Source organism: Crinia signifera, chromosome 4 (assembly GCF_055691185.1).
Source record: "Crinia signifera chromosome 4, ASM5569118v1, whole genome shotgun sequence".
Classification (NCBI taxonomy): Eukaryota; Metazoa; Chordata; class Amphibia; order Anura; family Myobatrachidae; genus Crinia; species Crinia signifera.
This window is the reverse complement of record NC_139220.1, coordinates 278,773,065-278,845,039: the sequence shown is the minus strand read 5'-3', so window position 1 is coordinate 278,845,039 and position 71,975 is coordinate 278,773,065. Positions and strand designations below refer to the sequence as shown.

Below are 71,975 nucleotides of genomic sequence, written 5' to 3'. Positions count from 1 at the left end.
CTCTCCCCCGCTCAGCACATGCTGCTCAGTGCCGTGTGCTGAGCGGAGTAGAGATGCAGCCCACACCCCCTGCAATTTATACCCCTTTTACACCGAAAATCCCGGATCTGACCCGGCATTTGGTACAAGGATCCAAGCCGGGTTGGATCCGGGATTTGGATGGATGCCGCACACAGGCATCCATTCACCTCCACTGCTGTCTGCAGAGTATAGCAGACCGCAGCGGAGGCTGTGTGTGCCCCACTGTCCAACCTGCGGACTCTGCAGGTTGGACGCCCCCCATTCATGTAAACGAGAGCCGGGTCAGATTAAAAATCGCTCCCCTACGAGTACACGCAGGGGAGCCAGTAAACTAAAATAGGGTCCAAAATGTCAGGCAACTAATGTACAAAGACTTAAGAGGAGATTTATCCAAGCTTGGAGAGATAAAGTAGTAAGAGGTAAAATACCAACCAATCAGGTCCTGTCCTTTTACAGGCTGTTTCTAGTGTTGGCTATCTCTCTTCAGTTTAATTCCGTCCAAGCTTTGAGAAGTGAATGACAAATACTGTATGTGCAGGTAGCAGCTCACAGATCTATAGGTATGGAGGAAATAAACTCTATATGGACAAACTGATTGATATTCTTTCTCCGGTACTAGCATGTTTTTATCAGGTGCTGGGACTGAAGTGTGCATTATACAGTCAATCAATACATGTTTCTCTGCTCTGATAAATGACCATTTCTAATCACCAGATTGTAAATGATCATATCGCTGTACAATGCGATTGTAATGTGTGACAGGTTATGTTTTTTTATTGATGTGAAATGATTGTTCTTTTTTTAAACTGGGAAGGAAGGTCACAAGTAACTAACTGTCTTTCAAGGTTCATTAAAAGGCAGAATTGAAGTATGTTTTAATTATATTGTTTTTTGTTTAAGAAAAATGAATTGTACATTTTACAAACTATGTTACATATAGAGTTAACAGAATTATCTAAAAATATACAGTTTAATGTAAAGTCATGAATTACCAACGATTTTTTAATTTACAGTATTGATCACACATACACTGCAGTGTGATTGCATTGGCTTATTACAATACTAAGGGAGCAGTGGCGGTAACTGCAGGACTATTGGTATATGTGTACAGAATGTGTACAAAGATAGTGGATATCTACTGGAGCCAGACTATATTTCTGATCATATATTGCATATATTCAGCTCATACAGTCAACTTACCATTCCTTTTGTCGTCTTCCGTCTCCTGCCCCTCTCCTCCCAGACCCCCACTGTTTTATACTGCTCTTTATCTCAACTACAGTGAAAATAGCACTATGTCCGATGCACAGAACCAAAGATGGCCCTGCCCGAGCTGGCAGCAGATAACGGCTTAAGTGTTCAAATTCCAATCCACCCTCTTAATGGAGACCCTACACAGAAACTCTCTGAACACTCTATGGCCCTTATTCAGATCTGATTGCAGTACAAATTTGTTCTCAAAATGGGAAAAACCATGTGCACTGCAGGTGGGGCAGATGTAACATGTGCAGAAAGAGTTACATTTGAGTGGGGTGTGTTTAAACTGAAGTCTAAATTGCAGTGTAAAAATAAAGCAGCCAGTATTTACCCTGCACAGAAACAAAATAACTCACACAAATCTTATGGTGTGTACACTCTTGTACAATTTAGACTATCTGCATACAATATATACAATTTAGACTATCTGCATACAATTTAGACTATATAGTGAAGATCTGCAATATATAGTCTATGCAGCCAAGACTTTCTGGCTGCGATATGGGAGCGCAAATCGGGATCGCAAGGGTTAAAACCCATACAATCTGCATGAGATCCAGATGAGATTTTGACTATAATCCCCCCTGTCAGCCGCTAAGCAGCGGGGAATAAACGCTGTGCGCATGCGTACAGCGTCTATTCCCGCAGCCAGGGGGCTGGGGGCATGGCTAGAGGCTCACAGAGCCTCTGGGTCATGCCCCCATAGCGGCAAAATGGGGGCGTGGCCTCGCGGGGAGCCGCAAGTATAGGCCACGCCCCTAAATTAGGCCCGCCCCTGTACCATATCCTGTGTTGTACTCAGAGCCGGATTAAGGGGGGTTCCAGGGGGTATGTAACCCCAGGCCCCCATCTCTTAGGGGCCCCCGCCCATGCAGACCGAGACAGGTGGATGTCTCCGTCTCTGCAGGGTCCGTCCAGGGCCTCCGTCCACGGGACAGGGAGAGCATGGTTCCTGTTGCTGAAAATCAGCTCCAGGTCCAGCAGAGCTCTCTCTTGCAGCAGAGGGAGCTAAAGAGCAGATGGAGCCCCAGCAGGAGCAGACTCCGGATCTCCTCCTATCCACTTCTCTCATGGTTAGTGCTGTATTGCGTGTGTGTATGTATGCTCTCTGTGTGTTTTTGTATGTATACTATGTGTATATGTTTGCTTTTGGTGTGTGTGTTTCTATGTATGTATGCTGTATGTGTATTGTATGGTGTATGAATTGTTTAGTATGCAGTATATGCTATTACCCCCCCCCCCCCCAGTGTATGCTATCACCTGCCCCCACTCCGTGTATGCTATTACCTGCCCCACCCCAGTGTATGCTATTACCTGCCTACCCCAGTCTGTGATATTACCTGACCTCCCCAGTGTATGCTATTACCTGCCCAGTATATGCTATTACCTTCCCGCCAGTGTATGCTATTACTTGCCCCTACCCTTGTGATTGTGTAAATATATATGCATTCATTAAATATGCATGACGGCTCCAACAATACATACGTTTACACAAGCGCTCCTGGATCCAGGCCTCAGTCATCTAGCAAGATGACCTCTGAGAAAGGTGACTGAAACCTGGCACGGCCTGCCGGCAGGCGTGGGTACCTACCCCGCTGGGTCCCTTCACCTCCTATTTAATACTTCGGTCAGCATCGCAGCCTATCCCAGAGCTGCAGGGGTAGCCTGGGTGAGTCTGCGATGGTGCCACTTCTATGTTGCAGAAGTTAGGTGTCTGTCCTGCCTTAGATCTGCCTGATCAGTTTCCAGCATACCCTGGACCAGGTTATCCTGCGTCTGTGTCTCCCAGCCTGTCCGAGCCTGATTACTACTTCCATTAGTACTCCGTCTGGTCCAGCTCCCATTCTGGGAAGTCAGCTCAGCCAGACTTCTTGGTTCCAGTGACTGTATTCCCTGTCTACGCCAAGTCGGCCCTTTTTTTAGTTACCATTTATACCTGAGTTTTGTTTTCCCTGAAGCCAAGTCGGCCCTTTGTGTTATCCGTTATACAAGCCGGAGTATCAAAGCCAAGTTGGCCCTTTTAGTTACCATTATTACTTGAGTTCTGTTTCCCTGTTGCCAAGTCAGCCCTTTGAGTTACCCCTTATACTTCCCGTACTGTCTATGCCAAGCCGGCCATTTCAGTTATCAATACCATCAGCTAAGCTTGAAGTTCCTGTGTCTCGACCTACTTCTAGTCCTCTGCTACACCAGTCTCCCGCCATTAGTGTGCACTCCTAGTGAGGGGCTGCGACCTGCTGTCCAGACTCAGAAAAATCCAAACCTCCTTGCGGGGTCCCTGGTGAAGACCGCTGGGCAGTTAGACTCTGAGCCCTCGCCAATCAGTTTTGCCAAGACTCGTGGCCAGAGAGTTTATAGGTGTAGGTCCTACCCGCCAAGTTTCCAGCACCACAAGTGCAGCCCGTCCCGTGACTGCAGCCTGAGACGGATCCATAGCATCCACCCAGTGTGACAGTCTGCACCACCCACATGAATTCAGCCCCAGGCTCAGATTTTGGAGCGGAGTTGCTTCAGAGGATTGCCTCCCGTCTAGAGGGGTTAGAGGTCTCCCAGAGGCAATTAGCTCTACAAGATATCTCTCATCGGCAGGATTTGCTCCATGCATCTTTAACCAAGAGTCCGTCTTCTCCGCAACCAAGTCTAGTTGCTCCCTCCGGGCAGTTTCATCTTCCCACACAGAGTAAATTTGTTGGCTCTCTGAAATTATGAAGAGGGTTCCTCAGTCAGTGCGATGTCCATTGCGTGCTACAACCAAGTAACTTCCCTATGGACAAGACTCTGGTGGAATACATTGTCTCCCTGCTCACGGGCTCAGCTTTGGATTCGTTTTCTCCATTGTGGGAGAGAGATGATCCACATCTGTCCAACTACCGAGGTTTCATTGCCCATTTTATTAGTATCTTCGATGAGCCTGGTCGTTTGTCTTCATCGGCTATCCGACAGGGGAACTGTCCTGTCACTCAATATGTAATTCAATTTCAGACACTGGCCATCATAGGTGAAATGGAATGACATTTGGCTTTCTGGGGTGGTCTCTCTGAGCGAATTAAGGATGATCTCGCTACTCGGGATTTTCCTAAGAATCTGGAGGAGCTAATCTCACTTTGTAACAAGATTGACCTCCGGCACCATAATAGACAGGCAGAAGAGATCAGAGGAGATCATACCTGCAGTTTTCCATTTACCCGCACTTCTGCACCTCCCTCGGTATCCCCTGAAGAGCCTATGCAGATTAACTGAGCTCATCTCTCGGTCTATGAACAACAGCGTGGACGCCGAGAAAATCTCTGTCTGTATTGTGGGGAGGTGGGTCATTTAATTGCAAAATGCCCTCGTCGTCCGGGAAACCCCCGGTCCTAATGGGCTCAGGAGAGGCCCGATTAGATCTAGTTGATACCTCTCCACCCCTTTCCGAATCCATGTTCCAGGTTCGGTTCTGTATTTCAGATAGATCAGTCTTTGTTCCGGCTTTACTCGACTCCGGAGCAGCTGAGAACTTCATGTCGGCTGAGTTTGTCTAACAAAACAGTATTACCATCAGAGATCTTGAACATGCCATCCGGCTGTCAGCAGTGGATGGCAGTTATATTCCTAACAGATTGATTACCCGCTCCACCGAACCATTGAACATGGATATAGGAGTATTACATTATGAGAAGTTGGAATTCTTAGTTATTTCTCAAGTATCCTTTCCAGTTGTGTTAGGATTTCTGTGGCTACAGAAGCATAGTCCTCAGATCGATTAGTCTTCCATGCAAATTCAGGCCTGGGGTCCGTCTTGTTTTCAATCTTGTTTGTCTAAAGTCTTTCCTCTCCGTCTTTCTGAGGCTGAAGGTCCACCAGGTATTTCAAAGCCATATCGACAATTATTTGATGTATTCAGTAAGAAAGCTGCAGATTTATTACCACCACAGTAAGATTGTCCCAACGACCTGATCCCTGGGAAGTCACCCCCTCTTGGACATATATACCATTGTCCCTTCCGGAGACCAATGCAATGTCAGAATACATCATCAAAAATCTCAGGAAAGGTTTCATTCAACCTTCTTCCGCGCCTGCAGGGGTGGGCTTCTTCCTCATTAAGAAGAACGGCTCGCTCCATCCCTGTATCGACTATCAAGGTCTTAATGAAATTACAATCAAGAATCGATATCCTCTGCCTCTTATTTCGGAACTCTTCTTGTTCTAATCCGAGAGGGAGACTAATAGAAGATGGCATTTAATACCAGGGACAGGAAGTATGAATACCGAGTAATGCCGTTTGGGTTGAGCAATGCTCCCGCCGACTTCCAGAATTTTGTGAATGAGATCTTCCGGGACCTTCTCTATTCCTCCGTGGTCACCTATCTAGACGACATCTTAATTTTTTCTCGAGACTTAAACTCTCATCGGACTCAAGTCAAAGTAGTTCTGCATTGACTTCGGGAGAACAAGCTTTATTGTACACTCAAGAAATGTATTTTTGAGAAGCCCTTTGTATGTTCACAATGGCTGTTTAAGCAATCTGATATTGTCTTTTAACTGAGTGTCTGCAAATCGTTGATAATGTTTGTGCGGACTATGTATAAATTATGAGCTATATGAGTTTATGGGGAGTATTCAATCCCGGGTCACGACTGTCAATCTGTCCCAACGGCCATGAACCTGGCACATTTTTGTTTTGCTCGACAGCATATCGCCAACAGGATTCAATGTCCCGCTTGGCGATCTAAGAAAAGGGGGCGTGTCCTTAGGGACTTCCTAACGACCGTGGTGTTTATTTAGTCCTTAGGGATTTCTCTTTGTCTTAAGTACCCTGAAGCCTTAATCCGGCTCTGGTTGTACTAATGCCATTTGCCACATATTGGGCCTGATTCTGGTTCACTTTCAAAAGCAAATTCTCTCTTTAATGGACAAAACTATATGCACTGCAGGGGGGCAGATGTAACAGGTGCAGAGAGAGTTAGATTTGGATGGGGTGTGTACTTTGAATTGATATCTATATTGCAGTGCAAAAATAAAGAAGCCAGTATTTACCTTGCACAGAAACCAAATAACACTCAAATGTAACTCTCTCTGAACATGTTACATCTGCCCCACCTGCAGTGCACATGGTTTTGTCCATTAGAGAGAGAATTTGCTTTTGTAAGTGAACCAGAATGGGGCCCATTGCTCTGAAATCACCTTTGTGTACGTCATTGAGTTCATCTCCGTCATCTGCAGTCCTTCAAGCTACAAGTGCCTTTTAATAAAGATAATGCATTCCCATGTAATGTAACACAGAGGTCACACATAAAACACTCTGGAACCCAGACTGATTAATAACGACATTATTTTAATACATATACAACAGCTCAGCAGCATATTAACGGTACAACACAAAAACAGATATCATTATATAGGCTTTCCGCTGAAAGTAGCCAATAGATTAAAACATGGAATTGAATAAAAGTTTAAACATAGACTACTTCATTATTTTGTCATTAGAAACACAAGACTACATATATATATATATATTTATATGTATACTAGTAAGCCAGCTCGAAGCAAATGCTTCGAAAGCTAGTCTGCTACCTTGTGATTGCCTCTGTGTTTGTGCATGTGAAAGAGATGTAGTTTCACTCGCTGCCAACAGATGGCAGTGTCACAATATGATATATATCCTGTATAACATTAGATCAACTAGAACTGACAAATAATGTATGTACAGATGTAAAATGATGTCACAGAAAACATAGGAATATTATACACCTTGTTGGTGGGATCTACAGCCATAAAATATGTCTTTTAGTTTTATGATACTCTCCTGTTTAATTACCTAGTTGCTCTGTCAGAGCCACCAGAACCATTCACACACACCTGTATTGCTGGTCACATACAGTACCTGCTGTTATCACCGGCAAGTAAAGAGCCATTCACAAGGACTGATATAATCCCCATTTCTGCAAGATCCGACTAGATCGCGTAGAAGTGACGCATGGATCGCTCCGTGTGTACACCCTATAGCGATGCGCAGTCCCGCGCGTCACCAACGCCTGCAGAGATTACATTGCCATGTTTTGCCTATAAGCACAGATGGCTCAGTACACGTCGCCGGTGCGACACGTGTATACAGCAATGTGTGCTGGGCGATCTGTGCTTAGGCAGCTCGCTCAGCATGGGGCCAATATCTCTGTATATAAATGTAAATAGGACTAGCATTGCCAGCATCACACCAGCTAGCAAACATACTCTAGAACAGGCATGTCCAACGTTGGCCCTCCAGATGTTGTGAAGCTACACATCCCAGCATGCTTTGCCACAGTTTTGGGAATGCTGGGATGTGTAGTTTCAAAACATCTGGAGGGTCAATGTTGGATGTCTGCTCTATACTATAGATGAGAGCTTTGAATGAAGAGAGACTCTAGATTGGCTTTTATTGCTTGTGGACAAATTGTACATGACCACTTCAGGGGGATCCAATGTACACCATTACTTCTCAGTCAGGAGAAAGTACTTTTTGAACACTTGTTTTAAAGACTTATTTCATGGCTGTAGATCACCAGTATTCACAGTTGATGAATAACCATGAACATTCCCAGAGGAAGGTTGTGTTATGTTACACATACACGTCACAGCGCTGTGTGTGTGTGGTAAACCTGTACAGTATGTCACACATCGCTGTGTGTGGTAAGCATATATGTCACAGAGCTGTGTGTTATAGACATACATGTCACCGCATTGTGCATAGTACACATATATGCCACAGCGCTGTGTTATATATATACATGTCACAGTGCTGTGTGTAATAAATATGCATGTCACAGAGATGTGTGTAATACACATACATGTCATAGTGATGTGTGTAATACACATACATGTCACAGTGATGTGTGTAATACACATACATGTCACAGTGGCGTGTAATACACATACATGTCACAGTTCTGTGTGTATTACACATACTTGTCACAGTGCTGTGTGTAATACACATACTTGTTACAGTGCTGTGTGTAATATACATACATGTCACAATGTAGTGTGTAATACACAAGCATACCACAGAGCTGTGTGTAATACACATACATGTCACGTCGCTGTGTGTAATATGCATACGTCATAGTGCTGTATGTAATACACATACATGTCACAGTGCTGTGTGTAATATACATACATGTCACAATGTAGTGTGTAATACACAAGCATACCACAGAGCTGTGTGTAATACACATACATGTCACGTCGCTGTGTGTAATATGCATACGTCATAGTGCTGTATGTAATACACATACATGTCACAGCACTGTGTGTGTAATATGCATACATGTCATAGTGTTGTATGTAATACACATACTTGTCACAGCTCTGTAAATCATATATGCATCATTGTATGTGTGTACTGATATTGTACACTTAGCAGCATAATGTAGAAGAGGTATAGTCTGCAGTCTGTACCCAGTGGCTGCATCTGGCTGATCCCGCAAAGTACTGTTACTACGGTTTGCAAGAACATCATCATATTTGTGCAGAAGGGAAATGCCTGGTGAGAAAGCCAGAATATATTGGTTTCCTTAAAATAATACGATAGCTATCCACAAAGCTTGTGTTCCGCCTGCCAGCAATTCTAGAGCATATAACCGGAATTCATTTATTAATAAATTAATTTATTAATACAGAACATTCTTTTATATGTTTTACCTGACCCGGCTCCCGCACCTGGCTGGGGCACTGGGGCACGGGCACTGTGGAACGCAACACTTCCTGGTTTGTGAAGCGCAGGCTGTTGGTTGCTTGGCAACCAGACGCTTGCGCCGCGCACAGGAAGTATATGTACGGTCAATGCCATGCAAGACAAACTAGGCTTAAGGTGCCCATACACGTTACAATTATTGTATACAATATCGCATCTCATCCGATCTGGGTTTTGCGATGACATCAAATGAGATGAGATCTAGTACAAAAAGTACGTGCTGCACATACTTTTTGTACTAGATCTCATCTCATCTGATGTCATCGCAAAACCGAGATCGGATGAGATGCGATATTGTATACAATATTGTATACAATAATTGTAACGTGTATGGGCACCTTTAGACTGAAGGGATATTCAACATCCGTGTCCTGACCTATAGTTGGCCGTCACTCTGTCTGCTGTGAAGAGGGCTTTAAATATAGTTGCTATAATATATCACTTATCATTACAAAATTAAAAAAAGTAGGGTCAAAATAAGCCCTGTAACCAACCACAGGGCCACGCCCAAGGCACAGAGCCACGCCCTCACTCCAGTCATTTTTCTATCTTATCAAACTTTTGCTACTGCATGGTGATTTTTTTTTTATCTAATACATTTCTGAAGCACTTTGCTACAATTAATGCTTCCTGCTTTACTACATGTTTATATTCACAGGAGGCATTCCCTACAAATGGGCAGAAACTAGTACAAATTGGGAAAGGGGCGTGGTCATGCTTTCCTATACTTTCATGGAGAGTTGTATATCCAGAAAACCAGTGCAAAGCCATTTTTGGCCAGTACAGGCCACAACAAAATGGTACTGTCCCAGACAAAAAGGTACAGTTGGAGTTCTGCATCATAGATATAATTTATGTACTAAAGCAACTTAGTCACGCCTTGTTGTGTAATGCCCTTTTGACATCATACAAATAACGATACCTGGGGCGAGGTGCAGTGTGAAAGCACCAAAGTGAATAACCCAAGTCTAGCAACCCAGCATTTCAACCCAGGTCACAGTGTATATAATGGGTTCATTATGAAAAGATCTGACCCAGGTTGGACCTGAGTTTGCGATGTGAAAGTGGTATAAGTGTAACATCCCATTAATCCATGGCTGTACAATGTCCTGTCCAGTCACCAGGCTGGATGCTCTGTGACTGTGTTTGTCAGCCTGCCCCAATCAGATTCTGTCTATCATTTAGAAATTATAGAATCTGGTTCGTTGCTATGGGAACATCCCCACTATTTTACTTTTAGAAGCTTTAGTAACACGTGAGTGTCTGTAATCAGGTTGTTCCGCTCAGCCTATATCTCCATTAATGATACATCACACAGCAGACACGCTGTTAGTTGCCTGAGAAATGTTTTTAGGAGAAGAACCGTTGCTTTTCTGTGGTTTTACTGGACTGGCATTGGAGCGTTCCCTGGGGACTGAGATCAGGTGAGCAATGACTAGCTCCTTTTGCCATACACTCGCACTGAAATGGCAACTAAACTAAGGGGAGAGTTATTGCGGCAGAACTACGACCTCCGCTAAAGGAAATTCAGTGACAAACTATATGCATTGCACAAATCTGTCTGATGACAACCATAGGCGTGCGCAGCCCATTTTATTAGTGGGTGCACAATTGGACACATCACTGCCTACTGGGCATCAATGACGTTGCGGGGTCCCGGCCGGCGAATGTCCCTGCGCTTGGAGATGATGTCACCCTCCTCCACCAGGTGGGACGCTATGGGACAATTTCCTGGGGGGGATGCCAGTGTAAAGGTGACAAATACCAAAAACCCAGGTGCAACCCGCCATTTTGGTGGTATCAGTGACTGCTGCAGCAGCTCATGGCCACAGCACCACAGTAAAGAGCCATTTATTTTACTTTAATATTTTATCATACCTCCCATGACTTGGCTTGGCGTAGTAGCTGGCTGCCTGTGAGGTGGAGTTCCTGACGTGGTGGCCGGCGTGCTGGCTCTGAAATTCAGGTGGGAATCGCGGGAGTGGTGCGGGCAGAAGGGCCAGAGTGCAAGCAGGAGGGCGTGCGCGAGGTCAGGGATGTGCACTGTGATCGCGTCACCGTGCACAGTGACGTTTATAGGGGCGGGGGCTGACCTCAGTGGAGCCAGCAGCACCGCTGGTCCACCGCAGCGATGCCACGGCGATGATCTGTATTGTTGCCGTGTGGGCTGGAGGTCAGCGGCGGCAGGCAGTTAATGCAGTCCTGTCCGCCGCTGGCCGGTAACCGGGTGCGGCGCTGCTGGGGGCCGGGAATCAACATTTTAGCGTGCAATCGTGTGGGGTGCCTGCGGTGATTAGGAGGTGCCTGTGCACCCCTGGCACCCCCCGTGCGCACGCCTATGTGACAACGCTCTTTAGATGTATATACTGTAGGTCAGCAGTTCTCAAACTGTGGGTCCTGACCCCAAAGTGGGTCCCGACCTTCTCAGCATGGGGTCGCGACCCCATGTTGCTGACAATCAGACTGATGACTTTTCTAATCTCAGTCTGTGATTCAAGGAGTCTGAAAAATCTGTTGAGTTGTCTGTTATTTTAGACTCCTCCCATCATTTGTGCCTCCACAATGCTGCCATGTATGTGCTGTCTGCTGACTACACATGTGATGTGATGACCTTCTGCAGTAACTGATGGGGTCCCAGAGCAAAATACTTTAAGGACTCCTGCTGTAGGTGCTGACTCTCCGGAGAGATGTTCTGTGCCTTCTACATAACATGATCATTTAATAGCTTTACTCCAGGTTTATGGGACAGTGTTGGGTTGTGTGACCTCTGCAGGTCATTGTCCTTGTCTGCTCAGAAGGTGATGAAAGAGAGTGAGTCTATTTCTAATGACCAATAAGCGAAGCCATCTTGTATGCTACTGCTGATATCAGAGCAGCGCCTCGCCCGCTGCCTTCCTCTGATTGGATAAAGATGATGTCACACTTTGGCGTCAGTTTGCGTACTGCAGAATGTAACTTGTCCTTGAAGCTAAAAGGAGAAAGACGGGTCATTAAACAAACAGATTTGCCAGGGCGTAAAAAAAAAAAAAGACGCGATACATGTACAAGGTGTTAGTGATAAACTAGAACAACAGTAGCTAACCTAGGGTGCAGTTTGTAAACAGATCCATCCACTCCTACTGTGATCTCCAGAAAGTCCTCTCCTCTGTGTTTACGCATGCGGTTGAGTACCGCGGCAAGGCCGGCAGCACACATGACCGCTGCACGCGTTGACACGCTCTCACAAGCCATGCGCACAGCCTGGCAATCCTCTGGTGTGTAGCGCACTCCTAGCGTTCGCAGGATGTTGCAGGTTTGCTTGAAGTCTGAAGAGTCTCTGTAAGAAGCAGGAGAAGAAGTGTAAAAACTAAGAGTTATATTAACACAATGCAGGGAAGAGCATAAATAATCTATGTATGGGGAGACTCGGGAAGAGATATTATTGAAGAGAGAGGGGTCATTGGATATCTCATGAGGTTGTAGTGTGATGACTAGAGACAGGATTATATGCATTTGCATATTAGCATTTGCATATTTTGCCCATTCTCACTGGTTATTGCATATTTTACCTAAAATCTAGCGATGGTGCATATTTTAGGCCCCGCCCTCTTCCCACCCGCGAGTTACAGCACTGCTTTGCCCTGCTGCTGCTGGCCAGGTAGTGGTAGAGTGTGCAGGTTGAGGCAATATGTGCGCAGTGTGGGGAACCTTGGATGTATGCTATGTCTGACACTGCTCTAGGCTACCAATCCATGATTATAAAAGTCAGTTGGGGCGTATGCCATTACGAAGCTCCTGAACCTTTGCCTGCCCCTGGCCTGGGACTTTACTCCAAGAGACAGACTCATGCAGCAGAGGAGGCGGGGGCGGAAGGGTTGTGACGTCACGCGGTGCGGAGGAAATGCTGTGTCACAGTGAGTATGCGGCGCAGGGAGGAAACCTTCCACTGCGCCGCCCTCACACGCTATGCTGACATTTGATCCATCGGCGCTGGAGATGAGGGTCCGTGTAGTTGATGCAAGAAGAGCTTTGGACGCTGCGCTCTGCTGTAGCAGCCAGGAAGAAAAAAAATCCTGTGTGTAGCACTAGACATCTGCAGATGCTGTGGGCCTATTTTTGAGGTTTATTTGCAACTAATTGTATACTTAATTTTAAATAAATAAGTTAAAAATGACTTTTTTTATTATTTAATGTAGCATATTTTAACACTTTTCATGCATATTTTAAGTATTTTTCATGCATATTTGCATGCATATTTCAAGCTTTTAATGTTGCATATAATCCTGTCTCTAGTGATGACTTTCTAATGCAAACACATTTGTCTGTCAACTTGGTCAAATTGGTAGGAAACTGCCTTGTACTGTAGGTTGTCCTCATGATGCACCAATAGTGAATAAGAATTAGTAGAATCCATTTTGTATTTAATCTTTCCCTGTTGAAAATGTGGATACCCCATAACGGTCACTGTTCTGTGTAAGGCTAACTGTACCAATGATGCCTCATGACATTTGCCAGTGTCTGCAGCCAACTAGGCATCTGTTCCTTTCATGAGGTGAGGAGATACCCACAGGTGATTACCTCTAGTAGATGACCATTATTTCTAAAATTCTTAAACATATTCTAACTTAAGGGGGAGATTCTCTAAACTAAAAATGTGGAAAACCCCCGATATCTGTGTTTTTACCGCATTTTGGGATGCTCTAAACATCCCCCGCCGGGTTACTGCGATGGGGGGCAAAAGCTGGCGATGCCCCCCCTGGAAGCCTATGGGCTTCTACCACGACCCGCACCGCCCCCCCCCCCCCCCACCTGTGTCCGGGCAGCACAGAGTTGTGCTGCCCGGACCTGTGACATCATCCTTCCTGCACTGTAATCCTCTTCTGGGTGCAGGGAGGAGGAGGAGAGCCAACCCCCCCGCAGCAGCACCAGCGCCGGGTAAGGGAGGGAGGGGTATTCCGCCGGGACCCGCTGACTCACCGCAAAGGACAGCTCTTAACGCAAGAGCTGTCCTTGCCATAACTATCGCATATGTTAGAGCATATGCGATAATTATGTTGGCGATGGGCGGTAGAGGGGGGCTGCTGATGTTAGAACATCCCAACCTAAATCTTGTTGGTCATGTCTATCCAGCCTCTCACTAAGTGTGGTATTGGGTTCCGACAATCGGGATCCCGACAGTCATTAGCCCGACGTTGGGATCCCGACTGCCCGGACTCAGACAGCATGGTGAGCGCAACAAAGCCCCTTGCGGGCTCGGTGGCTCGTAGTGCTCGCCACCTATTCTATTCTGCCTCTATGGGGGTCGTGGACCCCCACGAGGGAAAATAGCGGCTGCCCGTCGGGCACCTGCCTGTCTGCGTTTTGACAGTCGGGATCCGGACTTTAGGGACCGCATCTGGCACCAAGTAACCTAATGACTTCCCAACTTTATATCTCTATAGGGAGGGAACCACTAACAGGGGTGGAGAAGAAGATGCCTTGGTTTAATCAGGACAGGCACCGGAATCAATAAAAATACATTTAAGTTTATAATCATTTCATTGTGGGGTGGTGGTTGTGGCGGAGCCTGGGGTCCTATTGGGCCAGGAATTGGTAAATTCAAAGCACAGATCATTTGGTGATCATTGGGGTGTAAACTCATCTGGCTTATTTGTCATTCTTGGCATGATGAAGCACCTGGGTACAGTGTTGGGACAGTGTGAAGCTGTGTCAGTGTAAACAGCGGGAACATGTTGGTCTCTTTACCCTTCAATCTGTGACACAAACTGAGTTTCAAAACTTCCTTTTGTTTTCAGTTTCTCAGACGCTTCGCCTCCAAATAGCAGATTCTCATTCACCATCTTCATCAGGACCAGCCTGACCAGCTCTCCCATGTACTTTCCACCAATCATCTTCTCATAGCTGTGCCAGGGAAGATATGAATGTGAGATTGGTCAGCGGGTAAAACTTTACCACATAAGTGCAAAATACGGCAAACATGGCAACATCGTGATGCAATGTCGTTTCCCTGTACTAATCAAACTTGCTAAAGTCATTATAACCTTACTATAATATTTGAAATCCCACAAGGAAACATTTAGTGTTGCCACACTAATTGGAGAGACGGGGACTACAATGACACAGATAGATTCCATGTTTTGTGTACTTACAGTTGCTGACCAGGATTTAGGGATCCTTCATCCACAACTCGGTCATACTCCAGTCGGAAGTCTTCCAGTTCACCCGTGTCCCCAAATGCACCCCACTCTGTGTTAACGCACATGCGACCCTCCTCTCCCTCTACCAGCTCCACATTACACATCTCTTCCATGTAACATGCATTGCAGCCAGTGCCTGGATGTACAAGTAGAAAAGAAATGAGATGCAATATTATTGGTTGTCCATGTAAAGTGTGCTGCGGGCTGTTACTACCATGAGGTGCAGCGGCGGCTCTTGCCTCTGTGGCGGAGGGGGGCTACCACGACGTGTGTTTGTGGTCCCTGTTGCTGGCGCAAATCTAGGTCCCAGCCGCCGGTCCCTGGCACAGGGCCAGCGCATGCGCAGTAGCTTCTTACATACTGCACATGTGCTAACCCCAGCCTCTATGGGCTGCTTTTGTAGCAGCCCCCGGAGGCATATTCAGGGTCCCGGGTCTGGCGCATGCGCAGTATCGTACGTGCTACTGCACATGCACAGAACCCGTTTTTGGGACTGCCCCGCAGCTGCGCATAGAGAGGCATCCCAGAGGGAGGGAACACGTGGGACTGCCTTGTGTGACTGGCAGGTCAGACTTCCAATAGGAAGTCACTGCCAGTCACAGCCTGCATCTGGCTTCACTTATGCTGGCCACACATCAGACCAACTTTCCTCCAACCATCCAACTAGTTGGTTGGTTGGACTGAAAATCTGGTATTGTATGGGAGCAACTGCCAATAAGCAATTTGCTCACAAACTCAGTAGAATGGACAAAAACATTCAGTCACATTGTTTAAATAAAATACTGTAGGTCCAACTACAGTACATTGTCTGAGTGACAGTTGTTGTCCATTTTCAGATTTGGGAAACAAATTACTTAATCACAAATTACATTTGCTCCTATCCAGTACCAGGTTTTTATTCCATCCAACCAACTAGTTGGATGGTTGGAGAAAAGTTGGTCTAATGTGTGGCCAGCATTAGGCAGAGAACTTTCCCATGAACTTTCTGAAGAGGGGAGTGGAGACTTTGGTTTTGGGACCAATTGAGCACCCTGTCATATCTAATGGGTGTAGCATACAAGTATTTAAAATCTCTGTTGTATACATAAAATAAATGTTTTGTTTGCTGTGGGTGTAATTATCCTTTACAAATTGCATACATATTTCTGGTCATTTGTAATATACATAACTATTATATAGGTGTAATACTTGCCTACTATCATGCCAACTTCACAGCGATGATCTTCATAGTAACAAGAGATCATTGTAGCAACAGTATCATTCACCATGGCAACAACATCCATCTCAAAATCCTGGAGAGGACCAACATGAGATGGCGTCAGAGAGGGACAGTGTCATATTGGCCAGTATATACAGTATAGCTCAATTCATTTTAAATAGCTCAGCAAGTTTACCTGGTATAATTGAGGGGCAGATTTATTAAGCTCAGTGAAGTGATAAACTGTCTGGTTTTTATCACCGGCCAATCACTTCACCGAGCTTAATAATTCTACCCCTGAGTCACAGAAATAATTCTGTCTGCACAGTTACACAATAAGGCCACTGTAATCACTGTGTATGTCTGTATCACAGCAAGCAGCACTGCTGGAATCTGGGTACACATTCAATTATTTATTTGCAAACAATATGCATGATAACGTTATTCAGGGTTGCCGACTTTTAAAAGCTCCTCTCCGGGAGAAGCCCCGTCCCCATGAAGGAAAGTTACTTAGTTTGCCTATCTCCGTGGAGGGGGCGGGGCTAAATTACGTGATTATGATGCTTTAGCCCTGCCCCCTCCCCGTAGATCTGCAGAAAAAAGGTAATTTAAACGCCGGGGGGGTGGCCATCTTTCCAGGCGGCCGGGAGGGTGACCCGATTTTCGTGACCCTCCCGGCCATTCCGGGAGGGTAGGCAACCCTTACGTTATTGTTAAGGATATTTTTGTGCATATTGCTTAGTGTGTACACACTATATAGTTCACTATGTGCTCCTGCTGGTCGTTATCGACCCTCTTTGACAACAACAGAATTCTCCTGCATATGGCCAACGAACGATATTGTTAGCAATATCGTTTAATGTATATGCACTATATCATTTCTCAGGGAGAATCGCCAGTTCAAGGGACAATGTTGACCACATTATTTGTAGTCATCTAAAGTGTACCCAGCTTTACACTGGATGCTGTTTTATTATGTAGAGCAACAGTAGCCATGGGCCATACACACCTCACAGGCAGCACTGCACTGCTATCCCCAGGTCACTAGTGCCGGACTATCGGTGGTACAGTGACAGCGGCCACCTGGCATCTAATCCCCCCCACCACCACCACCACACAAGCCTCTCTACCATGCAGCTTACCTCTACCACTCCCGCGCCCTCCCCATCCACAGCTTAACTTAGCTCCACAGGTACACAGCATATTCTACGCTGCAGCTTGATGTGTCTGGGCCCCCACAGATTCCAGCCTTACGCAGTCGAACCCCCCCCCCTCCCGTGCACAGTTTGTCTCTGCACCCTCCCTATACTAACTCAGTGCAGTGCAATGTAGCAAAATCCAAGGGTGCTCAATGACCATTTGAAGCATTCTACAAGTGTATGCTGGTTATATCTCATTAATGGATCCATATCAGCAAGTGTGCTCCTATACTGGGGACCCCATATCTATACTGCGAGACTCCCATGAAAGGGTTCTGCCTATTTATCTCACTGAACCATCATCTGTACTTGTGAACATGGTGTCTCACCCCTCTCCGCTTGATGGCATCTCTCAGCAATCCAACCACGTTGTTCCCCTCTGCTCCTGATGCTTTGAAGCCTTTGGTCCAGTTCAGAAGGATCCCCTATGTAGGAAAGAAGATTAGTCACATGTTCAGTGTAACCCTTTGGAGTGGATGGACTACGATTATGTTATTCGGGAAAACAGTGAAATACTGCCACTATCCTAGAGTTCCAGATGATATTCTGCTGGTACGATAGCGGTTCCCTGCATTCACTGGTCGGAAAAGCATAATACATAACAGATCATAACACCATAGCAAAGTCTTGCCTCCATGGTGCAAATACAGCGTTGGACCCACTATACAGTTTCATTTGCACATATGCCTTGAGATTTCCCCCAGGGCTCATAGAAGGGCAGATGGCCACATTAGTAGGTGAGGATGGCAGAGTAAAAGTGTTCCAGTCTGCACGCTCCTCAATACACCACTGCCCAAATGGGGACACCTCAGCATGGGGCTGGGCATCGGAGTATTGAGGAGAGTGCAGAAATGACCAAGATAAACTGTGACACGGCACATGTTCAGGGCAATCCTTGCCATGTGTAATAATTCCCTTTCCACAAAAGAAACTGAATTCTGTACCAGTAGATAGACTCATCCATTAGTTGTAATGAAACCAAGTTTCCCATACACAATGCAGTGTGATAAAATAAATCCATGTTACAAAAGAGCAGTACCAAACACCCCCTCCCCCTCCCCCCATAATAATCCATTCACAGCCTTGGGTACGGGGGAGAAATCATTCGATGGTCGGCAAACATCGACTGATTTCTCCAGTGCTCGCAGATCTGAGACACCTCTATGGTGTCTCAGATCTGCGAGCGCCCTGTGCATGAAGCGGGCAGTCAGCTGACAGCCGCTGATGTCAGCTGCTCACTCCCCGCACTTGCATCACGGGCCCATTTGATTGGGGATGCCCATAAAATACTGGGCATTCCCATGGGCTGTACCCCCCCCCGCCGCCCCATGCCCACCGCATGTAGTTAGCCATGCCCGCTCGCACCCAGCGTCTGCACATATGCAGAAATGTGCATGCACAGATGCAAAAAAAACGGCCTCATTGCTCTCATTATCATATAAGACCTAAAGCGACTGAATATTGTAGGAGAAGACAAGAAAAGTTTGGTTCTATAGGGGAAGGTGGTTGGTCTTAGAGGTTGGTCTTTGAGGTCTTCCCGCAGGGAAGCAACATATACCTTGCTGGGTGCTTGTTGGGACATTGGCGCACAATGCAGTGTAGTGTTTGTAGTGCACCCTGGAAATGCGTTCCACAGTGTTTTGTGCGCTAGTGAATTTCCCTGAGAGTGTATAACATAGACCTGGTGGGGGTGGCAGTAGCCCTCTCAGTAGTCACCTTGTCAATATCTTCATGTCTGACTGGAAAGGAGAAGGTGAACCCCAGGGGCAGCTTCTTGTGTTTCATATTTTGCTGGCCCAGATAATCAGATATACATTCAGCAATGTAATCAAACAGCTGCAGAGAGAAAGCAGGGTCAGGTTAACAACTATTTGTTGTTATAAAACAGATTATTTTGCGTTATCACTGCTGTTACATTTTTATCTCATTGACTTTTATGGGCAGTAGTATTTATGCAATGTCATGTATCTGTAATGTTACCCTGTTTTCTCACCATTTCCGCAGTCCCGGTCATGGCGTCCTCAGGTATGCAATACATTTTGTGCTTCGTATCCACTTTCCACAGCCCATCCAGATCCTCCCCAACTTTTACCAGCATTACACGGAAGTTTGTACCACCAAGATCCAGGGCCAGGAAATCACCCACCTCTATAGGAGTCAGACAGGGAAAGAAGCATAATAAATGTTTAAAATATATATATATATAATTAATGGGATGCAAAGAACTGTAACCCATAGCACCAAGGCCCTTATTCTGGTTGGTGCGGATATTCCCGCATTCTTACGGTGCGGTCCGCACGCCACGGTGTTTTGCCGCGTGCGGCCATCGTCCGTAGAAACGCCCACGTGTCCTCCGCATTCGGACGGACTCACTCTTTAAGAACAGGGCGTGTTTACGGACGACATACAAACCATGCGTGTGCGGGAGAAACACTCCGATTCTGCACGGTATTACAGAGTATTACAGAGTATGCTCGGAAATACCGCATCCGAACGGGAGCCAAGCGGTGCTACCGCCCGTAAGCGGAGTATTTACGCCAAACAACCCACTATTATGTCAATTCTGCAATACATCACATGACCCACTTATTCAATTACCTATCCTCATAAAAAACAGCTTATTTGGAATTGGAATCAATTAGATGCCAATATATCCTTACAAGCATGCCTAACACATCCATTGCACACATTAACCCTTACAGCAATGTAAGTGCAATGGTTTGTATTACACCCTGTGTAAAAGATTATAAACAATCTACACATATACTGTTTCAAGTGCAAATAAAACCAACAACTGTGAACTTGCATAAAGAATTTATTTTAAATCAACATTAACATAAAAAATAAAATATAAAATATAATAAATCAAAGCAGCAGATCGCGGATGTCCTGCAGGTCTGCTAGAAGGAGCCTTAAATGTTGCTCCGCTCGCAGGACGGCCCCACGCACCCCCTCATCTGCCGGTGTGGTGTCATCTGTGGGCATGTCAAAGGGGCAAAAATTAGTCATGTTATTCATGCATACATTTCACATACTGCGACATAAATTGCACAAATGCTAGGTGACATGTGTGTATATATATATATATCTATCTATGTAGAGAGATAGAGACACACATAGATAAATAGATATGACACATACATATATACATACATGCTAACTTATTTACTACATACTGTCTTTTTTGGCCTCTACCCTTTACTCTGCAGAAGACATAACAGTCATATTGTTTCTTCTCAGTCACAACCCACCCATGACTAACCAATGACAAGCATGTCATGGCCTCCGTCAATAAGAACTTGTCACAATCTGCTCAGTCTAAGTTCAGTGATGGTTCGTGGCATGGGAGTTATGCAAATGTCAGGAATGCACAGTACACATCCTCAAATTCATAATTCTGTCTAAACCAACCTACAATTCTGTGAGGGCAAAAAAACAATCTGAACTACAGGGGGTGTTTAGGTAGAGGAGGCTCCTGGGACACTGGCAACTTCTGACTCCATTCCAAGGTAGGCCGGCCCATACTCCATTTATAGCATACATCCTATAGTTTAGAAATAACATTCACCAACAATATAGATTCCACTATTTGATGGGTCATAATCAACACTTGCAGCAGGTGAATTTCATCCACAAATGATCCACTCATCCCTTTACTCCAGGATCCTGTTTAACTACTACGGTTATGTGGCAGTCAAAATGGAGCTCCAACCCATCCCACAAACCTGTGTAATTCAGAGGTGTCCTGGATGAAAGGGATGCCTTGGACACCCCATCTAACCCGTACCTGTATCTGTAGCTACCCACTTTGGGGTCTATATGAATAGTATGGGCCAAAAATTTGTTATCACCAGTGCTACATAACAAATACCAGTACAACTACTTCATTAATGATGCATTATGTTAACATACCGATCTGATGGTACTCCGGGGCCTGGCACGCCTCCTCCCCCTCATCATCAGACTCCTCCGGGGCAACCGTGGCCTCCTCAGCCCCCTCCTCCGCCAGCTCCTCTGCCACAATATCCTCCTCCTCCAACTCCTCCTCCACCTCCTCCTCCTCCACCTCCACCTCCTCCTCCTCCACCACCACCACCACCTCCTCCTCCGCCACCAACACCTCCTCCTCCGCAACCAACTCCGCTTCCACATCCTCCTCCACCACCTCCTCACGCACCTCCTCCTCCTCCACCACCATCTCCTCCTCCTCCACTTCCTCCTCACGCACCTCCTCCTCCTCCACCACCATCTCCTCCTCCTCCACTTCCTCCTCCTCCACCCTTGCCGCCACCTCCTCCTCCGGGTCTTGGGCCTCCTCCTGGCCCAGGGCTGCCTCCGCCTCTTCACGGGCCTGTCGGGCTTGGGCTCGTGCTGTGTGGTAGAAAAAAAAATCATGGTCAATGTCGGGTCATTGGGGCACATGTATTAATCCATAACAAGACATACATGGAAGGGTGATAATGATGGCAAACGATGCAGGAAAGTAGCTCCTTACTGTTCATGGATTCCAAATTGTGACATGTAAATTATTATGTGATTGTTAGTAATTTGTTCACACATTACAACCCAGGCATTTATCAATGTGTAACACATATTAGATCTGGCACATTGTATGCATCAGAATCCTCAATGCTATGGCATTACATATAAAAGCCACATGACTGCATGTTAACCAGGAAGAAGCACACATAACAGTCTATGGACTTTTAAACCCATGGACACCCAGTTATCATGAGACACATTTTATTGTTTATATATGCTATGTTGTAAGTGCGAAATTTCATAGCTAAAATACTCACAATCAGCAATTTCGCTCCTGAGTTGCTGGAGCAGCTGGGGCTGGCGCCTGCGGAGGTCCGACCACCGCCTCTCAAGCTGCCCGAGGGACCTCCGCACCCGAGTGCGGGCGTAAATTCGGCGCCCTGCCGCAGCATAGGCCCTCCGCTTATGGCGGTTTGTGATAAACGGCCCCGCACGGCCCAGCCTTGTCTCCATGACGGAGACAAGAACCCTCAGCTCCGCATGTGTGAAGGGTTCTGCCCTTCGTGTCTCCGCCATGTTGACAATGGCATCTATCAACCAATCAGGTGGTGGCATTGGTTGATCACAGTTATTTGTGTTAATAACTTTATTGTTCATCTTTACATGAACAGCGTGTCTGCGCCAACACAAATGGTGACAAATTCGCATGCCTTCAAAACAGTAGTGTTGATGTATGGCAATGAACAAATCTGATATATATAAAACACAGTGTGTATGCACTTAGCAAATCCAATGACGCCTCGCTCCGCCAAGCAACGCGTGCTATAGCTTAGCAACGCCTAGCTGTACTTAGCATTATTTACTCTATGCATCTATGTGTATGCGTACATTTATGTGTAAAAGACACATACACACACTTGCAGGTATCCTGAGACCAGCATTATACACCAGCCCTGCCTGCCTGCCTGCCTGCCTGCCTGGCTGCCTGCCTGCCTGCCTGCCTGGCTGCCTGCTCCTTGAAATGTTGAAACATGTGAATAAATTCTAATAGCATATATATATATATATATATATATATATATATATATATATATATATATATATATATATCTGCAAACAAATCAGACATCAACACATGAAAAAATCCCTAACACATTACAGAATAAATCAATGTACTCACCAGTCATCAGGGATAGTATCAACTACAATAATGAAGATATAACAAACACATAAGATCCCTTGAACAAGGTATAATAATTAGCACCTATATTTAACTTCCCCCAAAACTAAGCACATATGATAAATATCTCCTATTTCTTTGCCATTAGGAGGGCAGGCTGGCTAATTTTCGTGTTGTAACACTGACAACTAACACACTGTACTTATTTGAAGGGGTGATTTTTACAATAATTGGTGTGTTCTGTCAACTCGATAACATGTACCTGAAGTATCTTTGCGCCACAGAGTCCCGCAGCTGGTATCCCCTCCGGCATTCAGGGGCGCGGGATGGGCGCATGGGCGGATCTTGCGGCTCAGATGGTACCTCCCACTCATCAAAGGGTATCTCACGCCGCACAGCAATGTTGTGGAAAAATATACACAGGCCCACGATCCTCGACACCATTTCAGGCGCATATTGTAAGTCACCACCAGTGCGGTGGAGCACTCTAAATCGACCTTTTAAAAGGCCAATTGAGCGCTCCACCACTTGCCTGGTGGCAACATGCGCCCGATTGAATGCCTCCTGTGGGCCCGGTGCTGGGTAGCTGTACGGCGTAAGTAGCCAGGGCGTACATGGGTAACCGGAGTCACCCAGAACCCACGCATCACGGCCTTCCAGCTCTTGGAGTCTTTGCCATATCCCGGTTTGTCGGATGACATGAGAGTCATGGGCACTTCCGGGAAACTTCGAGTTGAAGGCGAGAATCTCCATGGATGGGCCACATACCACCATCACGTTCAGTGAGTGGAACAATTTGCGGTTCCTATATATCTTCTCACTTCGAGATGGAGGCACAAATGGTACATGGGTGCCATCCACAGCCCCTATCACATTAGGGAAGCCAGCAATTTGATGGAAGGCCTGCTGGCTTCTGCGCAGGGTCTCGGTGGCAAATGTCATGGCCATGAAGTGCCCCTTGCGCCTGAACATGGCCGACGTCACACGCCTCAGGATTCGGCAGAAGGCCGGCTGAGATATTCCAGCAAGTACTGCCACTACTTGTTGGAATGATCCTGAGGCGCAGAAATGCAACACCGCCAGCAGCTGTGTGTGAGGCGGAATTGCTGTCGTGATCCCGTGTAGAGGTTCCAGATCGCTCTGAATTAAGGTGAGCAGATCCAGAATTACATGTGGCGGTAACCGGTACCTAGTAAGTACCTCATCATCGGGCATAGCAAACAGAGTCACCCGTGTGCGATAGATTCTAGCACGTCCTGGCCTCCTTGGCCGACGAGTGGGGAGAGCCGCAAGTGCCCTTAGCCTCCTCTCCATGTAGCGCATAATAGCTTCAGCAACCTATAAAGAAATGAACATAAATACTGATGCACCTATGCACATAATGGCCATATCCCACTACAAATAGATTTGTAGCCTTCAATACGTACAATAGATGGCCGCCCCGTGAAATCCCGCAGATCCATTTGACTCTCTAATGATGACACAATAATATGAACTCAATACACACCGTCCAAAACACACAGATAAAGGTGTCAGCATTTTTTGCCGACATCATGTACTATGACACATTTCATCTATTGCTGGGACATGTTGTCCTGCAATAGATGAACCCACACAGGTTGAAGACCTGTGAGTGAAATAGTGAACATGTGACATGTTGCAATAATGATACACCACTTTGCTGGCCCAACAATCTGTAGTCAGTGAGGCAATGGTGCATACATTCATACACTTACATTGTTAATGGATATCATATCTACAAGGAGCATGGAAGAGCTTACCTTAGACCCTGACAAGTCCAGATCTGGAGACAAATGATTCTAGCAGGAAGTCACTATTTATAGGGCTCTCACATGTGTGGTCTATAACAGTAGAGATGAGTATTGCATGACTTGTGGGCTGGATTCTCTAAGGGATTGGGCTACTTTTAGCTTGCACTAAAACGCCACAATACCACAGTAGTCATGAATGAAATGTCATGTCATGCTAGCAAATAGCATGTGTATTGTGCAATAGTCACAGGTGTATCAGAAGATTCTATGCAATGTTAGCATTGGTGACCAGTATTTCATGTAGAACTTTCGCCAGGTTTTACACAATGGAATTTCCGCCACCGTATGCGGCGCGAAAAAACAGCGACGTACGCTCACGCACGGAACGCAGCTGCCGCTGATGTCCGCCAAACAGATTACACAAACAGTATATAAAGGTGTATTAGAAGGTGACAATGTTGTTGCTAACATGTCTGGATCCCAACCAGAGGTGGACCCAGTGCTGCAGCAACTATTTGACCAGATGGACTCCAGCACCACCTATGTGCCACTGCACATGCGGCCAGTGGGTAATGAGGAGGCTGCTGCCCCTTCTACAGCAGGGGAACCTGCACCTGACCATTCTACAGCAGGGCAACCTACACCTGGCCCTTCTGCAGCAGCCCAACCTGCAGCTGGCTCATATCCACCATCAGCAGAATTGTTTGGAACACAACAGGGGACTTCACAAGGTAGTACCATGGCCAGCACTTCAAGTGCAGCGACTGGTGCCAGGGGGCGTGGCCAGGGACGTGGCAAGGGGCGAGCCAGTGCAACAGCGGAACCACCCAAAAAAAATAAGGCATATGAAGCACAGGAGCTGGCCATCCTGGTTCCCCGAGCACGTGATTGGATAGAGTGTCCATCCGAGAAGCTGACACACACACGCAGATGGAAGATTTGGGAACAGATAACGGCAGAGATTAATGAAGTAGCGCCACAAGTTCGTGAGACGGACCATGTGAAGAAGAGGCAAGTTGTTTTGTGATACATGTGGCCAGTAATAGCCAAGTAATGATTGAATTGATGCTTAGATGCATTTAGCAAATGGGCCGTGAGGTTGTTACGATACACATACATTATTGCCATGTTATTTCGTTGAGAGTTAGAGTAGGGTGATTGTGAATGTGTATTGTAACGGTTGATATCATAGTTGCATGTAATATTATATATGGGACATTAATCACATGTTGTAATATGTAGCACAGAGCAATGGCTGCAACAGCTAACATTGGGAGTGACATGTATTAATATGTCAACTTACATTGCAGGTGGCAGGACTTCAAAACCAACCTGAAGAGGAAGATGACCAAGCGGTGGGAACACAGCCAGACATCTGGGGCCGGCCCCATGCCATCAGGGCTAGAGCTCACCCCCCTGGAGGTGATGGCCGAGAGCTGTATATCAGTTGAGGAGATCAGGGGGGTGAGCACGATGGATAGCGAGGCCCCAGCTGAAGTGTTTGCGTCTTTTCTGGAAGGTAAATATTGGTCATGCCATAAACTTGTGCAAGTAATTATCGTAGAATGTCTCCTAATTGTGTTTATCTTTTCCCACAGACACCCCACCGCTTGGTGACGACTCTGTTCAGGAGGTGGAGGAGTCCGTGCCACCTGGCCCCAGAGGTAGGCCTGTGCAGCAGCAGGCATCGGGCCAAGCCGATTTGGCCGCCTTGGCCGAGGTGCTTGGGGACATCAACCAGCAGGGAGACTTGGCATCAGAACGGGTGCGTAGGACCGAGGAGATCCTGGCGAGCTTGGTCAGCACCCAGCAGTCCATGGCTGCGAGCATGCAGGCCATGGCTGCAAGTGCTCAGGTGCTGGCCGAGCAAGCCACCCGCCAAAATGATCTCCTCCTCCACCATAATGAGCTTATGGTGGAGCTGGTTACCAGCAACAGGGTCCTAATGGCATCCGTTTCTGGTGCATTACCACCGGCAACACTCCCTGCTGGCAGGAGGGGTAGACCAGCCAACCCCTCCACATCATCTGCTCCACCTGCCCCAGCATCTGACCGTCCCCGAAGAGCTGCTGCACAGGCCAAGGAGCCTACCAAGGCCAAACGTGGTCGGAAATGAACTTGTGGCTGCATTAATCTCCGCCGTTATGTGTTCCCAAATCTTCCATTGTGCTGTGTGTGTCAGCTTCTTGTGTCCAATCACGTGCTGAGGGTAACCAGCTGAGCCCTTGCTTCATATGTCCTTTGTGGTTCCCCTGTTGCCCTCTTTTGCCTGCCATTACTGTCAGCTGTACTTGAAGTGATGGCCATGGTACTATCTTGTGAAGTCCCCGGTTGTGTTCCAAATGATTCTGCTGATGGTGCATATGAGCCAGCTGCAGGTTGGCCTGCTGCAGAAGGGCCAGGTGTAGGGTGCCCTGCTGTTGAATGGTCAGGTGCAGCTTGCCCTGCTGTAGAAGGGCCAGCAGCCTCCTCATTTCCCACTGGCTGCATGTGCAGTGGCACATAGGAGGTGCTGGAGTCCATCTGTGTGCAATTATATTTGTTTTGTATTATTATTTATTTTGCTGCATTCCTGCCATGTTGTTTATTGTTTGTATGTATTATTTTATGGTCATTGCATCACACTGGCATTAACTGTGACATGAATATAAATAAATGTGTTTACTTTACCCAAAATGTGTGGTTTCATGAGTACATGTCAAATACACATGTGTATTGCTAGTATTAATATTCTGTCATGTCCATTGTTAGCAGTTTGAAAGTGTCTGACAAGTACAGCATATGTGGGGGACTAGTAAGGTTTCCTTGAAGCAGCAATGGTTTCAATTAAAGCACTGACAAGCGGCCTATTAGTGAGTAATGAGTAAAGGAGTAGATTCTATTGGGTTCAGGTGTTAATGGTTGTAGTCATTAGGCGTACGTTCGCCTACCGCATGAACGAGTGGTGTCCGCAAAGCAATAGTACACTTGTGGACACCGCACATTTCTGCCCTTTTTGATCGCGTGCATTCGGAGTGGTTTCCGAATGTACGCCCCCCAACATAAGTGTACTCCCCCGTGTCCGCCCATGTTTCCGCCCCGTTTTGCCCACTTTGAAACTACGCCCATGTGTCATTCCGCATGACGCCCATAATACGCCCCTATTTCCCGACTGATAGCGGTGAACAGTTTTGGACGGGATTTGCCCGAACTGGTACCGAGTCAAGGCGTGGCACATGCGCGTAGCGTTCTCCACGCATGCGCAGACGCCGTAAAGACGCGATCCGTAAGTACGCGGTAAAGTCCGCGTCAATCAGAATAAGGGCCCAAGTGAGAGGGTAGTGGGTGCGTTTGGGCCTGTTGGAAGAGCCTGGGTCCTGCTGACCCCCCTTATTTCCCTATGTAGCCAGTGGGGAGAACAGTGAGTGCTGCAACAGCAAATCCCAAATCCGACCTGGCTTGGAACGATGTTCCAAATACCGAGTCGGATCTGTGATTTTGGTTTAAAAAGGTATCAGTCTTGCAGAGATCAAGAGGGCCATAGATTTTAACTAGTGCTTAGAGCAGGGGTTCCCAATCTTTTTCTAATCACGGCCCCCTAGAGTATCAGAATTTTTCCAAGGCACCCCTAGGCCCCAAAAATAAAGTAGATTGTGTTTATATGTGCTTCTTAGGGTCAGTTATGTGGTGAAGGGCAGGATTTGGTTCTGATTATACACATTTTATGATTGGCAGCCACAAGCACTGGTTTTGTACAGAAATAATTGATCATAAATAATTTGAATTGGTCCTGGACGACCAACCCGAGGCACCCCTGCAACTGTCCCGAGGCACCCCAGGGAGCCTAGGCGCACAGTTTGGGAACCACTGGCTTAGAGACATGGGGCCACTGTTCCTTTATGGGGCACTGCAGGTGGGGCAAATGTAACATGTACAGAGAGAGATGTCACATCCCATCCAATCAAGTGTATGGACACCATAACTCTCTCTGCACATGTTACATCTGCCCCACCTGCAGTGCAGCTGGTTTTGTCCGTCTGCAAAAATTGCAGCCTTGCTAACTGGTCTGAATTAGGCCCATGGTGAGGCTAAAGGGATCCTGTCTGGAAGCATTTTCTGTATATGTAACATGCATACTGTATGTCCCAAACAAATAACCACGGTGGGCATTGATCTGTCCTGTATTTCAATGTTTACAAACTTCTTATGTTTGTACTGCAGGGGCAGCTCACACGTGATCCTGTATAACCTTACGTTACTGGCTACCGTCCAGTGCACGGCTGGGCACTTTTTATGTAAGCAAATAGAAGTTTTGTTAAGAAAATAGAGGGAACAGGGGTCATTATTCCGCTGAATTGGGGGTGAAGGACAGAGGTGCAGTAAGAGCCACTGTTTGAACAAGGCCAATATTTGTTTTCAGAGTTATGCCAGGTCCTGCACCTAGTGACTACTGTGTAACCAGCGTATCGGACCATCTCTAAGGCTGAGGCCATAGGTGACACGACTGACTGTCTCATCCACTCTTATCTGTCCCCTACGCTTGGCACACTATTCTATCCTTAGTCCCGATGACTTAATAATAATAATAATAATAATAATAATAATAATACATTTAGGCCGAAAAGGTATTCCTAAGTGATGCAATTTGTGGCAATAATTGATTTTTATTGTTAGGGGCTGGCTTCATCTGTTAACAAATATACCCGGCATTACCCTGAAGCTGCTACTTCAATATACAGTGGAGAACATTTTTGTTCTCTACTTGGAAATAGCTGCAGGGGTGTGTACAGGAGAACCAATGAGAAGCTGCAATGTTTATGAATCTTGCTTTCATTGGTCCTTTTGCTCACCAACCCCTTTGCCTATAGATGGTGCTCTGAGAATGACACTTCCCCTACTGACATGACACATGTGACACATACTTGCATACTTTTGAAAACGAGTTTCAGGGAGATTATAATAGGTAATAGAATTTTTCACAGTGCCCTACTGAGGGGGTGTGTCTTGCAACTCTCAAAGGGCGTGTCTAGTTCCATATATGGAGAGATTGTGAAAATAGATTGTGAATGTGGCACCTAGAAGCGTGGATGTGTACTGCTACATCTGAGAGGAATCTTTTAAAATGACTTGTATACAAATGTAGATGAGCCCCAAAGCAGTCAGTAAGAGATACTATACTTGCTAAAGTGCTGGTGATTCAATGTAAATGTATCTACCTCTCATTCCTTTTTTCCCCAAAAATGTAACAGTGTAATGTGGTCTAGGTGACATGAGGGAGATTGCTGCTATTTCAGGGCAGAGGCATAGCGTGGGCGGAGCTGGTGGAGCACACGCTCCAGGTGCCAGCCCGCTCACTCCCCCGATCCCCCACCCGCTGTGTCCGGACTGCAGGAGAGAGACGTGCTGCTATGTAACATTCACGTCTCACGCTGGACCGCTAGCCAATGGGCGCTTGCGGTCCAGCAGCCAATCAACTGGTGGCTGCTGGACCGCGAGCGCCTATTGGCTTGCGGTCCAGCGGGAGATATTAATTTTACATAGCAGCACGTCTCTCTCCTGGAGTCTGGACACAGCGGGCAGGGGAGCAGGGAGTGGGGAACAGCCCAGGCAGGGGAGGGGGGGGGGGGGGACTCACATGCACACTGGCAGGGGGGAGGTGTCCCTGCTGCACACCACTGCACCCACCCTGCTGCACCCTACTGCACCCACCATCGCACCCTACTGCACCCACCCACCCTTCTGCACACTACTGCAATCCACCCTGCTGCACACTACTACAACCCACCCTGCTGCACCCACCATGCTGCACCCTACTGCACCCACCCTGCTGCACCCACCCTGCTGCACCCTACTGCACCCACCCTCCCGCACCCTACTGCCATCACCTCCCCATCCTGCTGCACCCTACTGGACCCACCCACCCTGCTGCACACTACTGCACCACCTACCCTGCTGCACACTACCGCTCCCACCCTCTCTCCCTGCTGCACACTACCGCTCCCACCCTTCCTCCCTGCTGCACACTACTGGCGGTGCATTGAATTGAATTGAAAATAGCGGCGGGGAGCGGGCTGCTGCACAGTTCTGTCCCCCTTGGCAATGAGCAAATTGAGTCCCCCTTGGCATTGAGCATGAAGTCCCTTGGCAATGAGCAGGAAGCCCTTGGCATTGAGCATGTAGGTAAGTTGCACTTATGTGTCAAATGTGTAATTGGCATTATGGTGTGTTGTATGTAATGGGCATTGCGGAGTGTTATATAGTATGTCATGGGCATTGCGGAGTGTTATATAGTATGTCATGGGCATTGCGGAGTGATATATAGTATGTTATGGGCACTGCGGAGTGTTATATAGTATGTCATGGGCATCATGTGTGGGCTTATGTGTAATTGGAATTACAAAGTTCACTAAAATGTGCAATGGGCATTACGGTGTGTGGTATAATGTTGGTCAGTGCCCACTTTTCACTGCGCAGGAGCCTCACCTACTACAAATTGGGGGGGGGGGCGCGAAACATGCCCTTGCTCCGGGCGCCGTGGTACCTAGCTACACCACTGTTTCAGGGAGTGTCCTGCAGAATGCAGGAGGGTAGGTAACTATGATGTAGCAGTGTAATGTGGGCTAGGTGAAATGAGCGGGATTGGTAGACTAATGAGGGAGAGAGGGAGATTGCTGCTATTTCAGGGAGTCTCCTGTAGAATGCAGGAAGGTGAGCAACTGTGATGTGACATGAGGACAGACAGACCCACTGGGATCTAATAAATTGCTAAAAGTGTCTTTATCCAGTCATGATATGATCCCTTTTGTATCATGGGCTTTAATTTCAAATCACATCTGTATTGTTGACGGAGGGGATCCTGTCGATTGGTGAACGGTTGTTAGGTCCACCACTATTGGTCAGCCTTTAAGTCAACATTGACAAAGGATCGACACAGTCAAAATGTCGACATTGGAAAACGTTTTTTATTTAAAAAAAAAACAAAGAAAAACGACTTGTTCTTGCTTCACGATCCCAATGTTATAATACACTGTGCCTAAAGAATGGAGAGCGCAGCGAGGGGACGTGGTACACATATATGATGTCTATGTCAGCACATTTTGACATAGACACCCCAATAAAAAGTTGTCGACCATTTTCATGTTGACCTTTTGATTGTTTCGCCGTTTTTTGTCAACATCGACCTAAAGCCTGTCTACCTTTTTTCATGTCTCCACTTATTGCCTGTCGACCTACTTACTGTTGACATACTGTGCAGCTGGTGATGCTGCCTGGTATTTTACTTACACAGGTTTTGTACCATCTTATCATAACCTTGTTGTGCTGCTATGTCCCTCGGGATACACAAGAGCAGCCTAGCCTATCACTGGTGCATCGGGATGCAGTTTAAATCCCGACGGTCGGGATCCCGGCGTTCAGAATCCCGACCGCCGAAATCCCGACCGCCGAAATCCCGACAGTTTCTCCCTCCGTTGGTGTCCACGACACCCCTGGAGGGAGAATAAATTAGCACGCCGAGCGTAGCGAGGCACCGGGCCCGCTGCGTGGCGAGCGCAGCGAGCCCGCAAGGGGGGGCGATCCACGTCCCCCCCTTGTCGGGATTTCGGCGGTCGGGGTTTTGAACGCCGGGATCCCGACCGCCGGGATTTCATACTGAATCCGGTGCATCTCACAATGGAGAGAACTGTCTGCAGTGGAATATTCTTCTTTGTTGTTCCTATATGATCTCTATGCCCTCAGATACTGTGTATATGCCATGTGTCACTGTTCCAGTCCACTTACCGGAGCCGTCAGGTGTGGATCGCACATAGGTGGGCAGCATTTTAACGCTAGCCTCCTCATTGGTCTCCAGATGAAGACCCCGCTCCATCTCTGCCTGCAGTCTGCCCATCAGGACCTGCAACTCTTCTTCATGAAGCTTGAACTCAGACAGCATCTGTTCCACCTGCAAGTGTAGATGGGAATAGGTCACCTTCCGAGAGACAGGAATCAAAGGGTTCCTCATAAGCCTATCTCTTGTCTGCATGACTAACTGAAAGCTGTGAGATTCATATCTAGATTTATTTAACCCTTTTCCCAGTGGCATATCTAGATATTTGTAGGCCCCATAGCAAAGGTTTGTAAGGGCCCCTGTGTACCACCCAATGGTAAACAATGTACATAACACGTTACTTTGACAGGCTGGGTGGGCCCTTCTCAGCTCTGGGCCCCATAGCAGTTGCAAACCCTGCACCTATGGTAGTTACTGTACGCCCTTGCCTTGTCCTTATGGCATTGGTTCTCATGTCCACGTCAGGCATGTGCCTTCTGCTGATTGGATTAAGGTTTGCCCGTGTCCAATATGTTGCGCAGCTTCCTATCCTGTCCATAACAAATATAGGTTACAAACATGTGGCCGGGAATGGTCAGTTTCAGTACCCGGCACAATATGGAAGCCTGGCATCTTGCAGTGATTACAAAAATGATGGCCAATCTGCCTGCTTAGTGTAATATATACGTATAACTACATGTATGGCATTAGCACTAGGTCACACTGATTCTATCAATGTTGCCAAAAAGCACTAGCTGGTTTGGGAAAAAAAGATCTTAATAAATGTATGTACTTATTTATTTTTATATTTCCTTTTTTTTTTGTAGGCTGCCTGTTAGGGATGGACATCGGAAGCCCACCATCAAATGATGGTAACTGACCCACGCAAAAAAAAATCTATTTGATTTGCACATGTGCAAAAAAACAACAACAACATTTCATGGTCACCATCGATGGGACTGGGGGGCGGGACCCAGTATAACCATTGCAACGCCATAAAATGTTTGCCATTCGATGGTAGCAAACATTAGACTGTCACCACCAAATTGTAAAAACACTACCATCGGCTAAAAACATCGATGGTTGGGAACTTCCCGATACGATGTCCATCACCACTGTCTCCATACTGTACTCAGGAGAACTAGCTATGAATCATCCCAACTATTTGCAGAATGGTGGAAATTTGCACGTTTCAGCTAATATTCTCCATATAAGGCACTTAAAATATAAAACATTATTTATTTCATTCGGTCTCCAAATTGAAACCCATTATAACACAAATAAACAAAATAAACACAAGTAAACAAAGGAGTTATAGTGTAAACAATACACACTAAAATGGTGTAATGTTGTCTGGTCCAGAAGGTAAGGAAAGCTCAGGTCTGGAGGGGTTAATAATTAATAAAGATGAGAGAGGGCCGGCTTGAACTTGGGGCCAACCAGTGACCTTAGTGGCCATTAAGCTCTGGATTACAGCACCCGCCCGTGGGAGTACGCTGGCCTCAGTTGTGACACTTGTGGTATTGCACAGCGGATATAAGTCTCTAGTGGTCACGTTCCTAGTCATTGCGACCCTGAAGGCCGCTGTGCTATGCTTACTGACAGTTTGACATTAACACTAGACGATGACCTGAATGACCAGACAGCCATACTCTTTGCTGATTGAGGTCATCAGTTCAACATACCTCCCAACTTTTCACTTGAAGAAATAGGGACACTCGCGCGGCGAAAAAAGGGAGCGGGGCGTATGCAAATGAGGGCGCGGCTTATGCTAATTAGCCACGACCTCATTTTCATACGAGAATAGACGCTGTGCGCATGCGCACAGCGTCTATTCTACTAGATTGGGGGGTCTCCCAACTGCCACCCCCCGCAGCGGGACAATGCCTGCCGCGGGTGGGACAGCGGGACAGGACCCGAAAATCGGGACTGTCCCTCTAAAATCGTGACAGTTGGGAGGTATGGTTCAAGAATACTGTACATATTCGGGACAGTTTATGGGGTAACATGGGGCCTGATTTAGTGATGTACGCTACTGCTGCCTCAGTTATGCATTTGTAAGCAGCCACTCTGCAAAAATAGGCGAACGCTACAGCCGTCCGGATTTGTATCAAGCTTTGCTAGTGCCATCAGCTGTGTACAAAAGGTTAGATGTATACAGTATGAAACAGTGATAAAGGAGAAGTGAGCCAGAGCAATAGTGGCCCATGGCAACCAATCAGTACTGAAGTAACATTTCTAATTTGCATAATATAAAATTATACAGAGCAGCTGCCATGGGTCACTTCTCCTCTGGCTAACCAGAGATGGTTATTACATTTCTGAGTGGCCACAATTAGTAAGGTGCTAGAGCTGTTACCGATACTTATGGGTTCACAATTGTAGGCTGAGACACACACAGGAAATGGTTACAACACTTTTTGCCACCACTACCCGTAGCAACCCCTGTAGCGCACGCAGGGGGGGGGTTCTGAGTACCTAGAACACCCCCCAAGAAGTCTAAGGGCCCTAGGCTGAAAGCTGAGGGTCCCCTCTTTCCATGGGTACAAGAATTTTAAAAAACGGCCCTTGGGAACCGGAGATAACTGACTTCAAAGCAGTGGTCCCCATCCAAGCCTGTTAATTGCTCTTCCCAGTCAGATATTTCAGGTTCTGTCTGACTTAGGGTGGTATTCAATGAGGCTAATTCGCCATGTTTTTATGGCGATTTTGTGCTGTAAGGCGAATTTTTGATTAAAACGGTGAATCACCCTATTCAATGACCAGATGGCGAATACATTTCAAGGTTTTTTTCGCCATGATTCACCGAGTAGCAATCGCTATCTTTTTATGGTGAAGTGGAATGTGAACTTTTAAAATAAAGTGTTTTGTTTTTTACATTTGGTGTAAAAAAATCAGGAATTTTATTCTGAGGAGGGGCATGCTATTTTTATTCATGTGCTGTAAGCACATGAATATATATTTAATAAAAAAAAAAAATATATATATTATTATTTTTTTACACAGACCAGCCAGCAGGGGGCCGGAGCCGAGCCGCTCATTAGATATTCATATATTCACTGCACCCGATCATTACATATGCACGATCGGGTGTAGTGAATACCCGGTCCCCTGCTGGCACCCCCGGGGGGGCAGCCTGTGCTGCCTGGCACCCGGGGAGCCCACCTCCCCCCAACAAACATTCTGGGGCAGGCAGGGAGACTTCCATCTCCCTGCCTGCCGCCGTCCTCGGGCTCCCTGCGGCATCGCCGCAGGATTTAAAATTCGCCAGTCAGGGGCAGCGAGCCCCTGACTCGTTGAATACTGGAGCCGGCGAGGCTCCGGAACGCAGCGAGCAGTGGCGAATGTGCAGCGAATCCTAAACAGGATTCGCTGCACATCGCCAAAATGCTCATTGAATACTGCCCTTAGAGTTTTTCTAAAAGCTGGACTTCTCCCCCTTTGATGGAAACTAGTAGCTTGTCTCTACTGTTCCCAGAACCAGAGATATCAGCCTTCCAGCAGCTGGTTACTGCTCCAGCTCCACACACCTGGTATGTAGTTTTATATTCTCGTTGGCAGATTGCTCTGCCTCCTGAACTCTGATCCCCCAGTCCCCCGTACCATTTGGTAGGTGGGATTCTCCAGTTTTTAATTCCATTATCTAAGAATCTAAGAAATCTATTTCTGGGAACTGGAGATATCTGCAGTCAAGCAAGCTGTCCTCCCACCAGAAAATTATGAATAATAAGCCCACTCCACTATACACCCCTCCTCTGCATGTTAAACATCCTCTACCACCCTGGAAGTTATTAATCAGGGCCCCTTCATTCAGCCCAATGCCCCCTTCTCCCACCCCATCTCCCACCATCTGTGCAGTAAAGGGGTAATTAGTAGAAAATACGGATCCAGGCCCTACATGCGGAGCGGTTGATATAATACACCCTACCACCCACGGGACATCAAAGCTTCCCCCACCCCTACTGCTGGAGGATCGGTAGGGGCCCCAATACATTGCTATGCCCAGGGGTCTACACTGCTGTTGCCCTGTATGTGTATATATATATATATATTATTTTTTTTTTTTATATATATATATATATATTTTATTATTTATATACATTTGGTCTATCTATTATACTTTAACTGATCCGGCATATACTGGGTCACCTAAGTGTCCATCTCCGTGCTTTGCTCCGCCCCTCTAGAAACCCCCTTCTGAAAATCTTGCGTTTGCCCCTGAACCCAAAATGATCTCTGTCAATCACTTTGCGACCACTGCCACAACTCACAAGATCATCACGGCCAGGGCCGCCAAGAGAAATCCTGGGCCCCGGTACAACAACTTCCTGGGGCCCCCACAGACAGAGCTCCTCTGCGGACCTGTTGTTACGCCACTGCTTCCAAGGTGGATACAGGGACAAAAATGTACACCGTAATGTCTATTACACATGTCACACACCCATTACATATTATACCACATGCCATAATGCTCATTACATGTTATGCCACACACTGTAGTGGGAAGTACACATTATGCCATACACCGTAATACCTATTACATATTTTACCACATGCCATAATGCCCATTACACATTATTCCACACACCGTAATGCTCATCGCATGCCAGGGGTTAACATGCTTGTTGCCATGGATTTACATGCTCTGCCATGGGTTATCATGCTCATTGCCATGGATTTATATGCTTTCCAGGGGTTAACATGCTCGATGTCATGGAGTTACAGTACATGCTCTGTCAGGGGTTACATGCTGACTTCCAGAGTCGGATCTCAGCCCCAGCAGCATGCAGGGAGGCAGCAGACACAAAGCAACCAGCCACCCACCTTCCACCTTGGAACACAGTGACCTACACATGGGTGGGGAATCAGGTCTGGGACTGCTGGGCTGGAGACATGGCACTGGCATCTGCTGCTGCTGCTGGTGGTGGCTGGAATGGGAACTGTGTGTACAGACCAGGGCCCCCCTGACAGGCCCGGGCCCAGGTAAACTGTACCTGCTCCCCCCCTCTCTCGGCACCCCTGATCACGGCACGTGTGCACTGTGACTTAGATAATTGCACAGCTACATAAATATCGTGTTTGCATCCATCTCTGACTCAGGCACATGGTGCACTACTTTGTTCATCCGTGTATATATAAATCATGCAGTGGAAGAGTTTTCAGAATAATGCAGTTTCATTGACATTCATAGCGGTTTATTTACTAAGCATTGTGTTGTAAAACCTGCCAGCGATTTGAATAGTGTTTATGCACCATATAAGGGCAATGCTCTCATTAGCTGTGTATACTTGTCATAGCATTATCCTTTTAAATATTGGGCTTATTGACTCCCCTTAGAATCACTCCATTACTTGCAGGTAAAGAGGAATGTACAGTACTGTAATTTCCTGCAGAACAAGTTTGGCTGCCGAACAGACCAGAGGTGCGGGTGCTGGTGCGGGTGCCGGTGGTACAGTCTTAAAGTTCCACTTCTAGCTTTGTCATTTTGCGGGATTTAGGAGAAAGCAGTCAGGTAATGCTGCTGTGTGGTGGTTATATGGGTGTGATACAGGATCCTGGCATTGAGGATGCCGGCGGTTGGAATACTGACACTGACATTCCGACAGTGAGAATCCTGACAGTTCTTCATAGAGAACATAAATCTAATCCTACCCACTCCCTAACCTAACAGAGGGACTCTGCGGACTAACCTGCCCCACCGCGCAGTATACAGTCACTAGGTCGACCATTGAAGGTTGACATGGCTTAGGTCGACACTTGAACTAGGTCATAATGGCCAAGGTCGGCAGGGTTGGAAGGTCGACACGACCATTAGGTTGATAATGGCTAGGTTGACAGTCCAAAGGTTGAAGTGAGTTTTTCACAGTATTTTTGAGCCGACATGTGCTGACAGGCCGTATTTCATGCCCTACCACCCACTAGGGCATGAAGGGAGAATAGAATAGTGTGCCGAGGCACCGTGCCCGAACCATGGCGAGTGCAGCAACCTAGCCATTGTCGACCTAATGCTTGAGTTGACCTTCAAACCCTGTCAACCTTAGCCATTTTTACCTATTTCATATGTCGACATTAGCCATGTAGAGCTTCTGTGGTCGACCCACTGCATGTCAACCTAACATGGGTCGACACAAAGAGCCATACCCCCACACCCTAATCCCCACCCGCAGACTAACTCCAACCCACCCTGGCATACTTACTTTCGGGATGTCATCTTTCAGGATTCCCGTGTTGGCATTCTATACGGTGTCGGTTTTCTGGCGCTGGGCTTCTGCCTCCGACATCCTGAGCGTTGGTAAGGTAACTAGTCATCCCTGTTAGACTTATGCTATGTCTATACTATATCGTCAACATCGGAAAGGAAATCGGACCGTGTGTACACAGCATTAGACCCGATTCACACCCGCTCACGAATTCGCAGCCTGAGCGATTATTGAACAACTGCACACAGTACGCAGTGCACATGTGCGAGCCATCCGAGCGTGAAGCTGAATTCGCAGCCCTCCGAATGGGACTGAATAGGGCCCTATGTCATCGCTAGTTATGGACTTTTTGCACATCTCTAGTGATGACATATACCAGAATGTTGACACCAGAATTTTGACATGATTCAAAAAGTCAACCAGCGCAATGTCACTATCTGAAATGTTACCATCTAAAATCCCTCCCAGCATGCCCCGCGGGTGGGCCGTCACTCTGCACATGCGCAGAGGGACTCCTGGCTCTCATACCCGGAAGTCCAGCACCGGCGCCGCATCGCAAGGGACAGCTCTTATCGCAAGAGCTGTCCTTTGCGTTTCTAATTGCATATGTTCATGCATATGCGATTAGTAAAAATGCGAAGCCCGGCAGAGGGCGCGAAAACTGTTGGCGGATGTTAGACCATCCCGCCCTGGGAGAAAAAAAAAAATGGGAATGTCAATCAGATGCCTGCGCCCGAACCGTTCCCCACGTGACTGCCGGGACCGGGAGGAAGCTACCGCTGGGAGAAGAGACCACTAGACCTCCGGGGATGGTTTGCTGACAGTTCATCATGTAGAGATATCATGCAGGTAGACATGATGAATGTCGACATGATCATGCCAATACAATGCCTGCCAACAGTTCTACCCTGTCAACATTCTCTTTTTGACCAGATGACTTATAACAAGTCATACTACACCCGTGCACAGGATGCATTGCAGCCGGCGGCATGCTGCTATCCCGCTATCCTACATGTACCCGTCTGATCTACATCTACACAGTAGCTCTGCCACACAGCCATATCCTCCACTCAGAGGCCATCACATTGTCTACAGTCCATATCCGCTAAGTCACACACGGGGACACATTTCCTAACAATATCCAAAAAGGTCGACATGAGTTTTTCATGTTTTTTTTGAGCGGACATGTGCCGACGGGTAGTATTTCATACCCTACATCCACCGTGGCGGGAGAATAAAATAGAGTGCCGAGCGCAGCAAAGCACCGTGCCCGAAGCATGGCGAGGTCAGGGGACGCGGTGCACTTATACGGTGTCCACGTCGACTACTATATCGTCAGTTAGTGAAAAAAGTCACGTCAACTTTTTGACTTTCGACCTTCCCATTGTCGACCTAATGCTTGTATCTACCTTTCGACCCTGTCGACCTTCAGTGGTTGACCTCATAACCCCCCTCCAGTTCCCCCCCAGCAATGTATCCCTTGTTAACTTACATCTTGGGGCACAAACTGCTCCATGGTTCCAGTCGTATCCTCCAGACAGATCCAGCCGGATACACAATGTATGTGAGTCTCTCTCTCTCTGGATATTTATGTGACTGGTTATTACCGATGTACAGATGTGGTAGAATACACTGCACAGGTGTGTGGCTGCATTCCTACATGCCCATCTGCCAATCCGCTATATATCCTCCAGACCCTGTCCGTGCACCATCCATAGTGTGAGTGCGGCTCTGCGCTGTGTGGCTGTAGTAGGTCTGCTGTCAGTGCGGCTCTGCGCTGTGTGGCTGTAGTAGGTCTGCTGTCAGTGCGGCTCTGCGCTGTGTGGCTGTAGTAGGTCTGGTGTCACTGTTGTCTCTCCGGATCACCTGTTACTTGTCACAGCTACTATTTGCTGCCAGCTATGATCAGCTTACAGCTCACATTGATAAGAGTTCCTGTATGATGTAACAATCATACAGAGTCAAATAGAGAGCAGGGTGGAGAGAGCGACAGAAAGGGGTGTAGAGAGATACTATGAGGGAGGACAGGGGAAACGTGCAGGCGGGTGGCAGTGGATGAAGAACATGAATGAATGGATGGAGCGAGGCGGAATGTATTGGGGGGGGGGGGGGTTGGAGTAGTTCTTGTAGGACAGAAATGTACAGTGATTTAAATTAGGAAACTAGAAGACCGGTAATTAATGCTAGAACCTGGTTCCCCTCACAAATATCCCCCCTTTAATGCTGCTTTCCTGAATGTCTGGCAGTGCAGGAGTTAATTAGTAACTCTCCTTGTTAATATGAAATGTGACCTTCTGCTTGAGAACTGCTGAGCACACAGCCCAGCCCACTGGCACATACACATTTATGTAAAGTCCATAAGGCAGAGTCACATGGAAAGAGCCACGCATACAACAATGAACCTGGAATCTGCAGCAGCAACACCACAGAAGCTGTAGGAGGAACTGTGATAGCTTTGTGCAGAACATATCCTGCTTCTGAAGTGTTTAATGTTTGCACGTTTACCTGTCGGCCCTTTCACACGTATACACTACCGTTCAAAAGTTTGGGGTCACCCAGGCAATTTCGTGTTTTACATGAAAAATGACTTTTATTTATCAAATGCATTGCAAATGAATAGAACATATAGCCAAGACATTGGCAAGGTTACGAATAATAAAAAAAAAATTGAAAAAATAATTTTGTCCTTCAAACTTTGCTTTTGTCAAAGAATGCTCCTTTTGCAGCAATTACAGCACTGCAGACCATTGGCAATCTAGCTGGTAATTTGATGAGGTAATCTGAAGAAATTTCACCCCCCATGCTTCCTGAAGCATCTCCCACAAGTTGGATTTGCTTGATGGGCACTATGTGTATCATACAGCCAAGCTGCTCCCACAACAGCTCAATGGGGTTGAGATCTGGTGACTGTGCTGGCCACTCCATTACAGACAGAAAACCAGCTGCCAGCTTCTTCCCTAAATAGTTCTTGCATAATTTGGAGGTGTGCTTTGGGTCATTGTCCTGTTGGAGGAGGAAATTTGCTCCAATCAAGCGCTGGTCACAGGATATGGCATGGCATTGCAAAATGGAGTGATGCATACCTCCCAACTTCGCCGCGCGAGCGTCCGAAAAGGGGGCGGGGCATATGCAAATGAGGTCGCGGCTTATTTTAATTAGCCGCAACCTCATTTTCGTACGAGAATAGACGCTGTGCACATGCGCACAGCGTCTATTCTATTAGATTGGGGGGTCTCCCAACTGCCACCCCCCGCAGCGGGACAATGCCTGCCGTGGGTGGGACAGCGAGACAGGACCCGAAAATCGGGACTGTCCCGCTGTAATCGTGACAGTTGGGAGGTATGGTGATAGCCTTCCTTTTTCAAAATCCCTTTTACCTTGTACAAATCTACCACTTTACCAGCAGCAAAACGGCCCCAGACCATCACATTACCTCCACCATGCTTGACAGATGGCGTCAGGCACTCTTCTAGCATCTTTTCACTTCACAAATGTTCTTCTGTGTGATCCAAACACCGATTCATCTGTCCTTAACACTTTTTTCCAATCTTCCTCCATCCAATGTCTGTGTACTTTTGCCCATATTAATCTTTTCCTTTATTGGCCAGTCTCAGATATGGCTTTTTCTTTGCCGTTCTGCCTAGAAGGCCCTCATCCCAGAGTCGCCTCTTCCCTGTAGACTTTGACACAGGCGTTTTGTGGCTACCATTTAATGTAGCTGCCAGTTGAGGACCTACGATGTCAACGGTTGGCCTTCCCAAAGTCGACCTAATGTTGACCTTTTGACCCTATCGACCTTAGGCATGTTGACCTTGTTTGTGTCGACCTTCAGTGATCAACCCAATGTATGTCGATAGTCAGTGGTCGGCCTGTTGTATGTCGACCACCTAAAGACCCATACCTGTTTTCACACACTTTTTACATTATTTTAGCTTTTTTTTAAATGAAAGAAATGTTTCTTGGGCAGATCACACAAGAATACATCGGCAAAAATGGAAGCATGTAAATAGCAGAGGGAATACATACATGTGCATTTCTACCAAATAAGAAAGACAACATACTAGGGATGTATGTTTATAATAGACAGCGGAGAGAACAAACATTTTCAATGGCAACAGCTATTAAAGCCATCTAAAAGCAAAGAAAGAGAGCGAAAAAGAAAGGAATAATTAAAGAATGAAAAGAGTAGGAAGAAGAGAGTTGAGAGGGGTTTGGGAGGACCTCTAGTGGTGTTATCTGTAAAAATAGCTCAAGGGCTCAACTGCAAAACGGGGATAAAGCATTTTGGGTTGTCTTCCAGTAGGGACCAATATACAAGACATATATTCCATTTGGTTGATATACCAAATCCATGCCAGAATTGCTGACCTAGGTGTTAGGATAAGATTTTTTGGTACTTGTTTCCTAGAATGGCGCCCACGATATTGATCTTAGGCATCGCAAGGAAAAAAATCGCGTCGGTCGCATCGCATGCGGCCAAAAAATCGCATGCGATGCGACCGACGCGATTACCGCGATTTTACATAGGGAACAATGTTAAATGGCCCAGTTGACCCGATTTCACATAGGGAACAATGTTAAATGGCTCACAGACCCCAAATAGCCACCCTGAAGTGTGAAATGGCCCCCCCAATTGTTAACGCCACCCCACGATCAACGTCAACCCGAAGCGTGGCGAGCGCAGCGGTTCGCGTCCTCCGACCTTTTCATACCCCCACTATCCATGTCGGCGTGGAGTTGAGAATAGAAAGTGTGGCGAGCCCGAAGCGTGGCGAGCGGACGCGGATACCTTCACAGCTATACGCGTCCCCTCGCGGGCTTCACAGGTATCCGCGTCCCCTCGCGGGCTTCACAGGTATCCGCGTCCCCTCGCGGGGCTCGCTGCGCTCGCCATGCTTTGGGCTCGCTGCGCTCGTCACACTTTCTATTCTCAAATCCACGCCAACGTGGATAGTGGGGGTATGAAAAGGTCGGAGGACGCGTACCGCCTGCGCTCGCCACGCTTCGGGTTGACGTTGATCGTGGGGTGGCGTTAACAATTGGGGGGGGGGGGCATTTCACACTTCAGGGTGGCTATTTGGGGTCTGTTGGCCAATTAACATTGTTCCCTATGTGAAATCGGGTCAATTGGGTCATTTAACATTGTTCCCTATGTAAAATCGGTAATCGCGTCGGTCGCATCGCATGCGATTTTTTTGGCCGCATGTGATGCGACCAACGCGATTTACGTTGTACCATGCATTTCTATGTAAAATCGCGGACATCGCATCGGTCGCATCGCATGCCATTATAATGGCATGCGATGTACATGCGATGCCCGCGATGGGCGCCGTTCTAGGAAACAAGTACCGATTTTTTCAATTTACAGCAATCTGACAAGTCACAGTGGAGACTATATGACATAACCTATTCTGGTGTCTAGAGAGGGTGAGGAAGCTTAGATCAAAAGATATAGGTGAGACCAGTGGCGGAACTCCGGGAGACAACAGAGTCTCCAGCCGCCGGGCACTAAGCCCAGAAGGGGCACTTTACTCTTTCACAATTCCTGCTGGCTCGGGTATCACAAGTATCCCTGCCCCTCCCACACCACGGATCACTACGCAGACGGTGATAGTCAGCTGCCGGCGCTGCAGAGCTAGCAGCTGTCCAGTGGAACATTTATCTGCAACCACGGGCTCCATGACAGGACAGCGGGCAGGGCAGGAGGGAGGCCTGGAAGGAACATACATTAGAGGCACTGCAGGTCCTGTGGCTTCTGGCAGTGTCACTAAGGTGAGGGCTGCTGGCAGCCGGGAGTTATGCATACGCTTTACCTACTTGACTCTCCTATATCACCCCTCTCTGCCTGACCCCACTCGTTCTCTGCCCATAGTTAACAACCATTCTGCATTCTGCAGGAGACTGCATGAAATAGCAGCAATCTCCCTCTCTCTCTCCCTGATTAGTCTAGCAATTTCCCTCATGTCACCTAAGCCCACATTATGTAGCTGTTACATTTCTGGTTATAAAAGGAATGAGAGATACTGTAGATACATTTACATTGAATCATCAGCACCATTTCTTAGCATTGGTGATAAAACACAATGATCCCTATGGCTACATGCATGTCTTGTGGCCATTTATATAGGACCACGTGTAAAACACAATAGATGAACAATCCCTGACACATATCAGTGGCTTTTCTTTAGCAAGTATCATAGCTCTTACTAACTGCATTGGGGCTCACCTACATTTGGATATAAGTAATTTTAAAAGATTCCTCTCAGATGTAGCAGTGCACAGCCACGCTTCTAGGTGCCACGTTCACAAGCTCTTTTCAAAATCTCTCCATATATGGAATTAGACACGCCCTTTGGGTGGAGCATGACACGCCCCCTTAGTGGGGTGCTGTGAAAAATTCTACCACCAACTATAATCTCCCTGAAACTAGTTTTCAAAAATAGGCAAGTTTTTCTCTGATTCACTCCCCTCTCTATATGCCTGATCCCTCATCCCTCTCTTTCTGCCTTAGCCCTCCCCCACTCTCTCTCTGCCTGACCTCCCCTTCACTCTCTCTGCCTGAACCCCCTCTCTCTTACCTCTCTCTCTCACCCGACACCCCTCTCTCTCCTCTCTCTGCCTGAATCCCCTCTCTCACCTCTTTCTCTCTGCCTGACATTATCCTCCTCTTTTTCTCTCCATCACTACCCCTATCTCAGGGGTAACCAACTCCAGTCCTCGAGAGCTACCAACAGTTCACGTTTTCCAGCTCACCTCGCAGGCGCACAGGTGTGCTCATTACTAACACATTTTAAAAGATCCACAGGTGGAGCTAATTACTTCACTTGTGATTCTGTGAGGAGACCTGGAAAACGTTGACTGTTGGTAGCTCTCGAGGACTGGAATTGGCTACCCTTGCCCTATCTCATTCTCCCTCTCTATAGCTATCTATCTATGGGGGGGGACACTAGCTTTTATCTTGCCTCCGGGCTATTAGGATGAACTTACACCACTGGGTGCGACAAACAAGTGCAAGAAGAGGGCATTAACTTTTTGCCACAATGACGAGACCCGCGAGCAAGCGCACCATATGTGGGGGAAGGTGCCTTATTCAGAACATCCTCTCCAGCACCCGTATCAAATATTGGGAAACATGGCCTTCAACCAAAAATGGACATGGGGCGGCGCAGGGAGCCAGGCAGTGGAGGAAGCCACAGCGGGAGCAAGGGGGGGCAGCGCAGGGAGCCGGGCAGGAGAAGACACTGTCGGGCAGTGCCGGGAGCAGAGCACTTAAAAAAAAAAGTCCATACAAATGAATGGGCAGCCACTGATTGGCTGAGACCTCTCTCAGGGGGTTGTAATTAATTCGGACTCCTCCCCTCTCATTACTCCTTCCACTTCCAGTATTGATCCCTCCTCTTTCAGTCATGTTTCCATTCCCAACATTCCACAGAGACAGCACTGACTAAATTTGTCCAAAGGCCATTACTCACTTCTTATTCTTCTAGATCAGAGTGTCACTGTTGACCACTCTCTTCTTATACAAGCAATGCAATCCCCAGGTCTTCATCCCATCTCAATTGAATTGCTTTATCAACGTTTGTTTCTCTGAATCTACCTCCTCTTCACTACCTCTGCCATTTGGAGAATCGTAATGGCTCAGTCTTAAGGTGGTCATACACTGCTGCGATGTCTTGCAGCAGTATATGTCCATCCAATCCCCCTTGAGTCGCCAGGGACTTTTGCATGTGGTCTTTTCACATGCAATGTATTTCATGCAACCCCGTTTCCCGCTGCCGGGAGGGGGCAGAATCTGGAGATCATATGTGTAGTGCATATGATCTCTGGATCCGATCCGATGAGCCCAGGGCCAGGGCCATGTATCGGAAAGGATGTCAAAACACATACAATTTGTCCAGTTTTCATCCGATGCGTTGGCCTGATGCCTTGGAATCAGATGGAAACAGGCCAAATCGGACCTGTGCATGGGGGTCTTAAGATCTTCTGCTTTATGACTCTTTGGGGGAAATTTAGTAAGATGGGATGTTACTATGGAAAACCAATCAGATTATTTTTATCTTCTAGAAAGTGCTAAATAAATAAGAAGTATATTACAGATGTAGCACCCCTCTTCCTTGCAGGGGCTGGCGATATTATCGCCAGCCCCTGCCAGGGGCGTGCATGCACGAGACGATCGTGCGCCCAGTGGCCACCGGTCCCCCTCGCCGCCCCGAACCCTGCCCGTCTCCCTGAAGCGGAGATGGGCAGGGAGACGCTGCCCAGCCGCCATGATACTGGGACACGCATGCGCGAGAGACGCATGCGCGAGAGACGCATGCGCGTCCCAGTCCCTATCGCCAGCGCTCGCCAGAGGAGAGGATGAATAAGGCTGGCTCCATCTGTATAATTGGTTGCCCATAGCAACACACCCATCTTAGTAAATGCACCCCTATGCCTCATTTCTTGGTAAATGAATCATCTCTTTGAGATTTCAGTATCATGTGTATGTGGATAATACTAAAATTTCCCTATTATCCCCGACTTGTCACCATCTGTATCAGTCCGTATCACTGTATTCCGTCCCGACGTTTCATCTTGGCTGTCATCTCATCTCCTCAAATGTAATGTTTTCAAAACAGAATTAATTATATTTTCACCAACCAGTAGAAGTTACCAACCTGATATCTCCATAGCGGTATCAAGCACAATTGTCCGAAGCAGTTAAAACTCTCTGGCTACAATGATATATCAAGCCAGTGGCAGAACTTGTGGGTGGTGGTGAGCCCGGGTGCAAAAATATAATTTGGGCTCCATCCCAACCCAATAGTGTTCATTCTAGAACCCGCTATATTTGAAAACCCATGCAGTTCCTGTTCCCTGCCTGGGGTGTCGCTGTCTGCTGTAATGCTTCTAGCACAGGTCTGGTTTGCATATCAGTGCTGATGTACGGACCACACTGTGCTAGAAGCACTACAGCAGACAGCGACACCCCAGGCAGGGAACAGGAACTGCATGGGTTTTCAAATATAGCGGGTTCTAGAATGAACACTACCCAAGTCCACAATATACAACACAGATGTAGCAATTTATTGGAGAAGTTGCCCATGGCAACCACTAGATCTCTTCTCTTTTCACTGCTTCATACATCTCTACCACTTTGTACCTAATAGAATGGGTCACCTTGGAGGGAATGTGGTTACATAAAGGACATAACCGGACTGGTACAAACAATATGGCTGGCACTAGAATCACACAGGGTAAAATATGTGTTCAGTAATTGCACAAGTGACAATCACATAATACATAAGTCCCAGGAGTGGGACAATTATATAGAACAATAATAATACACAAAAAAAAATAGAAAGGTCAACACAGGTCAGTGATCAAAACATCAATAAAAGCAGTATAATAATAGCTACACTCGCTAATAGAGAGTTGAATGCTAATTGATGGGTGATAATATGTCTAAGACCTTCCAAGTATCCAAATAAATAAAATATGCATCGGCTTGGTTAAGTGCAGCATAACAATAATTCCCAATGCCCAACGGCTAAAATTATACAAATGCTCCAATAAAGCATAGACCAGCAGCACTCCCACTGGTGAATGCAGTCCAGCCGATCTCTACACAGACACTTATACCCCTTTCACATTGCACTTGTAAGCCGGTATATTGCTGGTTTTTTTAGCATCTTGAAACGGTACCAGCTGCAATGTGAAAGGTCCCCAGTCAATTTACCGGTTACAGAATACCGGCATTTGAAAACGTTTTAAAAGCAGGATCCTACACGTTTCTGAACCGTTTTTCCTGCAGTCTGAATGGCCCAGAACCGGTTTGAACTACACATGATAATCTGCACAAGGGTCATTGGTTGTCTCCCTGCATGTTGTCACCGCCCACAAGCGGGAATTGCACAATAGAGTTTTATTGCAAAGAAGCCGTTTTTTTATGGGTGAAACGGGTTGAATGTGAAAGGTACAAAAACGGTATATAAACAGTAATATACTGGTTACAACATGCAGTGTGAAGGGGTTTTAACTGGCTTTTGACCCGTTTTATGAAACGTTTACAAAAAAGGGTTGAGAGCAGGGTTGCAATGTGAAAGCAGTATTAGGGGTATATTTACTAAAGTGCGGGTTTTATAGAAGTTGACATGTTGCTCATAGCAACCAATATCAGATACATGCACAAAGCTAGGTAGGGGTATTATTGACAAGCGTGTCTGGACATATGGGGGTTGAGCATAAAACACTGAAGGGTGAAGTGTGTGTCTGTGAAGATTTTGCACAAATTGCTTTAAGTGAAAATGGTGGAATTAAAATTGACCACTGTAGTTCCATCTATCCCTCTACTATCCTGCCCCTTCCCTCCTAGTACACACACTTGTGTGTTAATGGCATAAACATTCTAATTTCCAGTGAAGTGCAATGAAATTATACACACACACACGGTAATGAGAACAGGTACCACAATGACATCACCCAGAGAACACAAAGTGGAATTGCATATTTCCCTGAATAGTCAGTAAGCACCCTCAGTGCGCTGCCATAGCGCCTCTTGCTGCCCCCTCCTCTGCACTGCTTGTCAGCCAGCATATGTTGTTGGGCTACAGCAGCAGATGGTCGTTTTCTTGTCTATTCCTGCATTGGTTGTAGTGTCACCCTATTAATCAACATGGTATGGCAGTAGAGAGGTGTTTACCAGGCAGTGTATGCACACATTGAGATCAGAGGCCAGTTCATACACACTGACTGATTTTCGCCCCTCCCAGCAATTGTAGATGTCTCTTCTACATTGTGGAGAAGAGAAAGAAAATACTCTCTTTTTTGGGGGCACTGCTTTGAAAAAAAGTTGTTTTTAAAACTTAACTTTTAATATTATAACAAATAAAGAATAAAATTGACACTTCGGGTGAGATTTAATAGAATGAGAGATTCAGAAAGTGTGAGATTTGGTGAGAAATCTCCAGTTTTTTTAAAGCAGCAATCATTTACACTGCAAACTCAAACTGGTTTTGCAGTGTAAATGATTGCCGCTTTAAAAAAACTCACCAAATCTCTCACTTTCTGAATCTCTCATCCTATTAATTCTCACCCATTGTCTTAATTTGTTATAATAGTAAAAGTTAAGTTTTAAAAAACCTTTTTTTTCAAAGCAGCGCCCCCCCCAAAAAAGAGAGTACTTTCTTTCTCTTCTCCACGTACTTATTTATACTCTCAGGGGAGCACCTCCACAGCCATTACTACATTAAAGCACCCTATTGTATACTGTGGATATTCCATTGCTACAAATGTTATTATCCTTACTTGTGTTAAGTGACTTGTGCACCGGTACCTCCCCAATTCCCCTTTTCCTGTGAATGAACTCTTCTATATTGTAGCTGGCCCCTACTATATTGTAGCTGGCCTCTTCTATATTGTAGCTGGCCTCTACTATATTGTAGCTGGCCTCTTCTATATTGTAGCTGGCCTCTTCTATATTGTAGCTGGCCTCTTCTATATTGTAGCTGGCTTCTTCCATATTGCAGTCTGTACCACCAAAATGAAGGCAGGATGCTATGGAAAGCCGGCTATCACATCACTCATCAAAATCGCCCAGTGTGTATGGGCCTTAATTGTGGTGGTACAGATTGCAATATAGGAGAAGCCAGCTACAATATAATAGAGGCCAGCTACAATATAGTAGAGGCCAGCTACAATATAGAAGAGACCAGCTACAATATAGAAGAGGCCAGCTACAATATAGAAGAGGCCAGCTACAATATAGAAGAGGCCAGCTACAATATAGTAGAGGCCAGCAACAATATAGAAGAGGCCAGCTACAATATAGAAGAGGTCAGCTACAATATAGAGTCCAGTTACAATATAATAGAGGCCAGCTACTACATAGAAGAGGCCAGCTACAATATAGAAGAGGTCAGCTACAATATAGAAGAGTCCAGCTACAATATAATAGAGGCCAGCTACAATATAGAAGAGGCCAGCTACAATATAGAAGAGGCCAGCTACAATATAGAAGAGGCCAGCTACAATATAGAAGAGGCCAGCTACAATATAGTAGAGGCCAGCTACAATATAGTAGAGGCCAGCTACAATATAGTAGAGGCCAGCTACAATATAGAAGAGGCCAGCTACAATATAGAAGAGGCCAGCTACAATAAAGAAGAGGCCAGCTACAATATAGTAGAGGCCAGCTACAATATAGGAGAGTATTATTAGTAGGGGGTGGATCCGCACAGACCAATAGTTTTTTGATAATAATTTTAGTATATGATGTAATGTAACCAATATTTTTAACTATTTTTGATAATTCTAATAGTCATTGATTGGTGGTGCGCCCAAACATTCAGAAAATACAACTGAATAAAAAAATTGCTTGCTAAGACGCAAGCCAAAAGTGCAAATGTGCTTTTTGGGCACACTCTTTGAAATATATATTTATGAGATGAAGTGATGATTCATTTAAAACGTAACTTTTATTAGACTTACATTATTAAAAGGAAAATGACTATCTCACTCTATTGCTGTATTTCTTAGATAGAAAGTAATATATAAGAGAGAAAAAAATATATAAAGATGTCCGCAAGTGCAAGTTTAGCTCTGCTACAATTTAGTCAGAGTGCATACAAGTCAGACATGCGGTTTAACAGTTACTTTAGTATACATCTATTGGTAACTCCGCTTTGTTTAAAAGCTTAGCATCGCTCAGTATCGTCACTCCCTCTGATTATTTTTCAGGGCAAGTGAAAAAATGACAGTCTTCAATTTTATTTTATATTTCTGCAGGACATTCGTCCTTTCCTTACTATTATTGTGACTGTCAAATCACCCCTTATATTCACATACACTTGTATCTGATGTTTATTCAATTTATCGAATGATACCTGTTATCAGATCGGCTGCGCACTTTGTTATTTATTAAAACCACAACGGAGTATTCACATATAAATTTGGTCAAAGATTAACAGACAAAGATGGAATAGCTCCCGCAGTAGGTTGCTCCTTGGCATCTACCTTTGATTGGACCTACCCGACGTGTACCATACCAGATATTCACCCGGGATTATCTCTCAGGTTACTGGTCTGGCCCCCTATCAATCTTTGGGGTTAAGTCCTCTGTGGGGTATACAGGTACACTCTGTGTTAGTATCCAAATCTATGGCTGCCTGGTTAACTGCTTAGGGAGAAAGAACACTTCTGCTGTCGGGTCGGGCACGTGTCAGCCCCTGATGCGTCTAGCAGCGCAGGGGCAATGTCACAGGGTCCAGCCGGATGAGAGAGTGTTTGTTTATATATTTTTCTCTCTTATATATTACTTTCTATCGAAGAAATACAGCAATAGAGTGAGATAGTCATTTTCCTTTTAATAATGTAAGTCTAATAAAAGTTACGTTAAATGAATCATCACTTCATCTCATAAATATATATTTCAAAGAGTGCGCCTTAGCAAGCAATTTTTTTATACAATATAGAAGAGGCCAGCTACAATATAGAAGAGGCCAGCTACAATATAGAAGAGTCCAGCTACAATATAGTAGAGGCCAGCTACAATATAGAAGAGTCCAGCTACAATATAGAAGAGGCCAGCTACAATATAGAAGAGGCCAGCTACAATATAGTAGAGGCCAGCTACAATATAGAAGAGGCCAGCTACAATATAGAAGAGTCCAGCTACAATATAGTAGAGGCCAGCTACAATATAGTAGAGGCCAGCTACAATATAGTAGAGGCCAGCTACAATATAGAAGAGTCCAGCTACAATATAGTAGAGGCCAGCTACAATATAGTAGAGGCCAGCTACAATATAGTAGAGGCCAGCTACAATATAGAAGAGGCCAGCTACAATATAGAAGAGGCCAGCTACAATATAGAAGAGGCCAGCTACAATATAGAAGAGGCCAGCTACAATATAGAAGAGGCCAGCTACAATATAGAAGAGACCAGCTACAATATAGAGGAAACAATCTGCAATATAGAAGAGGCCAGCTACAATATAGAAGAGGCCAGCTACAATATAGAAGAGACCAGCTACAATATAGAAGAGGCCAGCTACAATATAGAAGAGGCCAGCTACAATATAGAAGAGGCCAGCTACAATATAGAGGAAACAATCTGCAATATAGAAGAGGCCAGCTACAATATAGAGGAAACAATCTGCAATATAGAAGAGGCCAGCTGCAATATAGAGGAAATGATCTGCATTAGAGGTCAGCTACAATATAGAAGAGGCCAGCTACAATATAGTAGAGGCCAGCTACAATATAGAAGAGGCTAGCTACAATATAGAGGTAATAATCTGCAGTAGAGGTCAGCTACTAAGAAATTTATATCACGACAAAATGATCATAGCTCCTTAACATGAAAAAAATCTATCTGAATGGTAGCATAACGGACGGTGTAATGGTTAGCATTACTGCCTCACAGCGCTAAGGTTATGGGTTCAATTCCCACCATGGCCCTAACTGTGCGGAGTTTGTATATTCTCCCCATACTTGTGTGGGTTTCCGGGTACTCAGGTTTCCTCTAACAATATACTGGTAGGCTAATTGGCTTCCAATTAAATTAACCCTAGAATGTCTGTGTGTGCGTGTACATGTGGTAGGGAATATAGATTGTAAGCTCCACTGGGGCAGGGACTAATGTGAATGTTCAAATATTCTCTGTAAAGCACTGCAGAATATGTGTGCGCTATATAAGAAACTGTTAATAAATAAATAATACAATGCTGTAGAGCAGCGGTTACCAAGCTGTGTGCCTAGGCACCCTGGGGTTCCCTGCAGGGGTGCTTAGGGTTGGTGGTCCAGGACCAAACCAAATTATTTATGGTCAGTGTGATTAACCTGCAAATCCAGTGCTAGCGGCTGCCAGTCATACACCATGTGGGCAGGCAGAAGCACTACTCTCACCACCACATAAGTGACCCTAAGGATGACCGCTAGCACAATTTGATTAAGTTAATATATTTTTCACCAAAAATGTATCAATAACAAACATATCTTAGGGGATAACATGAAAAAATGCTGGTACTCCAGGGTACCGTGATTTAAGAAAGTTTGGGAACCACTGCTATAGAGCATGACAGTGTATGGTTTGTTGAGAAAATTTCAGAACACTGAAAAAATGTGAGAACCAAAGAGCTTACAGTCTAGTGCCATATAGTCCACCTTAACAATTACATAAAATGGGTAATACATACATAGATAAATACATACATACATATGTATGTAAATATCTTTACAGAGCAACCGTAGCTATCCTCCCTGTCAGACACTGAGAGATATGGATGTTAGGATCCTACCTTCTGCATCTGGGTGGCCTCCATTCTGCTCCTATTGTCCAGCATGAGGACCTATGAAGGGTGCAGGTGGTATAGTGAAGGAGATGAGAGTCACTGTCCGTGGTGCTGATGTCTGCTTTGTCCACCAGGTGATAACCCCACTCCTGCAGGCAACTTCTCCTGCCAATTTTTGTCTACCACTTATTTAATGGCAGATCCTATCAGATATGTATGTCCAGTGCCCACTATGTTGTCAAAACAACTTGCTGTGTACACCCGACGTGTCCTACTGCCATCCTAACACACTGCACTTCAGAGAAAATGTTTGCGGACTGTATTGTTTGTACAGATACTAAAAAATAGAGATAAAAGTTAGTAGTGGAGTCACTAGACAGAGACGCACTCTCAGCCCTCCTCCCCTTTATTACAACCTGCTGACCTGTGATGTTAGCGCTCTCTATATATATAATGAGGCACACGACTCACTGAACCTGCAATTGTGTTTTTTCACCTTTTTAACCTCTTCATTGCAAAGACTTATTTCAAGGCTCCAATTCTCCTGTTGACACCGTTTGTAGTAGCTGATCTTTTTATGCAAATTCTTACCACATCATACATCACACCCCTTATAAATGAGCACTAACGATGCATGTATTTGCAGTAACCTTCCTCTGCATCGCACTCAACATACAATCTACAGTATATTCCACATACACAGAGACGGAACTATCCTTGGTAGAGCAGGTGAAGTGCAACGTGGCCCCTGAGGACTAAGGGGCCCACTGCTGCCGAATTAATTACATTTTGACTATATACTGTAGAACAGATCTGTACTACATAGTCTTGCCTGCACAGTCTATTTCTCTGTTCAATTTCCACAAAACGAGAGCAGGCATCGGGATCTTATCAGCATCGTATGTGGCTGAAAACAGTTTGATTTTGATTCCATTTTGGCTAGAAAGTTAGTCAGAATCACGCCATGTGTACACTACATTAGTCAGATTGGAATGGCAGTTGGTGTGGCTCCAGCTCCTCTATTTGAATTTGGAACTGTGCGGCAGCCCCTCCTCTTGAGCCCCCCATGGTTATATGAGTTATCATTGGGTCCTGATACTGTCTACCTTCTCTCCACTCACCTCTATCATTATAAAGACATTTTACCTACAGAAATATAATTCACTGGATGTTGTTTCTTTTGTGCACCATTCTCTGGAAACTCGAGAGTCTCAAAAAGAAGGCCTATTCAACTGGTGGCATATGGGCTAAAAGTGTACCACAGGCGGCTGCAAGCGACTATATTCCTGCAGGTGTCAGCACAGTGTTTGGCAGGCTGACTCCCAGGAGGGAGCAGAGGTAGACCAGAACAGGTTTTACCATTGCACCAGCAACTGAGGGGAGGAACTACTGTACGTCCGCATAACACAAAGAGCTCACTCACAGTAGTAATGAAAAGCGGCAAAATTGGAAGAGTGAACTTAGGTAAAACCAAGGTGTCGTCCCAGGGCTCCAGATAAATAGAGAGATTACATGGGTCAAGTGCAGGAATTAAATGGAATTAAAGGTGCATGTGGAGGAGTCTATTGGCATGTGGAGGGGGTCCTTTGAGGAGGAGCAGAGGGTAAAGGCCCCCATACATCGAGGCGATTTGGTCCGATTTCGGACGATTGCGACCAATCAGGCCGTTAAATCGGACCAAATCGCCTCTCCCTGACATGCCGTCGGGTCCGATGCGTAGTCCTGTGTGCATCGGACCCGACCAGGTGGCGAGGCGGGCGGGAAGCAGGGACGCATGCGATACATCTCAACGGATTGCATGCGTTCCTGCCGCCGGGAAGGCTCGCAGGGTATCGGGCAGTAGATGCTGTTTTATAAGCGTATCTAAAACTCATGAGAATGCAGCTTGTCAATTGATTTGGAACCAATAAAAGGGCTGGAGCCTGGATCGCACAGCTCTGTGTAGCTGACAGGGTCTGATTCAGAGGAGGATGAAGTGCCAATATGTGGTCAGTTGACCTGTGTTTTTTTCGCTGCGCATGCATCCTGATTGAGAGACAGAGCAAAGAATCGGAAGCAGGGTCTGTGAATTTTATTGGACGTTCCAGAGAGGTAGCATGGGGTGGCGAAACTGATGCAGGCATGTTGCAGGTGTGTCAGTGAAAGCGGCTGTGTTGACATACACACAGCAGCCATACAGCTGGCTCAAGTTTTGATGGTGCCCTGATGGGCATCTGGAGACGCACCATACAGAAAAGCAGTCTTTAGACATTGCAAGTGGGCATCTCAGTTCTCACTTCATCGTTGTCGGCATTAGCGTGAAGAAACAGACGCGACTGCGTACTAATATGCAAATGCGTATACTTTAGAATCAGCCCCTAAATAACTTATTACTTATTGGGGCAAATGCAAAAGAGTGTGAGAAATAGAAAATGGGAGATTCTGGGAGAGTCTTCCCATTTTTTTTAAAGCGGCAATCAATTACATGGCAAAATCAACCTGGTTTTCAGTGTAAAAGATTGCTGCTTTTAAAAAATGGAAAAACTCTCAGAAAATCTATCACTATGGCCCTTATTCTGGTTCACTCGCAAAGGCAAATTCCTTCTCAAATTGACAAAACCATGTGCACTGCAGGGGGGCAGATGTAACATGTGCAGAGATATTTAGATTTGGGTGAGTTATTTTGTTTCTGAGAGAAAATACTGACTGCTTTATTTTTACACTGCAATATAGATCTCTTTGAAGGGAAACCAAATCAAATCTAATTCTCTCTGCACATGTTACATCTGGCCCACCTGCAGTGCACATGGTTTTGTCCATTAGAGAAGGAATTTGTCTTTGCTAGTGAACCAGAATAAGGGCCTATGTGATTCCCGCACCCAATTACATTTGGCCCATTACGTGAGATTGGTTATTTTATTGTGAAGCAGCCAACTTACCAGAAGAGGCCGGTGCAATTGTTTCTTGAGGAACTAGATGGGTGAGCACTCCAGTGGGTGAGCACTCCATTCAGGTGCATGTTATTTGCACTGTTGATCTGACAATAATTTTCGGTACTTGTTTCCTAGCAGCGTAGTGAAATCACATTGGATCACATGGGCCATTTATGTGCCGTGCGATGTGATGCGATGCAATTTTTTTATGTAATTTATTCACTGCTGTGTTGGTCCCGGGTGATCGCCTCGCATCCGATTGCATGCGATTTTATAGGGTGCGATGCCATGCCATTATCTATACAGTTGTATGACATACAATGAGGTTTTACTGATCCCCCCACTATCCACGCCACCCCAAAGCGTGGTGAGCGCAGCGAGCCACCGATCCCGAAGCATGGCGAGCGCAGCAAGCCCCGCAAGGGGATGCGTAATACATGTAAAGTAATTCGCAGCCGCTCGCCACGCTTCGGGCTTGGTGGCTCGCTGCGCTCGCCACACTATATAAAATCAACTCCACGCCGACGTGAATAGTGGGGGTATGAAAATGTCGGGAGGACGCGTACCGCCGCCGCTCGCCACGCTTCGGGGTGGCTTGGATAGTGAGGGGGTTTCCCCAAAAACCTCATTGTATCTCATACAAGTGTATAGCTAATGACATGGCATCGCACCCTATAAAATCGCATGGGATCGCATGCGATTTTGCGGGAGGTGCGATGTGATTCGATGCGATGTGATGCGATCCCCGGGGCTAACACAGCAGTGAATAAATTACATGAAAAAATCGCATCGCATCGCACGGCACTAAAATGGCCCATGCAATGTGATTTTCCTAAGCAGAATCGCCCACTAAGCTATTTTTCCCAACAGCAAACAGTTGTACACATTAAGCCATCTGACGTTTGTTCCCGGCAATCGCGTGAATTCCCAGCTAGAGCTGATTTCATAGACAATTCTCCTCTTTTGCTCTCCTGAGTGCTCTACAAGCTGGTGACCTAATGATCCGTACCATGTGATATGGCCAGCCCTGTGAGCTGAGCAACACGCACTTGCAATTCAGAGGCAAATAACAATACGGAATGTCAAAGGTTTCCAAGTCTGATATGCTTTTCAGTATTAGTATAGTTACTGTATAATACTGACATGATTGGGGGCATTTTTATTGCTATTATTACAAAAGAAAAATAGTTGTTTTAGAATTTAGTATTTATGGGGTTTAACCAAAATAAAAGTGATGTTAGAAAGTACCCCAGGTGTACACATCATTTGTAGAGCACTCAGGAGAGCAAAAGAGGAGAATTGTCTATGAGGGCATGGATCATTAGGTCACCAACAAGTAGGTCGACAAGCACTAGGTCGACATGCAGTAAGGTTGACATGACTTAAGGTCGACATGCAGGAAGGGTCATTAGGTAGTCATGAGTTAGGTCAACAGTGAAAAGGTTGACATGGGGTTTTTCACTGTTTCTTGGCCCGAATGTCGACACAGTCGACATGGACACAGGTTAAAGTGCACCGCGTCCCCCCGCATGGCCTGCTGTGCTCGCCATGCTTTGTGCAAAAACCCCATGTTGACCTTTTGACTGTCGACCTCACTCATGTTGACCTAATGACCTTGTCGACCTAACCCATGTCGACTTTCTTGCATGTTGACCTAATGACTGTCTAACAACTTGCTGGTGACCCAATGACCGTATCCCTTGTAGTTTATATCAGTGTGGATTACCCTATATATTCAGTATAGATTCTGCCTTTCTGTTTGACTGTGTGCATTTATCGCAGTGTTCTCTCCTTTATTTCTGTAATTGTATAGTTTCATATGTTATATGATAGATTGACATGTTATAATAACGCCCACTCCCACAGCCAAAATTGTGCTTTTTCCCCCACCTAGTTTATTTATGCACCTATTGATGCGGCACCCCCACCCATAGTATCCATAGCTCCTCCCTATTTTGTCAATCTCAGCCCCCACAATTTATGATGGTAACCTGTGGTAACCTATATACCATGATAAATGTTCCAGCATCCTCTGTATGCTCATGACATAACATATAGTTCCACAGCAGCTGGACGCCATATGTTAGCTACTGCTGTTATACAGAGATAATTTCATGACTGGAATACTTCTTATACTGTGACATCCTCAGATCTAAACAACCCAGCACTTCCATTAAAGCCAGTGGTCCCTGTGTTATTGGACATTAGGTAGGTCATGCAGAATCACGTCACTCAGCTAATGAACCATCATCTCCGGCAAACACTTCATCGCCCGGATCACATAGCAACCATCACTCTGCTCAGCCCTTCCTCGCTACACGGAGGGAGGCTCAGACGTCAGCTCTGATTGGGCTGGTGGGGGATGTTGGATGTATTCTTACAATTCCTGATAAAATGCTGATTGTGTCAGACTACTGGTGTGTTTTCCATGATACAATCCTCCTGTAGTGCTATTATTACTAGGCTGACCATACTATCCTTTAGACTGTGACACTTCTGTGTTGAGTCTTTTAGGTACTTGGGTATTTGGGTCCCTGATGACCCTTCTCTATACCTGACCCTAAATATTATCCCTTGCAGTCTGGGCAGCAGTAAACCATCCCAGTTGCAGTCAGAAGAAAGCAAAGGTAGTAGGTGAGTACCATGGTGGGGGCAGATCCATCTGGGATACACTGTGGCAATATGAGGGGGGGGGGGGTTGAGGGCCAGTGTGAAGGCCATATTGGAGGTTGCCCCCACAATTTGGTTGGCGCCAGGGCCACCACAAGCATAAATCCAGGCCCTGCCTTTAGGCAATAGTGGTACTATGCAGAGTATATGGCTGTGCATGATCTATAATTATTGAATTTTGGGCCAATTCAGACCCGCTTGGAGCAGGCCGAATTCGCTATACTGACCGATGTTTGGGGTTTACGCATGTGCGAAACCCCTGCAGCGAATAGTTTCACACTCAATAGTTCGCTCAATAGTGGGCCGACATGAAGCGGAAGCAGGGGAACACCCAGGCGCGCATGCCCATGGCTGCTTGGGGCGGGTGGCTGACATCACATGACGTCAGTGCCTGCCCCGAATTCGTCGGGAAGCATACGCTTGAAAAGTCAGTCCAGGATGGATTTTCTTTATAGTGGAAAAATAATTCAATGGTGAGTGACCATCACATGAATTCTCTTTCTTACCGCCGCATGCCAGTGAGGGGATTCGGGCGGTAAGGGGCCCAGACGCATGCGCAGCGTATCAATGAACGACCGCTCTGGGACTTTGCACAGGTCTGAAGCGCGCCCTTTATCTCTGCCCATGGCTTAGTAAATATACCCCAGAATTCTTTATGCAGCCATAATTCAGCCAATCAAATAGTGCTGGTCCTCATTCAGCCAATCATTGTTAAGCCCCATACACACTAGGCGACCCTATAGTTCAGCATTTTTCAACCACTGTGCCATGGCACACTAGTGTTCCTTGAGATGTTCTTTTTTTTATATATATATGTTTATTGGGATTTTGCAGCATCACAAGTGTAAACATGAGGGTAAACAGTAACATAAACAGCAATGTCATCAATTTATCAAGCATAGGTGAGAAATGAATGAAAAGTGAATTGGATCAGACAACCGACTGTTCGACCAGCGACACAGACGGATATGGTATGGATCTATCAAGCGTCATCTATTTCTAATACACAATCAAGGCATGTCTTTACTTTGATGTACATAAAAGTTAGTCTCTTGCTATAGTCGATGACATTCAATACATCATTAATCAACTTTGAGCTGTTCTTAAGTGTGACCCCAGAGCTAAAGATGTCCACAGTAGTTTACAGCCATCACCACCAATTCAACTGGTCTCTTGTTCTCATGGGTAGTGTATTTTATTTTTGTTTCCTGTGGGGACTAGTGCGATTGGTTTTTTTCATATGTGGTCCAATTTGTTTTTTCTGTGGTGATGGTGTGCCTTGGCAAGTTTAAATTCTTGCTTGGTGTGCTATAAGTTGAAAAGGGCTGAAAAGGCGCCTATTGAATTATCATGATTGATATTTTGGGGGAAATTTACTAAAGGAAATTTGTAAAAAAAAATAGGTGTATTTTTATCCAGAAATACACTTATTTTCAACATTTACTTTCCCGAAAATACGGCAATTCGTATTCGTATTGATGTGCTATCAATATGAATACGAATTGCCGTATTTTCGGGATAGTAAATGTCAAAAATAAGTGTATTTCTGGATAAAAATACACCTATTTTTTACAAATTTCCTTTAGTAAATTTCCCCCATTACCTTAACTTAACTCTATATTACCCCTAGAAATGAATCACATAGACACCTTATGCTAAAATAATCACACAGACAATAACTGCATTAAAGCACATGGATATTTATTAAGTGGTATGACCCTATTGTAAAGGGATGGCCAGGAAAGCGCTTGGAGACCAGCAGGTCAAAAAATGTTATTAATGGCGATGACTGCCCCAACCAGGGCGATGAACCGCCCCCATCCAATTTAAGGCACAGCCCGCACTGTGACGATCTTACCGCCCCTTCTATGGCATGGCGAGGACACTTCGAGGAAGTGGCCAATGCCCCCCCACCCCACCCCCCACGGAGGCGGGACTCACCATCTGTCCTGTCAAAGGGGACAATACCGCACAGCGACCACCTGTACCTCAAAATGACGAGAGCGCCTTCCCGCCACAGCTAGGTTCAAAGTCAACCTTTCAGGTAACTACTGCAGTACCACAGCCCGCCAACCCTGACAACCTATGCTAAACTAAAAACCCCTAGCCGAAACAAGTGAACAGGTCTTGGAGAAAGACCGCCATGCCTTCGTCTGACAGATGGACACCATCTTTCCTATAATAGGAGGTTGACTCGCAGACTAAAGACGGGTGTCAAACAGCTATACCACCCAAGGATTTGACCACTTTGGAAACAGCAAAATTAACTTTGCGCCCGGGCTTTTCCAAGGCTGCCAGATTACGACAGCCCCTCCAACTAAAGCGAGGCACAATGTTGGACCACACAATTTGTAACCTGGGCCAGCGCAAAACCAACGTCCTCAAATTGGCTGCTACCTTTAAGATCAGACCAACGCCGGTCACATGGCCCAAATCGTTCCCACCGAGGTGGATAATTAACACATCTGGGCGGCCCAATCTGCGCCCCTTAGCATACAACAAGGCTAACAGACCATCCCAGCTCAGACCCCTGACACCAAACCAATGTACTGCCCATGCCCCTAACTCTATGGTTGCCCTCGCAGCTAACGGATGCTTTGATGCCCAGAAAATAAACGAGTGCCCTACGAACAAGACAGTGGCATGAGTCATTGAGGGAGGGGAAGGTTCTGAAAAAGAAAAAAAATAACCGGTTAGCATCGTTAACTTAACTGTAAGGTGGACACAACTTAGATTAGTACATATACAATGCACAACTTGAATTAGTACAAATAAAGGACCCAAGTGAAGGTGAAAACCTTAAAAAACCTCCGGTGGACTTGAAGGGGAAGCCAATTGTAATCAACCCACTATCGGAGGAAAAAGAAAAAAATTCCCTTCACACCCTGGATTCCGGAACGCTGGCCATTCCAAAACCGAGTGTAAAACAATGTTTTTTGCTCTGCGCAAAAGGCGCATGCTAAACCTTTTCTAAACGTACATAAGTCTTATATGGGGAGGACTACTTCCAGCACCCCAGCTCTTGATTGGCAGCCACTGAATGTCCTGCCACTGCTGCGCTGGTGGCCGCAGCAATACGGAATGAATGCGTCCCGTAATTGGCGACCCTCATGACGCGCTTCCAGTTTACTGCGGTATTTAAGCGTTGTTTGGCTGCATTGGGCAGCCAAACAACGCTTAAATACCGCAGTAAACTGGAAGCGCGTCAATGGCGATGCATCAGCATGTGCACAAAAACTGCACAACCCCCGCTGGCCTTTGAGGCACATACGCCCCAGTCAGATGCACGCGGCATACTTCGCCGTTGGGCTGAGCCCTCAAGGACACCCATCGATCCCTGCCTAGCTGATCGGTCTTAGAACAGCGGATCTTACAAAGGACAAGCCCGTCCTGGAAGACCATGTCTTCAAACTGCAGACCTGTATCAGTGGCCCTCTTACTGGCAGCCACTAGTTCGCAGATGTGAAAAGCCCCAAAGAACGCAATTGCGAACACCACCTGAAATAGCAATGCTTCACATTGGCTCTCTGCGACCTCGGGCATGCAGTCTATCATTTTCCGCAGCATCTGCAGATCGATAGGCTTGCGAGAGTCCGCTGCTACCAGCTGTTCCCTCGCTCAAGCCCTCATAGCCTTTGTGAGCACGAAGGATTTTGTAGGATCCTTTTCCCTGTGTAGCCGGGCATGAAACGAAATGCTGGACAAGGCAGCCGCCATGGCCGACTTTGACCTGCCCGCACTGTAGTGACCCCACATGAAAGGCAGCAAACAGTAATTGACCGACTTACCGCTGCTGACGTCTGAAAAACCACCCAATCCTGCTGAGCAGCCGCATATGCCATATGGGTGGAAGGCGCCAGGGATCTCAAGGCTAACTCTGTCATGTCTGCACTACGATCTGCCATACAGAACATGGACAAGTGAGCCCCAGGGGCGAGTCACCAGGTGCCAACTCGTGAAATTTTGCAAAGCTGAACCGTGATAAGGCATCCGCAATGCCATTGTCTACCCCGGGAACATGCCGTGCCATGAAGTGTATGTTGTAGCGCAAACAATGCAAGACAAGGCGCCTAAGCAAACACAAAGCCTGAGGGGAGGAGGTGCCCTGGTTGTTAATCGCGTGCACCACGCCCAGATTATCGTACCAAAACACTATCGTCTGGTTTGCTATCCTAGCGGACCACAATTCTGCCGCCACGATTATGGGGAAAAGCTCCAACAGTAGCAGGTTGGCCGTGAAATCCCGGTCAACCCACGACTGGGGCCATGGGGCGGCGCACCATTCACTTTGAACGAAAGCCCCAAAACCCGAGGAACCCGCAGCATCCATAAAAAGATGCAGCCTAGAATTAGGGGATGTCTCCGAGGGCCGCAGCAGGTCGCGGTTAAAGTGCACCAGAAAAGTGGACCAGATGACCAGGTCGTCACAGATCTCACGGGACAGTCTAACAGTGTGATGGGGGTCCCTGATGCCAGCGGTAGCTTGCTCCAATTTGCGACAAAAAAAACCTCCCCATGGGGATGACTCGGCATGCCAAATTGAGGGAACCTAACAAGGACTGGACTGCTGTAATGCAATGACCAGCGGTTTAGGCAGTTGGGCCGCTTGTCATTGCGCTACAGGTTTGAGCGGCGGGTCAGTCAAGAACGTTTCGCTGGCTGCCTGTTGCCCATCCCTGCTCTAGGCGGTGGAATACATTCCTACTATGAGTCACATCACATGGCAATAGCATTACACTCAGAATAGGTCCTTTGACTGACAGCTATAAGTATCCTTAATGGGGAGAATTATTTTTGAACGGGCATTTAAGTACAGTATATTCCACTTAACTAGTACCAGGTAAGTAAACCCTATCCAACAAGCATGAATTATTTTACTTGCAATTTTACTGGTATTGAAAGTCACTTTCCTTTATCTAACTAGGCAAACATAAATAATAGATTGGATATGCCAAAGATAAATAATAGCCCTTTACTGAATTATTTTATATAGCACCGTTGTTGTGCTCGATGTGGAGGTGACCTGGCGCACTGGTTAAGTAAGTGGCCAAGCGATACTATATTCTCACTGTTTTCCCAGTTTCCTCCACATCTTACTTTTTTTGCAGTCCTCTCTAAGAGAAGCACGAGTAGGAAAGGCTGATGTCCAGCATCTTTTTTTCAGCTACCCCTTTTACACCGATGTTGACCCATCGGGGGTATAAATGGGGTATAAATCTCATACCCTCCAACTGTACCAAATTTGCCGGTACAGTACCGATTTTTAACAGACTGTACCGGCAAATGAAGAATGTACTGAATGTACCGATTTATTTACTTTGGCTCGACTCCCCTGGCCTCCCTCCTCCTCCTCCTGGCTGCGGTGCCACTGCAGTCTGCTTTCTGACCTGGCACTGTGCGCCGCTCTCCCCTGGCCCAGCACCCGGCGTTCCCAAGAGTGCATTGGGGTCCTGTGCCAGCGTGCGCGTCATAACGTCATGACATTGCGTGCCGGCACCGCGGACCCGGCGCACTCGGGAAAGGACTGTCAGCGCTCTCCACATGTGCAGTGACGTCCTGGGTGGGAAGCTGCCTGAGGCGGGAGCAGCTTTGTGTGTGGTGCGATCGCTAGGCAGCGCGACGGGGGCGGGGGGGAGGGAATCACGGCAACGAGAGCGGAGCCCAGCAGTGCAGGAGCAGCACATCTTCAAGCACACTGCAGCAAGTGAAGTAAGGTGCGGTGGCTGCATTTATTTATATTGGAAGTTGGAGGGTATGGAAGCTGTGTCCAACCCTGGAAACTCCAGTGTAGAAAGACCAGGGTCTGACAGGGATTTTGGAGTAAAAGGTGTATAATTGTTGTGTCTGGAACCTGCAGTTTCAATTTACTGCCACTGGGGCAGTACTGAGTAAAGCAGGTTGGACACCTTCATGGAGGCTTCATAGGACCTGGCTGTTGGAATGTAACAAATTAGGTGCCTGAGCATTAGAACAGATGTAGCTTCGTAATAAACTGCCAGGCAGTATTTGAGGACATCTCACCAAGGTTTTGTGTTGGTGGCCTAGTCGTGGTTCCTCCTGGGGACAAAGGGGAGTCTTGGTTTGCATATACTGTCTACTTCCTATTAAATTATTTTTAAATGCCCAAAATTTATTAATGTCTGTCTACCAGTGGCGGTTTTTACCTATGGGCTACAGTCCACCCAGGTAAAATCTAGCCACTTTGGTAATCCACATGCAGTCTGTGAGACTGCACTGGCTTCACTGTGACTGGCAGTGGCTTCTTTTTGGAAGTCCAACCTGCCAGTCACCCAAGGCAGTCCCATTGGGACGCATTCCCTCCCTGTGGGATGCCTCTACTAGGGGCTGCTGCGGTAGCGGCCCATAAACATTGGTTCTGCGCATGTGCAATATCGAGGACGATACTGCGCATGCACCAGACTTCTATGGACTGCTGCTGATGCAGCTCATAGAGACTGGGGGCCAGTGCATGCGCAGTACCAAAGAAGCTGGCAACGCAAATGCGACGGAGGTCAGTACCGGCAGCGGGGACCAGAAGGCACCGGAGGCGGAGACCAGCTGGGAACTGGTGGTGGGGCCCAGCGGGTGGGGGGGGGGGGGGGGGGGTGGTGGTGGTGGAAGCATACACTATGTTGACTGTCAACCTAGACACTGTGGACTAAACGTACCACACCCAGCTACATATCACCTTCTAATCTAGAAGCTAATAGTTAAGGCCCCCATACATTAGTCCGACTTGTCCTAGGGACAAGTCGGACCTGATTTCCCCTGCAGCTCCCCGGGAGGGGCAAGCACGATTAGGCACTTGATGTGCCAAGGTTTGCATATGATAAATCGCATGGATTTATCATATGCAGTCTCCGGGGAGCTGCAGGAGGAGGGAGCCGTGCAAGGGACGGCAGCGGGATGCCGGCTAATTGAGAGCCGAGCAGGGAGAGGCTACATATGGAGCCGGACAGGAGGAAGCTGTGTTGCGGTGGGGTGACAGCGGGAGACGAGCAGGGAGAACTTGATGACATGACGCTGGCTGCCGGGCAGCGCCGCAGCGGCGGGAGCCGGGAGAAATAGATAACTTAAAAAAAAAAAACGCCCATAGAGATGACTAGCAAGCCATTGATTGGCTGAGAGGGGCATACCAGTACTTAAAACGGGTCTGCAGTGGGAAAGCAGCATAATAGAAATCACTAACATCACCATTATTATGTGACATGTCCTCAGCCGCCACTAGGTGGCTGGGACTCATATCGTTGCCCGGCTTTCAGTAGGGAGTGCACCACGCAGTGCACGCTGGGAGGCGTAGTTCTTCCGTTCCGAGAGGAAACTATTAAGTGATGCACACACATTTCCTGTCCGTGACGTGTAACGGGAAGGGCTGTTTCCGTGCCTTGAAGTAAAACCGATAGTAACCAGGCGGCGACCCAGCGAAGCCAGGCTGCCGGGCAGAGGGGAGGTGAGTCTGGGCGGCAACACGTGTGCCTGGGGACTGCATTGCTCTATTGCCGGCTGTACTGCTGCTGGGCCAGCCTTTGTGTGTCTGTGTATACCGCCGGCAGATGATGTAACCTGTCTGATTCTGCCCCCTACAGGCCAGCGAACCATGAAGCTGTACAGCCTGAGTATACTCTATAAGGGAGACTACAAGGTCCACCTACTGAAAAGTGCCTATGATGTGTCCTCCTTCAGCTTCTTCCAGAGGTCCAGGTAATGGGCACTCCCCAGGGCCCAGGTGCTGTGGGTGTTCTATACCATATCTATGTACATTATTATACATTCCAGGTATTGGGGCACCATCTGGGTATTACTTTCTGTAGGTACCGTCCATACCAGGTATGACTGATATATCCCACAATCTGCTGCCCCTTTCCTCCTGCCCATGCAAGTCTCTCTCTGCATGTGCAGGTTATTCTACATACCAGCTAATGGGGACACCCTCTGGGCAATGTGGTTGTATGATGCACCTTTTGTTGGTACCATCTATACCAAACATATCTTCTGCATGGTGACTAATGATATCCTACACACCACTGCACACCCACTAGCCACACGCTATCTCTCTATGTATGATTTATTCTGGTTCTGTGGTTGGCTAATTTCATGCCTGCAATTTGCTTGGTTTTAGGCAACAACAGAAACTGTAGAAGTCCTAGATAAGCCTATTTAATAAGCATCGTTCTATACCCTCAGGTACCATTCACACGAAATGTATCAGTCACACAATGACTAATTATACACACTGCTGTCCCTTTCCTCCTGTCCTCACACTGCTGCTCTCATATGCAGAATATAATAAATACCTGGTAACGCTGCAACGCTAAATGAAATATTTGGTAGGTCCTAAGTAATTGTTATCCCTGGAATAAGAAATAATGACATTATATAGTATGGGTACTGTAGCTTGCATACAGTGCCAATACTACATACCGCTTTCTTATTCTGTTACATTAATCCATATAGGTAGGACCTATGTATCGTCAGTGAACTCTCAGCAGAAACCCATTGTGAGGCACTTCATAGTATATTATTTCACCTTTCTATTTGTTACTACTAGTTTTATTAAACAATTTTTTTTGCCAATACAGTATGTCACATCTCCCCCCTCTATTCTGTTGCTTTTGATAGTGTACAAGAATTTATGACCTTTACCAGCCAGCTGATCGTGGAGCGGTCAGAGAAAGGAAGCCGGTCCTCCGTGAAGGAGCAAGGTGGGTGTCTGAGTGTTTCTATTGGTCATGAAAATAAATAGATCTACTGAGAGAAAGTGGATCTGTGGCATTTTTATAGCGTGTTTTAGCTATCAGATTTTTTGCCAAGGCTGCTATATATATAAAATACTGTACAACCTACGTATACTGTAAAGTTGGGAACACACCTAATGATGGTGCAGTGTGATTATATAATATTGCACTGCATGTGTTGCTGTCCCAATAGCCGTATTCTTGATTGCTGCAGCAACAGTTGTTGCATCATCCTTAGAGCAGCGGTTCTCAAACTCAGGACCCCACACAGTTCAGTTTTAAGGTCACCCGACAGGTGCACTCATTACTCATTGACACATTTTAATAGATCCACAGGTGGAGCTAATTATTTCCCTTGTGACTCTGTGAAGAGACCTACAGAACATGCCCTGTGTGGGGTCCTGAGGACCAAGTTTGAGAACCTGTGTCCTAGTGGACAAGCATGCTTTTGAGGGAATGATTTGACAAGCCAGTTGGGTCGTTTTGAGGGTACATGCTATACCAGGGCTGGGCAATTGCGGCCCTCCAGATGTTGAGGAACTACACATCCCAGCATGCCTTGCATCAGTTTCAGCATGGCCACATAGCAAAACTAATGCAAAGCATCCTGGGATGTGTAGTTCCTCAACATCTGGAGGGCCGCAATTGCCCAGGCCTGTGCTATACTATAGTTGTTGCAATCAACATCGTCCAATGTATCATATAGTGCAGTGGTCAGGGAACTAGGTCCTCATTACCCCACACAGTGCATGTTTTGCTGACTGCATATTGAACAAGGCACAGTTCTAGGAAATGTATAAAGTATGTAATTTGTGGGGCCCCCTCATCTGCTCCAAAGCTTCCCCATGTAATACTTACTTCAGCACTTTATAGCGCATTTTTATTTTATCCATATAACAGGTTTCACCTCTTCTACGGTCCTGGCACATTGTGGCTGCTTTTAATTAACAATCTTTAAACACTTCATTTGTTATCTCTCACTAATGTGCTCTCTTGGGGTTGTCTGTTTGGGCTAGTTAGGGGTGTCTCACGCCCTAGACATAAACTCTTAAGAATGTTAGAAACGTTTAACAGATGAAAATACCCTGGACGGGATGGGTAAGCCCATAACCTTGGCCAAGATTATGCAAAATCCTATATTTGATTGCAAAATGTATTGCTAAATTCATTACAATTCTAATTCGTAATGTTCGTGCACCTGCGTTATTTCTTTGTGCATCTAAAAAATAAAAAAGCACAAACCTATATTTATTCTAATGTTACCTGCAGTTTATATGAAATATCCACTGCAGTTGATCGAATACGGTTACACCCCTTTCACGTCGCACCTCAGCCCCGGGATATTGCAGAGTTGATGACGTATGCACCAGGGTCGAGGTGCGGTGTCAAAACACCACAGCTTATAACCTGGGTCGACCAACCCAGCAATTTGACCCAGGGTGTAACCAGGTTGCCCTTTTGTATAATGGGTGACCCGGGTCTAATGTGAAAGCGCCAGACCCGGGATTGTGTTCCTGGGTCCTATCTGGTTTTGCGATGTGACAAGGGTATTAGTGTGAGGGAGCATCACTGTGGAGCCTGTGAAGCCCCAGTATGCATTATCAAAACAGCGTATGCCAACAGCATCTGTATCTGCCCATGTAGTCATTTCCAGCAGTGTGTATGTAATGCATGTGCGCCATATAGAGCTGTTTTAGTGAAGAATTGATGCACTACAAATAAGCACAACTTGCATCAGTGGTGATGTCATATTCTTGTTGGCAGCATATTTATAAAATGAGGCCTGAATGTTTGTGGGTAAAAAGGTTTCGATGGCATTTTTTTGGCCATCAGTGTTGTGTATTATTAAGTGTTTGGTGAGCATATCGGTGAGCCATCTGCTCCCGAAGGCTCTAAGGTTGGTAAAATGAAATAATAATAATAAACCACTGTCCTCCTGCTCTTGGTGGCTTTGTTCCTGGCCACCTTCTGGAGGCTCTGCTGTAGTGGAGGCCTCTCCTGTAACCCTGGTGGATTGCCGTTCCTTTGTTCTATACTTTGTTTACCTATGCTAGTCTTCTCTGTGACCTGATCTTCCCTGCCTGTTACTCTGTCATTCTGCTCTTCCTGACTGATATTTTGCTCTTACTAAAATCAAGATCTTCTCTATTTAACACACCAGTTATGCTCCCGTTTAATAGAGGGTACACACAGTGAGATATGCACTGTTTTTCTATTCGATATGTCTCTCACGAGTTGCAGTCTTGTGACGCTTGCAGCGGAGACAGAGCAGCATTCTGCATGGTATTGGTGTCACTCACCCGGTGAACAGTGGAAGACAGTCACATGATTTGCTCTCTCAAAAAGATACTCATCCATTGATTCTGCTGGAGTGCAGATCATGTGATGGATTCTGGTCACTGTGTGACTAAAACTGGGCTCACTTTCAGATCTACATTCGCAGCGCACAGCACTGAGGGGGGCATAGGCAGACCTGTGGTATGTAGTCCCCCCCATCCTCCATGCCTCTATCATTCACCACCTGCTCCAGCTGACTCACGCTGACCCAATCTGTGTGTGCCTGGGTGCAGATTTGATGGGCCTTAGAGGCAGCTTGGGTCCCATGGCATTTGCACCTTTGATAGTTAAGCCACTGGAGGAGGACACTGGTCCTTTAAAGCTTACAATCTAGTTACAGGTATTGTGTATTTAATAGACCGTTTCTCTGGTGAGGCAGGTTAGAGGCCTGCACATCAAGACCATGCAGGTGCATTATAGTTACCTTAGAAATGAGTTCTGTTTTAAATAACACAGACCCTGATGTACATTGCTTTATGTACAAATCTTACTGGGTGCAAGATTTAGAGTTGACTATTGTGGAAATGTAAGTGTGTAAACAAGCCCTGCATCTTTCTTACAGTCACAGTATATGTAGCAGTAGTAGGTGATGCCCAGCTTTCCTGTCAGCTCCTTCTATTGGAAATCATTGTGTCTCATTGTGTATGAGGGCAATGGGCATGAAGAGCTGATATAGGGGTAAATGTGTGAAGCGTGGAGTAGTGGTATCTATCCCCATAAAGAACGTTCTGTGCAAGGTGGTAATGCTCCAGCCAATCAGCTCCTAGCTGTTAATTTACATATTGGAGCTGATTGGCTGGTGCATTATCACCTTGCACATAACGTTCTTAATGGGATAGATAGCACTTCTCCACGCTTCATACAGTTACCCCAGAATGAGCAAATAACTGTATAATAACCTCGATGCATAATACCATAGTTATACAGATAGGCAACTGAAGACGATATCCCAGCAGTGGGGATGCCGATGTTCAAAAGACCAGCCCCGGTATTCCGATACAGAGAATCCCGACACGGGCTACATGAGTGGCCTGACCCTAAACCTATATGCTGAACTATATTCAAATACTC

General features: G+C 46.4%; 2 protein-coding genes across 3 annotated transcripts in view; one reads left to right on the top strand and one right to left on the bottom strand.

Moving 5' to 3' along the window:
- Nucleotides 1-11,685: 11,685 nt before the first annotated feature.
- GCK (glucokinase) lies at nt 11,686-40,792 on the bottom strand. Its single transcript, XM_083184718.1, has 10 exons — nt 40,472-40,792; nt 32,752-32,914; nt 19,553-19,707; nt 19,276-19,395; nt 17,889-17,984; nt 16,355-16,454; nt 15,115-15,298; nt 14,711-14,866; nt 12,069-12,302; nt 11,686-11,954 (listed from the first exon to the last, which is right to left on the bottom strand). Exons 1-10 carry the CDS (start codon nt 40,493-40,495, stop codon nt 11,810-11,812), a joined length of 1,377 nt encoding a protein of 458 aa, XP_083040844.1. The 5' UTR covers nt 40,496-40,792; the 3' UTR covers nt 11,686-11,809.
- A 26,323-nt stretch (nt 40,793-67,115) lies between these two features.
- Nucleotides 67,116-71,975, top strand: part of YKT6 (YKT6 vesicular SNARE protein) — a 16,319-nt gene continuing 11,459 nt past the window's right edge. The window contains exons 1-3 of one of the 2 annotated variants that reach the window (XM_083184717.1): nt 67,116-67,271; nt 67,420-67,533; nt 68,452-68,534. In XM_083184717.1, the coding sequence (XP_083040843.1) occupies nt 67,430-67,533; nt 68,452-68,534 (187 nt within the window). In that variant the 5' untranslated portion in view covers nt 67,116-67,271; nt 67,420-67,429. Of the gene's footprint in view, nt 67,283-67,418; nt 67,534-68,451; nt 68,535-71,975 lie in introns of both variants that reach the window. The other variant, XM_083184716.1, reaches the window with a different exon arrangement.

Excerpts from the sequence above, each read along its gene's own strand:
- GCK (XM_083184718.1), bottom strand. The coding sequence starts at position 40,495 with ATGGAGCAGTTTGTGCCCCAAGAT. Across the intron at positions 17,985-19,275 it reads GACATGAAGATATTGACAAG|GGGATCCTTCTGAACTGGAC; the intron begins GTGACTACTGAG and ends TTTCCTACATAG. Across the intron at positions 11,955-12,068 it reads GTTTACAAACTGCACCCTAG|CTTCAAGGACAAGTTACATT; the intron begins GTTAGCTACTGT and ends TTCTCCTTTTAG.